Genomic DNA, 72089 nt, shown 5'->3' with positions numbered 1-72089 from the left:
AAATGAAGCCCTTCTTTTCTGCTGCCAAGCTGGACCTGGGCCGTGTATTCTTGTTGCCACTTCTCATCCCTCTCTCCGCGTGACACCACTCACTCCGTGCAGCACTTATTTTTTTTTTTGCTGGACCGTGTGCCTCCAATGCTTGCTTCCATGGGCCCATTGTGCACCTCCCAAAAATAAATCCATACCTCCTTTCTCTTTTTAGCTTAAAATAGAATTGATTTGGCATTTTCTTTTGACCTCCAAATGTCCCAAATAATATCCAACAATTTCCCTACAATTAATAATGCAAATAATTAGTCCAAATAATTCAAATTAATTAAAATAAGAATTTTTGGTCAAATTAAGCACAATTAGCAAAAACGGGAAAATACCGGACAATTAAGCACAATTCCCCGATTAAATTCGGTACAATAAACTAAGTGAAGTGAATAAAATATTGACTCATCACTATGCTATACTAAATACCACGGAGACCTAAAAACAAAAGGATTACTCAAGACATTTAAGGAAAGCAATAAAGATGCAAGAATGTAAATGCTAGACGGCCCTAAGTGAAAGTGCAAGTGACACTTGGAGCCCCTTGACACACTTCCACACTAAGAAAACGAAATTGGACTATTACAATGTTCAATTGTGAACTTGGAATTGCTTCAAGAGCATTTTTCCAAGTCACTTGGCTCAAAAACAGCAAAGAAAAAAAATATACAATTTCTAACAGCAAAGAAGAAAAATATACAATTTCTAACAGCAAATTCCGTGATATTTGATGTAAATAAACTTGAAATGAGGCCTAGAAGTAATGTGAGCTTTGTCTTCTTGCTGCTGCAGAAAGCCACTCAAAATGAAGGTGTGAGTTGCTCTTTTTCCAGGGTTGAAATGCTGCTGTAACAGAAGTTTCCAGCTGCTGGACAGTGGTGTTTGGGCTGCTGTTGAGTCTTCCTTCTTGCTCCACTTTCAATGCTCAAACCACTTCCTAGGAGGCTACCAAAGTAGTAGAAGGATTCTGGTGCTGGATGCCCCAAACAGCTTGCACATACACTCCAAAACTCAGCAAAATCACACCAAACAGATTAAAAATTTGCACCAAATTTCTGCACACTGCACCAGTATAGGCTGCTGTATTGAACACTTTAGATGCCAAAAAAATAGACACAAACAATTGGACAACACACAAATGAAAGTAGGTACACAAGATGAACTTATCAAAGGTACTAGAATGGATGAAGAAAGCAAGAAAAACACAGGCACAGCTCAGAAATTATTCCAAATGCAAACTGTTTGATAATTTTCAGAAGTGTTTGATAAAATGCCCCAATGAATTTCAGATTTTGTTTTTGATTTTTTCAGGGCCTGTAATCTGGATTGGTTGGTTCTAACAGCTTTTTAACACTTGATACTTCTTCTTTTGATCATGTATTTTAATTTTTAAACATTGAACCAGCTTTTTCACAATCCAGCAATGAATTTTACACTAAAATTACCAAAACAGTGGCTGGAAAACAGAAACTGCACTAGAAAAATGAACTAAAATGGTGGTTTTGGAACCCAAAATGAGTAGCAGTGTTTCAGCAGCTTGGATGAATGTTCAAACAACTTTTATTCATGATATTAAACATGTTTAAACTCTTAAACAGCTGAATTAATGCTTACTACTCAAATTCACTAGCCCACATCCAATTTTAACTCAAAATTGATGGTTTAAATATCCAATCTGCATATAACTTCAATTTTGACCAAATGAACAGTATTAGCAACTTTTAATCATCCATTTAGACTTGTTCAAACTGTCCAAACACACAGAAATAGCAGGATTCGAAAATCACCCTTGCTATGGCCAAATTATGCAGCAAAAACCATCAATGAACCAACCAATTTTAGCTTTTCATGGAATCAAAAACTGGACAGCAAAGGAAATGACTCTAAGAAGTGTAAAAACACAGATCTAAGCTAGATTTAATGTGCTTAGCATGACCAAACTCAGATTATACAATTCAAGGAAACTTAGCACGGTGAAAAGCTTGGATTAAAACAGTAACAGTGATTTGAAACCAGATTTCAAGCAACTCAACCACTCATTTTTCAATTCTGTGATTATTAGGAGTTGCTATCACTTCAAACACATGTAAAAACAGTAAACAAACTTGTACAAAGCTTGAAAATAAAGAAATCTGGACTGCATCAGCTGATATCAAATTAATCCAGAAATGATGTTTTATGCAAATTTTTCTACTGGAATCAATATTTGCAATGCTAATTGGCTCAAATGATCAAAGCTGGACATGTTGCCATTGCTTTATATGATCAACATAGAGCTAGCAATTGCTCAGGACACACTTAAACGAAAATGAAAGCTAGAACAGAATCAAATACTTGATGACAGAGTTGAAAAACTGCACAACAGGACATGACCATGACATTACTGGAAAATGAAAAAAATAAAGGTAGAAATGACTCAAACAAATAAAATTCACCGTTTAAAATGAAAGATGGACATAAGGCACTGTAAGAACACAGAATTAAAGGCTGGAAAAGAAATAGAAAACAGAAATAGAAAACAGAAACAGAAAACAAAAACAGAGATGGAATTCAGCAGAATTAAATTGCAGAATGAGAAGAAATGCTTAGCTCCTTGGTGCGTGGAGAACCTAAGCTCTGGATACCACTTGATGGAAGCTTATCCATGCTTGAATGACCTGGCCTTGCAGGCAAAACAGATGCAGCGGATGAAAAACAATATTGGTGCAGTGGATGAAATACAGCAGAGTGGATGCAGTAGCAATTGGGTGAGATTTTGGTGTATTTGAGTGGAATAAGTATGTGTGGGAACCTCACAGCTCAGAAGGCCTTCCTACAATGGAAGGAAGCTAGAGGAAAGGGAAGAGAAAGTAGAGAGAATTAGTGACTCAAGAGCAATAGGCTGGCAAAGAATTTCAGCAGCAATTTACTAAGCTCAAAAGTAACCTAATACAAAGAAAAGGCCCTCTTATTTATAGGTGAAGAGGAACCTAAATTCTGTTTGTAATTCCCTCCTAAAATTCAAATTATTCAGATTTTGATCAAGCAAAATCCTTGCTTCATTCCAGCTCATCCAGCAAGGTGTGTGCTTCCTTCCAAATCAGCCAACATTCACGTGGAAAATGCTGGTGCATGCCGTAAGCACCTCCTTTGCTTTTTGGCTCCTTTGCTTGGTTCTTTCTCGGATGGCTCAATCATATTCTCCAAAATTTATTAATTCCTACAAAACAAAATATAAGTGCTTTAGTTAAGAGAAGAAGGATTTTTATAAGTAACCTTCCATAGAAGTAAAATGTTAGATGATCCTTCTTCTTCTTGAATCTTCCTAGCCATTGCTCTAGTAAGAGGTCCAATGTGATTTCTTGATGGTTTTCCATCAGGAAGTGCATACGGTGTGCTGGAATGGGATCTCCAAAAAGGTTTTCTTTTTTATTGTAGTAGCATGGACTGAGAAGGAGTTATATATATATATAATATATATGTTGAATACATTTCAGCTTGGAATTCAGTTTCAAGTTAATGTATTGACTCGTGTTTTTCAATGTTAATAGCTCATGAGAGGGTCGCACCTCACACAAAAGTTGATTGCATAAAAGACTGCAATATAAACTTAGTGACTCCTAGGTCGTCTCTCAAGGACCAAATGTGGTTCAGTCTCAGATTAAACACGAAAGGGGGGGTTTTGTGATTTGTGAATGCAAATGAACTTTAAAATGACACAAATGCAAAGAGAAATGTAAAACGGTTTCAAATACAAAATTAAATTGATTGGTCACTACTAACATTATAACTAAAATATCACAACCAAGCAAAATAGGTAACATTAAAATGAAAAGTGCTTGAACCAAATTAAAATGAAACATTGAATTAAAAAGTGAAAAGCTAAAAGGCAAATCCATCTCATTTAATATAAAACTAGCTTAAGTTCAAGTGTGAAAACAATGAAAATAAACCTATTGGATTTTATCTCTTCTGGATGAACCGTGTGCACATTCCAATTAAAATATAAATCTCCATCACCAACCGAAATGTAAAAGATGCGCCGAGTGCACCTCACAGCTCCTGGAATCAGCGATTTTTTTTTCTCCAAAGTCAAATGAATGCAACGAAAAAGTAAATTAATCACCACACTTTGCCTCATTAGCTCCACGTCACCCTGTGCTCACGTACAAAGCCCCATCTAATCACCTCTTTGAAGTGTGCTTCCAGTTTCTTTCTCCAGCTCTACTCTCCTCTCGGTGGTGGCTGCCCTCTTCCAATAATCCCCAAAGATGATGATAATACTTCTTCCTAAAAAGTAACGTTCAAAGTAAAAACAAGCAAATGGTAGATGGCTGCCTCCCGGCCGTGTGCTCCTCCATTCTCATTCAAAAACAATGTTCCCCAAAAACCAAGAGCAGAATGAAAGAATAAATTCCGTGAGGGTGGCGGCTCCCAGTTCCACGTCTGGCCCCCCTTCCAGCAAGTGAAATGTCTGCCTCCTTCTAGCCCCTACATCAGCGCATCTTCCTATCTAAAAGAAAATAAATGATTTTAAGCAAAGCTAGCTCTTGTCCGTGTGCTCTTCTCTCAGTCAGCGTGCACCATCTTTTTTTTAAGCTAAAATATAAAAACATTCCTAAATAATGAAGCACCCTCCAAGAAGAAAAGAAAGAAAAGGTTTATCCCATTCATCCCCTGAAACGATGTATGCACCCGTTGGCAAAAGAAAAGTTGCTTCTTTTTATTCCATTGTAACAGCGTGAAGAAAATGTTCCAAAAACATTGAAGCCCCAAACAATGTTCAACAGTAAAAGCCAAAAACCAAAACCGAGAGACTGGAAGTAAGTGGCAAGTGGCGGCTGAAGCTCCAGGCCGAGAACCTTCTTCCAGCCCCAAGAAATGTTCAAAAACAAAAGCCTTAAAAAACCCCAAACTGAAACCGAGAGTGAGTGACAAAATGGCAAGTGGCAGCCGCCTCTTGGTCCTGGCCGAGACCCTCCTAACACTGCTGGAGCCCTTGCTTTTGTCCACTCAGTGAAGCCCCTGGACCGTGTGCCCTTGGATGTGCGTGATTTGCTGGATGTAACACATTGCTTTAGTCCAAGCACCTCCTCAACGTACACAACAATTTCCGCGTGAAGCCCCACCTTTGCTGAACTCAACCCCTCTTACGTGGGCTCCCACTCGTGTGCTTCTTGCTGGATGTGTGATTTCTTTATATGAAAGATGCCTTCCTCCTAAGGTGGCAGCTGCTGCTTTGCTTTTGTGAAGGCCGTGAGCCTCTCTTTTTCTTCCAGCCCCACTTCTTAGCTTCTCCAATCAAGCCCATCTCCATGTGCACTCCCATAATTTAAATCCACACCTCCTCACTCATTTTAGTTTAAAGCATTTCTTTTTCAGTCCCAAAATATTATCCAACAATTTGCGTACAATTAATAATGCAAATAATTAGCTCAAATAATTCAAATTAATTAAAATAAGAATTTTTGGTCAAATTAAGCACAATTAGCAAAAACGGAAAAAAAACCGGACATTTAAGCATAATTTCCTGATTAATTCTAGCACAATAAACTAAGTGAAATCAAGAAAATATTGACTCATCAAAATAGACCACACTTAGTCTTTTGCACTCCTGGGCAAAATCAAGACGCAAATCAAGGAATAAATCAAAGGACATCAGGGAAGTGACACAAACTCAGCACACAGAAAATAAAAACTAACAAGGACAGAAACAGAATTACACAGTTCTCCAGGAATCTGGACCAAGAAAGAAAGTAGACAATATCCAACACAAAATCAAAGAAAGCAGATACTCATGAAATTATCCAAGCACTTCTTAGCATGGCAAAATAATCAATCAGTTCAAGAGGTGAATCAAAAGCAATAGAAACTCACAGATGCACTATCAGTGTTTTTCTCAAGTGTCTATGGTAAAGAATTTCAACTCAATGCACTCAAGAAAGCAAGCAACAACAGACTTGGCAAGTCTCTAATATCAATACTCAAACACATGCATGTTCAAATCAAAAGGTCTTCTATGGGTTAAATGGGGCCAAGGACAAGGGAGGATAAATATGGATGAGAAGCTACAAACCAAAAAGAATAGAGGAGCAATGGGGAACAAGTGAAAACACAATCAAATACACCCACACTAGTGGAAAAATGACTTTTTATAACGTACAAAAATGATATTTTATATCGTAGTTACTGGGGATATAGTTATGGGCGATATAGTAAGTCTGCGCATTTTATAACGTAGCAAAAATTTACGTTATAATATGTTCAACATATTATAACGTAGTTTCTGAAGTACGTTATAATATGCGCAGTTTATTATAACAAATTCTTCATTTGTCCGTTATAATAGGTGGAAGATATTATAACGTAGAAAATTTTGTACGTTATAATATGTTATATACTATTACGTATATATTATTGTACGTTATAATATGTGATCAACGTACCATATCATACATTGCTTAGTACGTTATAATAAATGTTTTTAAAAAGGTTTAATTGCTTCCTTTGTCCCCAGTTTGGTTGAATTGTGTCAAATTCATCCTCATTTTTAAAAAAGTTTCATTGTCATCCTCACGTGGTGTAAAAGTTTCATTGTCGTCCTCACGTGGTGTAAAAGTGTCAATTGAATCCAAACATAGAAAAAATTTGTGTCAAAGTAGTCATTTTTCCTATATATCTGTGTCTTCCTTTCATACAATCAAGTACAGATATTCATTTTACCTTATCCAATTTAAGGCTTTTCATAGCTCCAGAGAAGTGACATATGAAAGGAAGACACAGAGATATAGGAAAAATGACTACTTTGACACAAATTTTTTCTATGTTTGGATTCAATTGACACTTTTATACCACGTGAGGACGACAATGAAACTTTTTTAAAAATGATGATGAATTTGACACAATTCAACCAAACTGGGGACAAAGGAAGCAATTAAACCTTTTAAAAAAAATTGATTATTAAATTTGACATCCATTGAAATTATAATAATATTCCTGTATTATCATCTCATCCAATCCATTTATAATAAATATAGCTTTAAATAAACAAATTTATTGAAACTAACAAAATAAAATTCATATCAAATATTAAATAGTCTAATATTTAATACATCATTTATACATGAAACTATATATTAAATCCAAATATTACATTAATGTACATACACTATTTAAGTGTAGCCAAGTTTCTACTTAACACTTAAAATAAAAGAAACAACAGGTGTTGTTTTCTTCACTACCGTTGAGGGGTAATCTGCCGCTGAGCGGCACTCTGCCAGATTTGGTTTTTCTGAATTTTTTGCGTGTTGGAATGTGGCACTGGTGGCGCTGAGGGGAAATTCTGGCCCTCAGCGGTGGTTTAGCTTCGAAAGGAGTTGTGTCTGTGTTTTTACTAATGATTAACATCATGTTCTGTGGTTTTGTATTTGTGTTTGAATGTAGGAATGGCATCCTCTTCAGGAAAAAGATTGAAAACCATGGCAACCAAGAGAAAGGAAAAGGAACCAGAGCAACCCCACTCTAGCAGGTTCCTCTCTAGGAAACATGAGAAGCACTTTAAGGTGGTTCAGGACAGGAGACTTCTGATGGAGAGAAAGGTTGGAATGATACCTAACTTTGCTCCTCAATTTGGAAAGTAAGTGTTAGGGAATGACTGGGGAAAGCTAGCCACTTATCCTGCACCTGCCAACATAGCTGTGGTAAAGGAATTTTACACCAATGCTAAGAAGATTGGTGATTATCCAGCTGAGAATTATTTGGGCTATGTTAGAGGCCATGCTATCAGGTATGATCCTGATTCTATTAATAACTTCCTGGATACTGTATGGGCTGGTGAGCAGTGCCAGTTTGCTCTTTGCATGGAGGAAGGTGCTGATTATGAGGATGTGGAGAGAGTACTATGCATACCTGGAGGACACTTTCAAAGGAATAGATCTGGCTCAGTGGTTAACATTAGGAGGACGGATTTGACTCCTCTTGCAAAGTATTGGATGGCGTTTTCTCATGCCAACATTCAGCCATGTTCACATGTGTCAGATATTACTCTCAGCAGGGCATTCTTCATCTATTGTGCTATCAGAAACTTGAATGTTAATATTGGGTAGGTGATAGCTGATGAGATTAGTGTGTGTGCCAATACCTCAAACAACAAAGCACCACTAGGACATCCCTCTTTGATCACGCACCTTTGCAAGATAGCTGGGGTGGACACTTCTACTCCACCATTTGAGAGGCCAAGAAAAGCTATTGATGAGGCTTATTACAGACAGTACTGTGGAGGTGAGGAAGCAGCTCAGCCAGTTCCACCACGCCATGCTCGTAGAGAGAGAGGGCCAGCACAGAGCCAGACATCTACTGAGACACATGAAGCAGAACCATTCCAGATGAGGGACATGTATATGTCTCTTATAGTTGCTCAGTTGCAGTCCATTCACAGAGGGCAGGTGGCCACTGCTGAGATGATTGTGAGGATGTATGATACACCTCCAGCCCACAGGTGGACTATGGATGAATTCCATAATGTGGTAGCTTGGCCAGAGGAACCAGTGCATGGAGGAGGAGCTGGAGCAGCTGAAGCTTCAGCTAGAGAGATGGAAGAAGATGAAGCTGATGATGATGATGCATTTGAAGATGATGAAGATGAGGAGGAAGAGGAAGATACAGAGGACAGCTCAGACTGATGAGGAGCTGAGATAGCATTTACTGATAAATGCTATCATATGATTATGCTTTTGTGGTTTAAGTTTTCTGAACTTATTTGTTTTTGTTTTTAGATTAGGGTTTGATGTACTCTATTGAACACTTGGTTTGTTATGATGGTTTGCTATTAACTGTGATTGTGTAATAAGTAATGCTTGATGATGCTTATTGATTGATTGATGTTGAGATGATGTGCACATTAAAATGCTTATACAAGTGATTCACAAACTTTGTGAACAAATGCATGACATTATGATTGTGATTGTGAAATTAAGCAGGATGTGTATGTCAAATGTGAATGAGCTTATATGTGAGGGTTTGAGCTCCAGAGTTGTTATTGTTAAATGCTATTACTCTGAAAGCATGAATGACTTTGCCCAGGTTTTCTATGATTGAATCAATTACTTGTTTTGCATCATATGATCAAGGCCGTTTGTTGGAACCCTTTTTATTGGCCAAATTCATAAAGTTAGCCCACTAAAAGAGAACACTTATTGTTCTATCCTTTGAACCCTTAGCCTTGAACATACACTGAAACCCTTGATTGAAAATCGTTACCTTGTGAACAAATGCAAGATGTTGTGATTGTGATTATGATTCTAAGCAGGATGTTATATGTGGAATGTGAATGAGCTTATATGTGAGGTTTTGAGCTCCAGAGTTGTTATTGTTGAATACTATTACTGTGAAAGCATGAATGACTTTGCCCAGGTTTTCTATGATTGAATTACTTGCTTGTTTGCATCATATGATCAAGGCCATTTGTTGATAACCCTTCTATTAGCCAAATTCATAAATTGAGCCCACTAAAAGAGAACACTATGTGTTATATCCTTTGAACCTCTAGCCTTGAACATGATTTGAAAACCCTTGTTGAAAAGCTTTACCTTGAGTTAAGTAGAAAATATTTTGTGGTATTGACAAATGTTCAATTTGGGGTTGTTGGAAAATAGAAAGGGAAATTGAAAGCATTGAGCTAAGAACTAATAATTAAGTATGTGAAAAGAAAAAAAGAAAAAGACAAAGAAAAAGCAAAGCTCAATGCAAAAGAAAGTTGGGAATAAATAAGAATGATTTTGTTTATATGTTTCTCTTAACTCAAGGGTTTTGTGATCTAGAAAAAGCAATTTTCTTGTTAGCCCAGCCACGTTATAAGCCATAGAAAAGTCCTTGTGATGATGCTTGCTGGTAAGTGTTTTTGATTGTGGTTAAATGAAAGGCAAAGTTGATTCATCTGACATTGTAATAGTAGAGTGAATGAGTGAATATCTCCGATACACTTGTGTGTTTGAGTGAAACACTTTATCTAGTGAGGATAGATTCCATGAACACATAAGAACATCCTTGCTTAGTTAATTGATCATTCATGAAAATAGCATTTGTTGGATAGTATGTGTTTGAGTAATCTCTAAAAGCATGTGTACATCTTGATTGAAATCTTGATGATGAGCTAAATTGAGTATTTACTTGTCTTGAAAGAAGGATTTTTGAATGTGGTGAACCATTATATGGATTGATGGAAGATTGAGTTACATCTTGTTTGCTTGAGGACAAGCAAAGTTTTAAGTTTGGGGTTGTGATAACGGTTGAAAAACCGTTATTTTTATGCTTAAATTTGATACCAAAAGCAACCTTTAAGACTTAGAAACTAGCTTGAACTCATATTTTTTCTTTAGTTTTGAGAATAAGAGAGTTGAAAGTGAATTTAATGGTTTTGTGCAAGATTCCCTTCATTTTGTAGGCTAATTGAATGATTTGAAAGAAGAATTGAAATACCGAATGATTGGAGCGCTGAAAAGTCAACCAGAAACCAGAAAAGTCAACCAGTCAACCAGAAAAGTCAACCAGTCAACCAAAAAAGTCAACCAGTCAACCAGAATGCTGAAAAACCAACCAGAACGCAGAAAAAGTCTGAGCGAGTGGCGCTGAGCGGAAAAATACCGCTGAGCGGCACTTTTCGGGTGTCGAAATCACCGTTGAGGGGCAAAACAGCAATTGGGGGGCAAAATGGATCATGCGCAAGTACCGCTCAGCGGTAAAATACCGCTGAGTGCCATTCTAAGTGGGCTTGGACCGGTTTTCTTTTGTTTTTATGGGCTTGGACTTATTTTATGTTATTTTTATGCCCTATTTAAGGACTTGCAGGTCCTAGGGTTTGTATCTTTGGTAGAAACGAAGCAAACACTCTCTCTTCCACCCCTTGGGGTAGATTGGGAGATGGTGACAACTCTCCTCTTCTCTTTTTCGGGTTTTTCTATCTCTTTCATTCTTTCATTATTATTCATCTAGTTTCACCATGAATATGGTGAACTAAACCTTATATGTTTGTTGGGGAATCAATGTAATCTTTTGAAGCTCTCATATATGGAATTTGTGCTTGCATCTTAATCTAAGATTTATGCTTTCTTTCATCATTAGTTAGGGTTTTTCCTCTTTGCTTCATGCTTGCTTTGTTTAACTCACTCAATGCATGATTATTGATTTTGTCGATACAGGAACGTACGGGGAAGTCTAGATCCGGGGAATTTCTCCCAATAAGTATATTGGTTGCCTTAAGCTCCAGTGCTAAATAAACTAATTATTAGGAATGCTAGGAATCGTATGAACTCGTAATTAGGGAGAAGCCTTCTTGAAAGGTAATTTAGAGAGTGGCATTAACAATGATGAATTGAATGTTGAATTCCTAAAATATATGAGAACGGATAAGATGAATTTGATAAACCCCAACAACATATTCATCCATATATTTCATTGAAAGTGCTTGTCTTTTGTTTTAGCCATTGATCAACCTCATGCATACATGTTTATTTTCGTCTTTTGCATAGTAAAATCCAATTATTTTGTTCTTAAGTCTTAGCTAATCAACAAATCACATAACTAAACTAGGCCGTGAGTCCTTTGGGAGAACGATACTTGGTCTTACTGAGTTTATTACTTGAAACGATTCGGTCATACTTGCCGATTGTTCAACAAGTTTGTGACATCATATTTTGGTGATCATAAATTTGTCCATCAAGTTTTTGGCGCCGTTGCCGGGGACTCGTGGTTTAACTGGTTAATTTGTGTGATTATTGATTATCTTTGACTTTAATTTTGAATTTCTGTTTTTATTTTCTGTTTTTATTTTTTTGGTTATTATTTTATTTTATTTTATTTTATTTTATTTTCTGTTTGTATTTTATTTTATTTTATTTTTCTGTTTTTATTTCCTATCTTCTTATCTTTTCAATTATATCCTTTGATATTTTTTTTCTCTATCTTTTTGTGCTAACAATTGTTTTTAGGGTTTTGTGCCTAATGTCTGCAGAATGCAATTTGGTCAAGAATTTAACTATATGGGCACTCAATTCTACCAAAGTAATCTCAACCACTGGTGGGAACCTCACTCAAGCATGGATCAAAGCCAATTTTGGCAAGCTGCTGGACAATTTGAGAACCAACCACAACAACAATGGCAGCAACAACCCTTTCTATTAGGAAGTTTGGATAGGTTGGAGGACACCCTTCAACGATTTTTGAAAAATTCCGACTCTACTCAGAAAAGCATTGAAGAATCATGTAAAAGAATGGAGATGCAACTTCGTTACATCAATCAGAGATTGAATGATGATGTTAATACTGAAGTTAACCTTAAGGAGGAAGGGCAAGTCATTATCACTGAAAGTGACAAGATTCTTGATGAGGAAAAATTAGAGGGAGATGAGGAAAGGGTAGAGAGAAAAGAGAAAGAAGAGTTGAGTGAGAAAGATAAAGATGAAGAAAAAGAAAAAGAAGTGGTTGAGAGAGAAGAGAGAAAGAAAATTTGTGTGAAAATAAAGAAGTTGAAGAGAAAAAGAGAAGGGAAGAAAAAAATAAAAGAAAAGAAAAAGAGAAAATTTGGGGAGAGAAAGCGTAAGAAAAAGAAGATGAGAGGAAAGAAGAAGGAATCATATGAAAAATCCCATCCTCATCTAAAGAAGAATCATAGGAAGGAAAAGAAATTTAAGTGCTTTATGGAAATCTTCAAGAAATTGGAGATTAAAGTTCCTATGATTGAGACACTGCAACAGGTTCCTGGTTTGATTAAATTTCTAAAGAAGTTCAGTAGAAAGAAGAAGAAAAAGAACATGGAACTTGAACTTTACTGGGTCAAGCTAGTGACGTTAAAAGAGCGCTTGCTGGGAGGCAACCCAGTGATTTAAGAACTTTTAATTTTTGATTTGGTTTTGTAATTTTTAATTTGTGAACATTATTTTTGTAATTATTTTGTTGGAGATAGCATCTACTGAAGGATGCTAGGTGGTTAAGTATCTACTGAAGGATACTATGTTTGTAACACCTACTGATGGGTGTTGGTAAGAAAATTTTGCACCTACTGATGGGTGTTGGTGGATTTTGGGTCAGGCTCGTGACGTTAAACAAGCGCTACCTGGGAGGCAACCCAGTTGATTGAATATTTCTGTTTGTTTATTTTAGTTAGGGTTTGCATAAGCATTTTGAACATTGACTTGCAGGGAACCAGTGAGGGGCATGTATGGGAGGCACCTAGGTTAAGAAAAGAAGGAGAAGAGCACATCACGAAAGTGCCGCTGAGCGGCAAGTTACCGCTGAGCGGTACTCTCGTAGATGGGCTTTTTAGTTTCCCCTTAGCGGGACCCGAGCCCATTAGGGTATTTTTATACCCCAAGCTGCGTTTTAGGTTTTCTATCCAGGCTCTTCTCTGCACAAACACTTCCACATACCTTTTCCAAGGTTTTCCACATCTTTTCATTCTTTCCTCTTGAAAATTTCTCTTCCACTCACTTGCTCACTAGTGTTCCATTCAAGTTTGGGGTTGGAAGAGAGTATCTTAGATTGGAAACATTCTCATTGCATCTAGTATCTCCACCCAAGTAAGTAAAATGCATTTTGTTCATTCTAGGGTTTTTGATTTTGAATGTGATTGTCAAAACATGAAAATTTAGGGGTTTTGATTTCTATGCATGATTTGATGATATATTTGATGTTTGAACCGATTAAACTGCATGATTATGAACTGGAAAACTGAAAATTGCATTTGGGTGGAGTTAGGACAACTTTAAAACAAGATTTTCAAAAATCTGCAGAGTTACCGTTGAGGGGTAATCTGCCGCTGAGCGGCACTCTGCCAGATTTGGTTTTTCTGAATTTTTTGCGTGTTGGAATGTGGCACTGGTGGCGCTGAGGGGAAATTCTGGCCCTCAGCGGTGGTTTAGCTTCGAAAGGAGTTGTGTCTGTGTTTTTACTAATGATTAACATCATGTTCTGTGGTTTTGTATTTGTGTTTGAATGTAGGAATGGCATCCTCTTCAGGAAAAAGATTGAAAACCATGGCAACCAAGAGAAAGGAAAAGGAACCAGAGCAACCCCACTCTAGCAGGTTCTGTTGGCAAAAATCACCTATGAAGTTTTGATGATGAACAGAGTTGCACAAGTCAAGACAAATTAAGGATTTATGTATTTTTATAAAGCTTTTGTAATAATCGAAGTTGATAAAGTAGTGCTCAGAAATGTATTAGGAGTAATTATTGTAATTTACATTTAAATGCTGTTGAGATTCGTCAACATTCTGTTTTAATCGATTAAAACTAGGTTTAATCGATTAAAACAGAGGCTGATCCTGAAAACCCAAGTGCCACTGGAATAATCGATTAAAGTGTATAATAATCGATTAGCTAATCGATTAATCCTGAGAATAATCGATTAACACTGACCGTTGGGGTTTTCAGATTTGAAAAACTAGCCGTTGTACTCGTTTTAATCGATTAATACTTATGTTAATCGATTAAATGCGTTAAATGGCCAGTTTTCGAAGAATGGAAGAGTATTAGGCTGAGTCTATAAATTGGCTCACCAATTTCTCTCAAAATATCTCTTCCCTTGTGCTCTAGTACTCTGAACTCTTTTGAGAACTCTGTGAATTTGCTGAAGCTAAGGAAACTCTTGTCTGCGAAGTCCTGAAGTGGTATTGCGGTGACAGAGGAATAGCTGGTTCATCCTTGGTGTGTCTGAGGAAGTGTTTGGAAGAGAATCATCCTTCGTGAAGCATTCGAAGGAGGTGGTCATCCTTTGTGAAGATTCAAAGGAGGTGTAAGTTCATCTCTTGTGGTTTCAAGAGAGGTGGTAATTTCTAAACTGTTACAAATTATTTTTCTGTGTGACTAATATTTGTAATTGTTTTGTGATAGTGAAAAAGGTTTATCTTGTTTGAGATAAGCGACTGGACGTAGGATCCTAGTGATCTGAACCAGGATAAAATACCTGTGCAATTTTTCTCTTTCCCTTACTCTCTTATTTACGTTTAATTTTTCTCTTTCCCTTACGCTAATAATTCCGCTGCAGCGATTTTAACAGGTTCCTCTCTAGGAAACATGAGAAGCACTTTAAGGTGGTTCAGGACAGGAGACTTCTGATGGAGAGAAAGGTTGGAATGATACCTAACTTTGCTCCTCAATTTGGAAAGTAAGTGTTAGGGAATGACTGGGGAAAGCTAGCCACTTATCCTGCACCTGCCAACATAGCTGTGGTAAAGGAATTTTACACCAATGCTAAGAAGATTGGTGATTATCCAGCTGAGAATTATTTGGGCTATGTTAGAGGCCATGCTATCAGGTATGATCCTGATTCTATTAATAACTTCCTGGATACTGTATGGGCTGGTGAGCAGTGCCAGTTTGCTCTTTGCATGGAGGAATGTGCTGATTATGAGGATGTGGAGAGAGTACTATGCATACCTGGAGGACACTTTCAAAGGAATAGATCTGGCTCAGTGGTTAACATTAGGAGGACGGATTTGACTCCTCTTGCAAAGTATTGGATGGCGTTTTCTCATGCCAACATTCAGCCATGTTCACATGTGTCAGATATTACTCTCAGCAGGGCATTCTTCATCTATTGTGCTATCAGAAACTTGAATGTTAATATTGGGTAGGTGATAGCTGATGAGATTAGTGTGTGTGCCAATACCTCAAACAACAAAGCACCACTAGGACATCCCTCTTTGATCACGCACCTTTGCAAGATAGCTGGGGTGGACACTTCTACTCCACCATTTGAGAGGCCAAGAAAAGCTATTGATGAGGCTTATTACAGACAGTACTGTGGAGGTGAGGAAGCAGCTCAGCCAGTTCCACCACGCCATGCTCGTAGAGAGAGAGGGCCAGCACAGAGCCAGACATCTACTGAGACACATGAAGCAGAACCATTCCAGATGAGGGACATGTATATGTCTCTTATAGTTGCTCAGTTGCAGTCCATTCACAGAGGGCAGGTGGCCACTGCTGAGATGATTGTGAGGATGTATGATACACCTCCAGCCCACAGGTGGACTATGGATGAATTCCATAATGTGGTAGCTTGGCCAGAGGAACCAGTGCATGGAGGAGGAGCTGGAGCAGCTGAAGCTTCAGCTAGAGAGATGGAAGAAGATGAAGCTGATGATGATGATGCATTTGAAGATGATGAAGATGAGGAGGAAGAGGAAGATACAGAGGACAGCTCAGACTGATGAGGAGCTGAGATAGCATTTACTGATAAATGCTATCATATGATTATGCTTTTGTGGTTTAAGTTTTCTAAACTTATTTGTTTTTGTTTTTAGATTAGGGTTTGATGTACTCTATTGAACACTTGGTTTGTTATGATGGTTTGCTATTAACTGTGATTGTGTAATAAGTAATGCTTGATGATGCTTATTGATTGATTGATGTTGAGATGATGTGCACATTAAAATGCTTATACAAGTGATTCACAAACTTTGTGAACAAATGCATGACATTATGATTGTGATTGTGAAATTAAGCAGGATGTGTATGTCAAATGTGAATGAGCTTATATGTGAGGGTTTGAGCTCCAGAGTTGTTATTGTTAAATGCTATTACTCTGAAAGCATGAATGACTTTGCCCAGGTTTTCTATGATTGAATCAATTACTTGTTTTGCATCATATGATCAAGGCCGTTTGTTGGAACCCTTTTTATTGGCCAAATTCATAAAGTTAGCCCACTAAAAGAGAACACTTATTGTTCTATCCTTTGAACCCTTAGCCTTGAACATACACTGAAACCCTTGATTGAAAATCGTTACCTTGTGAACAAATGCAAGATGTTGTGATTGTGATTATGATTCTAAGCAGGATGTTATATGTGGAATGTGAATGAGCTTATATGTGAGGTTTTGAGCTCCAGAGTTGTTATTGTTGAATACTATTACTGTGAAAGCATGAATGACTTTGCCCAGGTTTTCTATGATTGAATTACTTGCTTGTTTGCATCATATGATCAAGGCCATTTGTTGATAACCCTTCTATTAGCCAAATTCATAAATTGAGCCCACTAAAAGAGAACACTATGTGTTATATCCTTTGAACCTCTAGCCTTGAACATGATTTGAAAACCCTTGTTGAAAAGCTTTACCTTGAGTTAAGTAGAAAATATTTTGTGGTATTGACAAATGTTCAAGTTTGGGGTTGTTGGAAAATAGAAAGGGAAATTGAAAGCATTGAGCTAAGAACTAATAATTAAGTATGTGAAAAGAAAAAAAGAAAAAGACAAAGAAAAAGCAAAGCTCAATGCAAAAGAAAGTTGGGAATAAATAAGAATGATTGTGTTTATATGTTTCTCTTAACTCAAGGGTTTTGTGATCTAGAAAAACCAATTTTCTTGTTAGCCCAGCCACGTTATAAGCCATAGAAAAGTCCTTGTGATGATGCTTGCTGGTAAGTGTTTTTGGTTGTGGTTAAATGAAAGGCAAAGTTGATTCATCTGACATTGTAATAGTAGAGTGAATGAGTGAATATCTCCGATACACTTGTGTGTTTGAGTGAAACACTTTATCTAGTGAGGATAGATTCCATGAACACATAAGAACATCCTTGCTTAGTTAATTGATCATTCATGAAAATAGCATTTGTTGGATAGTATGTGTTTGAGTAATCTCTAAAAGCATGTGTACATCTTGATTGAAATCTTGATGATGAGCTAAATTGAGTATTTACTTGTCTTGAAAGAAGGATTTTTGAATGTGGTGAACCATTATATGGATTGATGGAAGATTGAGTTACATCTTGTTTGCTTGAGGACAAGCAAAGTTTTAAGTTTGGGGTTGTGATAACGGTTGAAAAACCGTTATTTTTATGCTTAAATTTGATACCAAAAGCAACCTTTAAGACTTAGAAACTAGCTTGAACTCATATTTTTGCTTTAGTTTTGAGAATAAGAGAGTTGAAAGTGAATTTAATGGTTTTGTGCAAGATTCCCTTCATTTTGTAGGCTAATTGAATGATTTGAAAGAAGAATTGAAATACCGAATGATTGGAGCGCTGAAAAGTCAACCAGAAACCAGAAAAGTCAACCAGAAAAGTCAACCAGAAAAGTCAACCAGAAAAGTCAACCAAAAAAGTCAACCAGTCAACCAGAATGCTGAAAAACCAACCAGAACGCAGAAAAAGTCTGAGCGAGTGGCGCTGAGCGGAAAAATACCGCTGAGCGGCACTTTTCGGGTGCCGAAATCACCGTTGAGGGGCAAAACAGCAATTGGGGAGCAAAATGGATCATGCGCAAGTACCGCTCAGCGGTAAAATACCGCTGAGCGCCATTCTAAGTGGGCTTGGACCGATTTTCTTTTGTTTTTATGGGCTTGGACTTATTTTATGTTATTTTTATGCCCTATTTAAGGACTTGCAGGTCCTAGGGTTTGTATCTTTGGCAGAAACGAAGCAAACACTCTCTCTTCCACCCCTTGGGGTAGATTGGGAGATGGTGACAGCTCTCCTCTTCTCTTTCTCGGGTTTTTCTATCTCTTTCATTCTTTCATTATTATTCATCTAGTTTCACCATGAATATGGTGAACTAAACCTTGTATGTTTGTTGGGGAATCAATGTAATCTTTTGAAGCTCTCATATATGGAATTTGTGCTTGCATCTTAATCTAAGATTTATGCTTTCTTTCATCATTAGTTAGGGTTTTTCCTCTTTGCTTAATGCTTGCTTTGTTTAACTCATTCAATGCATGATTATTGATTTTGTCGATACGGGAACGTACGGGGAAGTCTAGATCTGGGGAATTTCTCCCAATAAGTATATTGGTTGCCTTAAGCTCCTGTGCTAAATAAACTAATTATTAGGAATGCTAGGAATCGTATGAACTCGTAATTAGGGAGAAGCCTTCTTGAAAGGTAATTTAGAGAGTGGCATTAACAATGATGAATTGAATGTTGAATTCCTAAAATATATGAGAATGGATAAGATGAATTTGATAAACCCCAACAACATATTCATCCATATATTTCATTGAAAGTGCTTGTCTTTTGTTTTAGCCATTGATCAACCTCATGCATACATGTTTATTTTCGTCTTTTGCATAGTAAAATCCAATTATTTTGTTCTTAAGTCTTAGCTAATCAACAAATCACATAACTAAACTAGGCTGTGAGTCCTTTGGGAGAACGATACTTGGTCTTACTGAGTTTATTACTTGAAACGATTCGGTCATACTTGCCGATTGTTCAACAAGTTTGTGACATCATATTTTGGTGATCATAAATTTGTCCATCAATCCCAAAGGATCTCCTCTAGCCACCTTCCATCTCACACTATCATTCTCTCATTTTCCATTATCATATTCTCACTCCTCCGTAGCATCCATCTCACGTCATTCTCACCAATTACCAGCTTCCTCGTGGCTTGCGCGTCAGGCATATTTCCACGCGTGCCTTTTCTCTCGCGAGATTCCATCAGCACAGCTCCCACATCCTCATTTCGCGTCCTCACCTACGTTTTCTCTCGAGAGAGCTCTTCAACCACAAACATCATCCTAATCATCGCCGAACCTTCATAGTAAGTCATTTCCCCAAAACATATCTCAGATTCATCTTCTCCTCACCATTTCTCACCTTTGGCCGATTGTTTTTGCCATTCCCTTCATTCTCACCGATTCAAATCGGATTCTAGCCATTTACACCGATTCAATCTTCGCTTCCAACCTTTTCCACCGTTTAATCGGACCATTTCACCGATTAAACCACCATACAGCCCTAATCTAGAATCTACACCGAACAAACCTTTGAATCTAGGGTTTGTTCGTCACTTTTCCTCTCCGACACCAAAACCTAGGGTTCCTTGTTCTAGTTGCTTTTTCCGCTGTTTCTCGATTCATCAACTCGATGAAGTCCAAATTTCATAGTTCCTCGTCAATCTGCCTCGACCTGGACCTATCAGGGAGTGAGCTCGTTGTTGAGAGGGGCGCACCTCACACAAAAATTGATTGCAAAATTAATGTAGTATAAACTAGGAATTGACTCCTAGGTCGTCTCTCAAGGACCAAATGTGGTTCGAGTCTTAGGTCAAACACGTAGTGGGGGGTTTTTGAAAGTGTTTTTGTGATTAGAAATAAACTAAATTGAAACTGGAAATCAAATACAACCAAACATAATTGAAAATAAATGCCAAACATCAAGGCCGAACTGTAAAAGACATCAAAATCAGAGAATGCAGAATTCATCAATATTTGAAAAGAAAATGCTGGAACAATAAACGCGCAAAAAACATAACAGCAGCCTAATTGAAATGCACCAAATAAACTTAAACGTTAAACGCAACATGAGAAGCATCAGGAAAGCAAACCGAGATTGAAACAACATTTAAAAATAAGATGAACAGTAAAACGCAATGACAAAATGCAGCAATGAAGAAAATAACGAACAATAAAATGCAACAGATAATAAAAATAAAAAAACAGTAGCTAAAGTGAAATGCTATTCATCATGGAATCAACACTAAAAATAAATGCTAGCAAATAAATGAGCATGGTGCTTCTTTAAAGTAGAATATGAATTGAAAAGCTTGAAATTTCTCCAAATTCAATCACCATTTGCGTGCAGCAGCACCGCTTCTTCAAAAGTTAAAATGAAAGCTTGTGCATCTCCTAAGTCGTGACAACACACCACTTTCTCCATGCCAATCATGTGCTTTCACGCCAACCACTGTAATACTACCCTATGAATTAACACTTCTTTTCTTTTCCTAAATGAAAAGTAATTGAAATTGTGCTCTCCACATAAGCAACGTGCACACCCTTCAACCATGGGATTCGTGCCTCTCCATTCTTCTCCAAGACAAATAATGAAAAGACAAAAGAAGTGCAAAGAAAAGGTCCCACCTACTGGACTAAATCCTAATGGTTTAGAAGAAAAGTATCACCGTGTTTGATTTCTAGAAGAAAAAGAAAGCCTAATTGGATTTGATAGCACCTACTCCCACCTAATCTACTTCTTCATTTCACAAAGAAAAGAAATCTCCAAAGCATTAAATCACCAAATGAAAGTGATAAAGGCTGCTAGCATGCACACTTCTTCACAGCAAAATAACACTATAATTTCATAGAATATAAAAATAAAAATCTGGTTCAAACATGAAGATAAAAACAAGACCACATGCTCTTCAAAATTCTTCTCGGTTCCAACACAAAAAAGAAAACGAAAACCTTCTACACTACTGCAGCGTCACCATGTGTACCACTTCATCTCTCAATATCCATGGCGGCTGGAGCACACCTCAACCATTCTCCGCATCTGCTCTATAAGGTGGCTCTTTCCAAAATAGCCAAGTCATTCTCTCCCCCTCCGTTTCAGTGTTCAAAAGCCAAGAAAAATAAAAATAGTAACCAGTAGCGGAAAACCAGAGAAGAGTGCAGCTGGAGCCATCCTCCTAGGTTGCGGCTGGGTCCAGGTGCTGGAAATTGCTGGACATAGCTTCACTTCTTGCTGGATACACCCCTCTTGGACCAGCTGCTACCATCTCTTCTTCTAATGTGGAGAACGTTGCTGGACTTCACGTAGACCAGGTCGTGTGCTTTGCACCTCCTTGCTGCCAGCGTGTCCAATGAAGGCTGGATGAAGAATTGAAGGCCTCTTTTCTGGACTGTGCCCGTGAAGCCTCCGTGTCAAGCTGCTGTGTGCACCTTCCTTGCTGTCAGCGTGTCCAGCACCATCTCCAAACTTGTTGGACCAAGGTTGCCTCTTCAAAGCTTGCTGGAAGCGTGAAGGTTGTTATTCGCGTGGATCCAATTGAAGGACGTGAAGGCTTCCTCTGCTGGGCTCTCGTGTTGCTGCTTTCTAGGTGTGGGCCGAATCTCTCCAAGCACACACCTCCCAGACGCTGATGCACTTCCTGGACGCGTGTGATGCTGAAACAATGAAGATGTGGGCCGCGTGTGCTGCTGGAAAAATGTTGTCCGTGTGCTTGCTCCTTAATGAAGCTTCCAAGCTTGCTGGACGTGGAGCCCCTTGCTTGACGCTGGATTAGGCCGTGTGCATGTGAAGTGCTTTCTAGTTGAATCCAAGCCAAGACCGTGATTATCCTCATATTCTTTTCTCCCAATCCTTGCTGGACCGCTGTACCTTGTGTTGCTGTTGTCCGCGTGAAGATAGTTGGGAGGATGAAGTCCGCTGCTGCTGGGCCATGTGCTGATGTGTGCACCCAAAATTCAATCCGTGCACCTCCCTTGCCGGACCGCTTCTGGACTTCAATTTGCTGGATGTCACTCCCAAGCTGCTGGAATAAATCACCGCTTCATCTCCAACTCATTCCCGTGCACACCAACTTCTCTGCAAGCGTGGGCCGAAAGTGTCTCTTCATACAATTGCTGGATAAGGTGTAGGTCGTGTGCTTTGCTTGTGCACCTCCCTTACTCTAAACACACCACTTGAAATCCACTTCTCCAAGCCCAAAACAAAATCAGCTATTCCGTGTGCACTCCCATAATTGAATTTCACACCTCGTATTTGCTTAGTTTAAAGTATATTTGATGTGGCATTTATTTTGACCTCCAAATGTCCCAAATATTATCCAACAATTTTCTCTGCAATTAATAATGCAAATAATTAGCTCAGATAATTCAAATTAATTAAAATACGAATTTCTGATCAAATTAAGCACAATTAGGAAAAATGGGAAAATACTGGTCATTCAAGCGCAATTCCCTGATTAAATTCGGTACAATAAGCTAAGTGAAATCGAGAAAATATTGACTCATCACTCGTCTAGCTTTTGTTGTGTGATTGTAATGCATGCATATATGTATGATTGTGTGGATTCCATGAGTATGTTGACTGTGTGGATTGCATGTTTATGTGGTTTAGGTAGATTGTTGTGTGGATTTCTTTACGGAAGAGCTTGAAAACATAATCGATTATGTAACTTAGATAGTCGATTATTTTAACACTATTCCTAGTTTCATTTCCATTTGCCTTTTCTAATATATTATGTTATCTATATAACAAATTATGTTTTTCTCTATGTTTTAATCGATTATGCAACTTATGTAATCGATTATAACAGACAGTTTTAATTTGTTTTTGCATTCTATATGTTCTGACTTAATCTAATGAATTAGATTACTTATGTAATCGTTTAATACTACTAGAAATATAGATTTTTTATCTGTTTAGGCCTATTTGATTCATCCTTTCATGATTAATACATCTAACACAAACATGGTTATAGATTTAAACATTTGTTTACTAATTATGTTGTGCAAGAATGATTAAAACCATTTCTATATATTATTAACCATTCATCGTCAAAAACCAATATGTTTACGAGTCTAATGCTCCCCTTATCAACAAGTATAGTATGTACATGTATTTAATGATTTATATGTTGATGGAATGTTGAAGCATGTTTCGTAAAATATGTGTTTAGTGCAAGTCTAAGCTTTTCCAAGTAATTACAATTGATAAGATATAACTTTTATTGATTCTTTCTCTAGACACACTTTTGTCAAATGTTGTTTAATCTTTTTATACTAGACACGTCATGGTTTGTCTTATAAACATTTAATAATAATGCACTTTGTCCATACACTATATTTCTCTAAACTATATTTCATTAAGTGTTTTTTGTTAAACTTCAAAACTCAAGATGCTAGACAATTTATTCTCTTTAGACAATCTTATTTTTACAATATCCCTCTTTTTTGTGTTTACCAAATAAACATGCTAAACAAAATATGTTTGTGAGGATTTTGAAAGAATTTCAACCCTATTAATCAGAGTGTAAATATTTCACAAATATTTTAATATGACTTGTTAGAGCACAAGTTTTATCTTTATGAATAGTTTACTCATATAACTGTTAAATGTCATATCTTTATTAAATGAGATGTTACAAAATACTAAAATATTAAAATAATTAAAATTTGCTAAAAGTTGTAACTATGATTCCTATGTAATTTAAAAATAATATTTAAAATTAAATTTTTAATCAAACTTTTAATTATCCTTTTGAAATGTACAATTATAGTCTTTGAAATTATAATTATACATAAAATGTACATTTATTAAATGTACAATTAGTAGTTTTAATTAAAAATTTATATATTAATGATGTTAATTATAAGTATGAACTTTTAATATACAATTAATAATTAATATATACATATAGACTATTTTTATTATTAATATACAATTAATAAATCATTATATATAATATATATATATATATATATATATATATATATATATATATATATAATTGGACAATTAATATATATATATATATTATATATATATATATATATATCAATTAAAAGTATTAATAATATAATCAAATTAATAATAATATGTAAAAAAATAATAATAAAATGTTATAAATATAATTCAAATATTTTTATTTAATAAAATAGTATAAAGAACATACAAAAAAAGACACTTACAATATGAATTTCAGAACTTGATTCCGGACTAACCTTTCCTTTTTAAATAAATTAAAAATATATATTTTATTTATAGTATAAGAAATTATTTTATAATTAAACTTTAGTAATTACTTTTTGAAATATAATAACAAAATTTAGAAATACTTTGATATTTTATACTAAAATTACTAAGTTGAAATTTCTTTTTATCATTTCTTAATTATTTTTAAAAATCAATATTATTTTGTAAAATATAATTTAGAAATAAAATAATTTTAAATTAACGAATGAAGAAATTTGAAATATTGCAGAAATTTATTATATCGTATTTTTATAGATATTTTTGAAAGAGTTTTTAATTTAGGTTTGTATAGAAATAGAAAAGCCTTTTTTGTAACATGTACAGTTTGGTTACCATATTTTCTCATTAGTCACATAATTGATATTGTTATCCCTTAATTTGTTTTTTTGTATAAACTTTTATATAAGCTGTTCTTTTGCTTGCTGTCTGTATACTCTTCTCTATCAATAAAATCAGATATTTATTTCTTTGTCGTTTTTTTTTCCTGTTTTACATGGCATCAATAGCTTAAGCTTATACCATAACTTCCACCCTTTTTTTTTTCTAACCTTGAATATACTTCAACAGTCAATCTTGTCGATCTTTAGGAAGTTATTACATCTCTTCTCACTAGAACCGATCCTTACATGTACAGGAAATGGAGTCTCTACTTTTGTCCCAAAAAAGACGATTAGATAATTACAAACTGAAGAACACTCTGCTCCAAAATTTTCTACTACCAGCACCAAAAATACAATTCTTCACACAAGAAGAATAACGGATATCAGTCTAAGAAATACCCTTTCAACCACAATCCAAAATTTTATGAATTCAAGATGTCCTATATACAACCGAATACCTATCAATTCTCTCAATTATACTAGTATATAACTCGTTCCTAATCAAATCATGTATGACTTGCGAGATATGTTAATTAATTTATTAATTATTGTATTTATTGATGTACTAAGCTAACTTAGATGTCAGATACAATATTTACCCAACTCAAAAAGAACAAAAACCCAAGAGAACGAATACCAGAAGAAGAACGAGTACCCCGAATATTGAAGACGGGAAGTGTTTGAAAAGCTTTTGAAAATCTTTACGGGGACACAATCAGTTCCAGAAGAACACAATAATTCAAACAAAGCATCGGTAACCACAATTTTCCTGCATCGTAATACAATTATAAACATGCAATCTAATATTGAAGTGGTGAATCTGAAAAACGTTACAGTTCATCCGTCAAGTACTCTCATTAAAAATGTGCCCCTAAAATCGATTAAAAAATGTTGCCACTTACAAATTGATGAATACCAAGCGCATAGTGCTTGGTGATTCCACTCTAAAAATTAATTTGAATGCAACTGGCAGGACTTGAAACTGCCATACTATACAAATAACCAATTTTTCAATAAAAGGAGATGGCATCCTTAGTATTATTTTCTCATGTTACTGTTCAACAAATAAACACATTTTGAAGTTGTCTTCCTATGATAAGCCCTTTGGAAACCTGAATTTCCCGGCCTCTTGAATTTATTGGAAAAAAGTGTAAATTATTAGATGAAGTCAGGTTGACCTGTTGAAGTTAAGCAACGATGCCACATTCGACTGTTGGGGTCCACCAGCCTAGGATGAGATATCACTTCCGGGATGGGAAAGTAAGCATAGTGAGTGTTACATAAGCCTACTGTAATGCCACTATATCCTGCAAACGCACCATGAACCTGCAATGCAGAAGCTGTGAATCAGTATCAGATGGAAAATAACAGAAATACACATACTGTTAAGTATTGGACGCTGGAGGAATTGCATTTATCTTGCAGAAGATCAACATTCAAACCTATCTGCTTTTATTGCAAAAATATATAAAAAATTGACATAGAGAGAGAGTGTGACTAACAGCATTTTGTCCAAGTACAGTGCATAGAATTCCATCCGATGCATTTGCTCGAATTGCGCGGATCATGTACGTTGGATCAATGTATTTTACATCAGCATGAATACCAATTTCCTTGAAATACTTTTTTATCTGAAACAAAACAGAGGTCAGCATAAAGTACGAAGGAAAAAACATACTTTAAATGAAGGCAGCTATCTACTTTACAAAAGAACTTAATACATTTGTCCAATTTGACATACAACCATAGTACACAGCATAAACCAAAATAACATAGTGGACGTTACACCAAAAATTAGCAGTTGATTTCCACTAATTTTTAACAGAAATGATAGTAGGGAAGCAGCCAAAGATCAGAAATTTACAACATCATTAAAAGTTTAAATATTAAAAGATTCAAAGAATTATACGTTTCACTTGTGATGGCAAATCCCTTAGCCATGGTCAAGCACTTTCAAGAGAGTAAAAGTCATCCTTAAAGATGGTGTCAACTCTACCTTGTGGACCACTGTTGGAGCCATCATGAAGCATGAATTGAAGAGTAGTTAGGAATTTAGGCATTTGTATTAGGCCATGTAGTGTAGGTTTGATTAAGGCTTGTATTAAGACCTAAGTAGCAGATTTTCCCTAAGTTAGATATCCAAACCAAGTGGAAAGTGTGTCATGTGTCATGCTTTCATTGGAGAGGATATGCTTTTTAAAAGGTAGCCACATGGCACCCTAGGAGTGGAGAGGATTTACTTTTAGTAGTGGCCACATGGCACTCTAGGAATGGAGAGGATTGTGTTTTATGAGTGGCCACATGTCCTCCCATCATTGGAGAGGTTAGAAGGCCTCATTTTTTGCCAATGAGAGCAAAGATGGGAGATCATGCTTTTAGGGTTAGAAGGAGACACCCTTGGCCTATAAATAGAGGTGTCTCCACCCTTGTATTTCATCTTGGAATTAAGTAATGTTATGCTGCCAAAATATGGCCATACTCTTTCTTGATCAAGACTAGAACAACCCTAGAGGCCCTTCTAGTCACCTTCCTCCTTGAGTTGGCCTAACTTCTCTTGGAGCCACAAACACTACACCACCACCACCATATCTCCTAGAGGCTTTGAGCTTCTACCCCATCCATACCTTAGCTCATCCTCCTTAGACCATTTACCACCACATTTCCGCACCATTCATCCAAGGAAACACACCTACATGCACATCTCCTAGCTTTGGCCCAACCTAGCCAAGAAAGTATTATGTCATGTCAGAACATCTAAAGCTTTGACATCAATGTGTGTTCTTAAGGAAACTTTCAGAAATAATAACACTCTTAAACAGGTACCATCATCATAGTCAACTGGAAAGATGTTAAGTCATTACATTGCTACTTGCATAAACAGATCTACATAATCGTTTCCTTAAAATGTGTAAATTCTATTTTCATGTTTCCCAAATCTTCTTCCTTTCACAAACGGCATGATCTCAATTTCAAGGATTTTACTTCTTACTGGGTGGAAATTGGCTTCAAATTCAATTTGAATATTTAGAGAATACTGTTTAGTTTTGCTGTACTAAGAGAGCAAAATCACAAAGATAGTAATACATAGTTAATTTAGAATACACTGATGTAGTGTCACATTAACTTGATAGTAATTTTAGCCATCTTAGATATAATTTTTCATATTTGTTTCAAAATTCTCAATGTATAACAAATTAAAGAAAAAAAATCTATAATCAGGTATCATCCCTTTCAGATTACTGTATCCTCCATAAACATAATACAAACCTCTTGTTGAATATATACTCCAATATCTCCCAGTACAACATTTCCCGATGCATCTGTAGCATTTGTCTTTTGGAGTAAATTCTGCATAAGAATCAATTAACAAAAGTTTAAGTTTGTACATCTGAATGTAAAATGCAGTGATTTTTTTGCAGTCTTCTTAATATGACATTGATTCTATCTATTAAATAACCTGTCCAGCTCCCTCTGCCACACAGACAACAGCTGATCCCTTCGTTTCTAAAAGGAACTTGAGATGACTCAATACTCCATGAGGTCCATGAAAATTGAACGGAACCTTGGAACCATGTCAAAATTTCTGTAAGTTTATCAGTATGTCAGAAAACGAGACCATCGAACTAATTTATCTTACATACCTCAGGAATCAAGCATATGTCAACCTGTCCACTAGACAGGGAAGCCTGCATTGCTATGAATCCACTGCTACGGCCCATCAATTTCACAACCCCAATTCCATGATATGCACTATGTGCCTAATAATAAACAAGGGAAAATGTGCAGATATTTAATGTACTGAAAAGAAACTATCCATGAATTGAGTCAACATGACATAGAATAAGAAGTTATATACCTCAATGTATGCAGAATTTATTGCCCTTTGTGCTTCTTCAACAGCAGTATCAAACCCAAAAGTTTTATCCATCAATAAAATATCATTGTCAATAGTTTTGGGCACGCCTATTACAGATACCTTCAACCGTCTTTTGCAGCACTACAAGGAAGAAAATATCTCAGTTCATAAAAAGACACACAAAGTAGCATGTCAAGCCCAAAAATTTGCTGAATTGCCTATGATATTTGTTAGGTTCCTGGGTTTGGAACCTAACAAGAAAACACTCAAAAGATAGAAACAGAAATGAAAGAATGAGTTTTGCTATTATTCACTGTAAATGAATCTCTTTACAAGGACTGGATTTGGGAGCATAACCTCCCTCTAGAGAGCCTAACCTCCCTCCTCAGGATGACAAACCCGGTTAGACTACAATCAAAACAATCAACCCCCCACTACAATTGATTATTTGCTATTTATACAACCAATAACCCCGCTCTTCCTAACTGCTAAGGCAATTAAGGCAGTTAAGGCAGTTAGGCATTTAATGTTTTATTCCTTCACCTTAAACTCTCCATCCCTAACAATATCACATAATTCAAATTTCAAATAACAGAACAGTAATGTCCATCTTAATGTCAAAACTGAACTATAAAAAAAAACAAAAAAGGAAAAGTCAAATCAAACCGAAAATTGACATTCCAAAATTTCCAATGGAATTTTCCAATTAAGAAATTCAATCTAGATAATAACTCAAATTGCATGAAACTAGGTGATAAAGGTCTAACGATTAACAACCTCGTGGTGAATTGCATTTGCACCAGCATGTGTACCGTTTCCACCCAATACAAAAAGCACGTTGATCCCTCGTTCCTGCAATCAATAATATACACATTTGAGAATATTAATCTAACAAAATAGCACCTGTATCATAAAAAGCCTTATACATCTCTGAAATTTTCAATCAGTTGTTAATATATTAGATCAAGAAACCACCTCCAAACTGTCCACAATATCACTGACTGCAGGTCCTCCTCGTGAAACTCCCAACAGGCTTCCACCAGAAAGATGAATATTCTGCACAACTTTTCTTGATAGCTGCAAATGAAAGCTCCAATACAGTCAAAATGCATTAGAAAGAATAACTGGTGTTCTACAGACTGTACCTTTAGATGAATCACCTGCTACACCAAAATCAGAAATGAGGGAAAAATGAGATTACCGGTACTTCAGTCAATTCTTTGTCAGAAAATCCTCGATAGCCAAAAGGAATCCCCACAATGTTTTTCACACCATATATTTCAAGGGTGATTACAATCTGCAGAACAGTCAATATTAAAGCCATTACATGGAGAAAAAAAAAAGAATATACTAGTGACCAAAATAACCAGAACTAAGTTTAAAAAGGAGCTGAAATAGGAAAATTTTGTACATTAATACCTGGAATTATACACAAAAAGGAAACACAATAAACTGTCCTCATACTGCAGGAGGAGGAATACAAGGACAGATTAGTTGGTTAGTTGGTTATCTGGCAGCTAGCTGTAGTGTTGGTTTTTCTACTATAAATGACCGTCTTAATGAAGGGGGGTATGGATGTAGTTTTTGTTTGAGAAACAACTGTGATATCTAGTGTAAAAGAAGAGAGTGCTCCTTTGGGTACATGTGTACATTTTTCTTATCTATTCTAGCTTAATGAAGAGTCCTTTCTTCTTTCTCTATTTTTTTTCCAGACTCCAAATTGTTTGTTCTGTAAGCACAATTAGTCAATATCTTAGGTATGAGCATTTTATACGCCAGAAAAGTAGGTGATCATCAAATGAAAACAGGAATATGAATTAAAATGTTTCATTCATCTGGGAACTTTTCACTAACCTAACTTTCAGACCACCAGCTAGCCTTTACTGCCTTAAGGATTTACTATATTCAAAACTTAAGGTTAAAACTATGTGAAATGCAACATAATCAATAACTAACCTGTCTAATTACATCATTAAGACCAGGGCAGAGCCCTCCACAAGTAACAATTGCTGCCTTTACTTCTTCTGGTTTATAGTATATCTTTTCCCGAGGCCCAGCTCGATGAACCCTAAAATGATTTCAAAACAACTTAGTAATATTACAAAACCACTCGGGATATAAGCTAACATAAGGAAATAACATCATACACCAGAAGATGTACTAAAATATTGAAACCAGAAACTAGAAGTAAAACAACCATTTGATAATCCAAATAAAAATAGGAAAAAATAAATTGGCAGTATTATTAGAGCAATAGTGTTAGGTTCCAAACTTGGGAACCTAATATCAATTCTCACTTTCACTCCAAGAAACACAGAAAGATTGGAAGAAATCAATTGTATTCACAGTAAAAGGTTTGTACAAACAGCACCCAGAGGCATAACCCTCTTCAACAGGTAAGTACCCGTTAACAATCTAAACAATCAAGAACCCCTAACTCTTCTAACCAGCCAGTATTTATACAATCTTACACGCTCCCCCCCTTAACTGTCCTAGACAGTTAGTTTGTTATAGTCAGTTGCACTTATTCCTTCTCTCATACACTAACCACCTTTTCTTATTCCTATCAATACCCCCCCCCCTTCATCATCAACCTTGTCCCCAAGGTTGAAATCAGGGTACTGCTCCTTGATTGTTATTTCATCTTCCCAAGTGGCCCCTTCTGGCCCTCCTTGTTGCCATTCGACCAGCACCTGCTGCACACTTCTGCCTTCTTCGGTCCTCTGCCTCCTTCCCAAAATTTTCATGGGCCAAAACGAAGGCCCCTCTGCCTGCAGGTCCGGTGGTAACTCCCTCTCCGCCTGATGTTCTCCTAATGCCTTTTTCACCTGTGAAACATGGAACACAGGATGTATTCGAGCTGTCTCTGGCAGCTGCAGCTTACAGGCTGCCTCCCCTACCATCTGAATTATCCGGAACGGCCCAAAGTATCTGGCTGATAGCTTTGGGTGGAGTCTGGTAGGCATCGAGGATTGCCTATGGGGTCGTATCTTCAAATACACCCAGTCCCCTACTGCCACGTTCGCAACCCTCCTCTTTTTATTAGCTTGTCGCACCATAAGATCTTGCGCGCGCTCAAGATGAAACTTCAATTGTTTCAAAGCTTCGTCCCTGGTTTGAAGCTCTTGATTCACAGCCTCCACTAGAGATTCACCAGGAATGAATCTGTGCAAGGAGGGAGGTGCTCGCCCGTAGACAGCCTCAAAAGGGGTGCATCGGATTGCCCCTTGATAGCACGTGTTATACCAAAACTCCGCCCACGATAACACAGTCATCCACCCTTTCGGCTGCTCTGAACAGAAACACCTGAGATATCCCTCTAACACCCGGTTCACCACCTCTGTCTGCCCGTCCGTCTCCGGGTGATACGCGGTGCTCATTTTAACTGCGTCCCTTGGCCTTTGAACAATTCATTCCAGAACATGCTTAAGAACAAAGGGTCTCTGTCGGTCACGATGGATTTTGGAATCCCATGCAACCGTACTACTTCTCTTAGAAAAATCTCAGCCACCGTCCTTGCCGAATAAGGATGCTTGAGTGGTATGAAATGGGCATACTTGCTCAGTCGGTCCACCACCACCAAAATAGCGTCGTACCCCTGAGACTTAGGCAGCCGCACCACGAAATCCATGCTAAGCTCTTCCCATATTGCATTCGGAATGGGCAAGGGTTGTAGTAATCCTTGCGGTGATGACGCTAAATACTTGTGTTGTTGGCACACAAGACATTTAGCCACGAACTCTGTAATGTCCTTTTTCATCCCCACCCAAAATAAGGACTGAGCTATCCTCCTATACGTCCGGTAAACTCCTGAATGACCCCCCATCTGTGTTAGGTGAAACTCTGCCATCAATCTTGGTAGCCACGAAGACTGCGCCGACAACACCAACCTCCCCTTGTAGTGCAGTCTTCCATGTTCTATCGTGTATGCTGGGTGAGAATTTGGGTCCACCTCTATCTCTTCTATCACCTTACGTAGTTTCTCGTCCTCGGCTACCTCCTTCATTACTTCTTCGAAATCTTGCCAATAGGGCCTGGCTATCACCGACAACTCCTTATCTTCGTCGTTCACCCCCTCATCTCTTCGGGACAACGCATCTGCCACTCGGTTGGTAGTCCCCACCTTATATATGATTTCAAAATCGTATCCCAGCAATTTAGCTATCCAGTTTTGTTGATTCTGTGTCGTGATACGCTGCTCCAAGAGATACCGGAGGCTCCTCTGGTCAGTGTGGACTATGAATCTCTGTCCCAAAAGATAAGGACGCCAATGGTGGATCGCTAATACCAGAGCCATCAGTTCTTTTTCATAAATGGACTTGCTGAGAGCTCCTTCAGATAAGGCCTTGTTGAAAAAGGCTATCGGCTTCTTCCCCTGCATCAATATAGCGCCAACCCCTTTGCCCGACGCATCACACTCAATGTGAAAGGGTTGCTGAAAATTTGGGAGGGACAATACCGGGGCTGTCGTGACGGCTGTCTTCAACGCTTGCCATGCCTCCTCTGCTTTCTCATTCCAGGTGAATCCTCCTTTTTTCAATAGATCCGTTAGAGGCCTGGCAATTTTGCCGTAGTCCCTGATGAACCTTCGATAATACCCCGACAAACCCAAAAATCCCCTCACACTCTTCACTGATTTTGGCCGTTCCCAATCCACCACCGCCTTTATCTTTTCATCGTCCATCTCCACGCCTTTGTGAGAGATAATGTGTCCCAAGTATTTGACTTGGGTTTGCCCGAACTCACACTTCCTCCGATTGGCCACCCACTGATCCCGTCTCAGTGTTGACAGGACTTTCCCAACGTGCTCCAAGTGCTCCTCCCAAGTTCGACTGTAGACCAGTATATCGTCGAAGAATACGAGCACAAACTTCCGCAAATAGGGCTTGAAGAGATGGTTCATAGTGCTCTGGAATGTTGCCGGCGCGTTGGTGAGCCCAAAAGGCATCACGACAAACTCGTAATGTCCCTGGTGCGTGCGGAACGCCGTCTTCTCGATATCCTTCTCGGCCATGCGGATTTGGTGGTACCCGGCCTTCAAGTCCACCTTAGAAAAATAGGAAGCCCCCCCTAACTCGTCCAACAGCTCTTCTATCACCGGTATGGGAAACTTATCCGGCACCGTCGCTCTATTCAGGGCTCTGTAGTCTATGCAGAAACGCCAACTGCCATCTTTTTTCTTGACTAAAATTACTGGGCTGGAGTACGGGCTATGGCTCGGACGGATCACCCCCGATCGGAGCATCTCCGAAACTTGCTGCTCGATCTCATCTTTCATTACATGTGGGTATCGGTACGGCCTGACATTGATCGGACCAATTCCCTCTTTAAGGTGTATCTGATGCACCGTCTCCCTGCTAGGTGGCAACCCCTCAAGCTCCGTGAACACCACGTCATGTTGTTCTAGTAAATCCCCCATCTGCTGCTTCTGTTTTTCCGTAAGGCCTGAACACTTTGGGCTGCCTGTATGGGTCTCGCACAGGCCCAACTCCCAGACCAAAAAACATGTTGCCACCTCATCTATTTTTTTTAAAGCTTCGGGGCCCACCACCCTCCTCTCTAACGTGGGATCCCCTTGTACAATTATCCTCTTATCTCCTTGTCTGTACTTCATCGTTAAAACTCTCCAGTCCACCGTCACCTCCCCAAGCTTTGCTAGCCACTCTACCCCTAAGATGACCTCCACCCCTCCGAGCTCGAAGATGTAAAAACGTTCCACGACTTGAGCCTCTCCTATCTCCAACGCTACCTTTTCGCAACAGCCACTGATTCTCTTCCTCTGCCCGTCCCCCAGACTCACCAAATACGGCTGTGTTTTTGTCACCGTCATCCGCAGTTCCTCCACCAACCGTCGATCAATGAAATTGTGGCTCGCGCCACTATCAATTAGAATTAATACCTCTCTTTGTCCGATGTGTCCTCGTAACTTCATTGTCTTGGGTGTCGTCAGTCCTCCGGCGGACAGTGCCGACAACTCCATTGTCGCAAGGCTCGTCTCCGACACTTCTTCGCCTTCTACCTCCTCCTCTTCCTCAACCACAATTAGCATTTTGAGGCCCCTCTCTGGGAAGCGATGGCCGGGACTGAAGGGTCCGCCGCATCTGAAACAACGACCCTCTTCCCTTCGTTTAAGATACTCCGGGTAAGGTAGATTGCGAACAGTCCGATCACCTCCGCCGCTGGTAGCCAGCCCCTTATTCCGTCCCTGTGTCGCGTCTTTATTAACAGACCCCACACTTTCCGCCGTTCCTCCTCGCACCGTCACCGAACCCGACGCCTTCCCCCAAGAATTCTGATTCTTGAATAACCACCCTCCTCCGGTCTTCATGCATAATTTCTCCACATCCCTCGCCACTCGCATGGCGGTCATCAAATCCGGTGGATCATGTGGCCGGACATGATCGCCCACCTCTTCCCTCAAACCGGACAGGAAATACCCCATGATCTGCTCCTCGGGAATCTGGGTCGTCTGCCCCACCAGAACTTCAAAATCGCGTATGTACTCCTCCACCGGTCCCGACTGTCGTATGGTTGACAGCCTTTCATACACCGTTCCTCGTGTTCCTCCTCCAAAACGGATACCAAGAGCTCTCTTCAACCCATCCCAAGAAAGGTTCTTGGTTTTCTCTCGCCAGAATCGGAACCAGCTTCCGGCGTAGCCATCCATACTGATAAAGGCCAGTTCCAGTTTCTCCTCCTCCGCCACCTTCTGTACTTCGAAAAACTTCTCTGCTCTGCCAATCCATACCCAAGGTTCGCCCCCCTCAAAGGCTGTAATTCGACTCGTTTCCTCCATTGGCTCATACCTCCTTGGTTACCGTCTCCATTTCTTCCCCCTCCGCCGCTTGGACCACCACCATTATCGTTCACCGACGACTCACTCTCCCCCTGTTGCCTCCCGTGGTTATTGCGGTGACGTTCTCCAAGCGCCTTCAAGATTGCCTGGACGTCCTGGCGTATCGCCGCCGTCTCTTGTCGCAACGCCCCCGTATCAGCTTTCGTCTCTGCAATTGCCACTTCGACCGCCTCTAAGTGCCCTTCGACTACCACCATTCTTCCCTCCATCTCTACGTGCGATAACACTCCGATTGGGGATCCGGCAGGTCGGACCAAATGTTAGGTTCCAAACTTGGGAACCTAATATCAATTCTCACTTTCACTCCAAGAAACACAGAAAGATTGGAAGAAATCAATTGTATTCACAGTAAAAGGTTTGTACAAACAGCACCCAGAGGCATAACCCTCTTCAACAGGTAAGTACCCGTTAACAATCTAAACAATCAAGAACCCCTAACTCTTCTAACCAGCCAGTATTTATACAATCTTACACGCTCCCCCCCTTAACTGTCCTAGACAGTTAGTTTGTTATAGTCAGTTGCACTTATTCCTTCTCTCATACACTAACCACCTTTTCTTATTCCTATCAAATAGTGATTTTCACATCCTAATGTCCAACAAATTTTGCATGTTTTGATTCTTCATTTAATTGTTATCATATTGTATATCAAATTTTGAAGCACCTATGAATCAAATTAATATATGCATTTTTAAAGGATAATTTCCTGTTATCATACGAAAAAAACACATGGTTTTATCAATAATAGGATTAGGCAACCTTGTTAGTAACAACTTCGTTTGAGATATTTTTACATAAGTAAACTATGCTTTGGTGCGGAATCAACAGGTTATATACTGAGTTTTAGTATAACAGAGTATTCAGAGTGCAAGTGCTGTTTAATGCCAGTCAGCAGTTTTTTGGAGGCAAAAAGTGGAGATCCCACCAGGCAACAAGTTGCAGAAATAAACTACTAACAAGAGGGAAGATTGATTAGGGTGACATACATGGAATTCAATTTGAGAAAATGAGACGGAGAACTACTACCACAAAGGAAAACCCCACTGAATAGCTATATGGCTAGTAATGGACTGTGATAGTGAAAGTTGGGCATTGAAATGCCATCAAAAGTAAACAAAATTATGAGGGTAATGAGTCAAGGTACAAGAAAAATAGGTTTAAGAATGTATCATACAGAAATTTATAGAAACAACTGTCTACGAGATATGAAAACTAGCCTATGTCAGTTTGGCCAGTAAGAAGAGGACCAATGGAGACTCAAATGAGAAAAAGATGGATCAAATTAAAGATAATCCAAAAAGACCAAAGAAATAGTAGAAAATCATCATAAAAGACCTTTATACAGTATGTTATGGAAAATTTGGTTTCTAATTAGCTCAATAGAAATATTCACTGATGTAGCTAATTTCTCTAGACAATACTAAATTTGAACAATTGAGGAATGTATACAATTCTATCCCATACATACAAGAAAACATCATAGGTTAAGAGTATATTATGGTACTGACATGTTGATATGGACTTAACAATCAAAATTGTGGTTATGATATCCTGAAGGCAAGAGACATTGAATTCCCAAAGCCATCAAATTTCTCTTCATTTTAGATAAACTTCCAAAGAAACATTTTGGTATGTTAAAGTTTTAAGTGCCATTTATTGAACACTTACAACTCCTGTCCAGCATTTCAAACATATGTCCAAGTTCCACTGACTGGAATCTGTTTAATCAATCACTAAACTCAAGTTTTAAATTTGTGAATCAAATGTGTTACCATTGTTCCACCCACGTACAATCAGGATCAATGCACTCAGCACCAGCAGATGTTGGTGACGAATAATATATTGTCTGAAAGAGCAAAGAACACAGAAAATTAACTTCCAACATCAACTCCTACTTTTTTTAAACTTGATTGAATGAAAGCATCAATCAATATCCAATGGTAGCATTTCACTGTAATTCGATTACATGCAATCTCACAGAAGACAATAACGCAAGGACAACAAAAAATTAATAAACAGTGTAAAATAAATCCAAGTGAACAAAAACCACTATACCTTAAGAAGCACTCTGTCATTGTTATTAATATATCCATGCCAATCCTCATACGAAGAATAATGACCAGGAGAATCTCTATCAATCGAAGATCTGTCACAAAAAAAACACATTAACAAAGACAATACTCACGGGTGGAAAGAAACCATAGAAGAATAAAAAGGAAAAATAATGTACTTTTTAACTTGTTGAAGAAAAAATGAAAAAGAGGAAGAGAGACAAGACTCGTATAATTCTCTCCTCATCTTTAATTTTAAAAACTGTTCTCCTAAACAATTCTACACCATTAAGTCATCAATATCTAATCCAAAATGTAATAACTCTCGAAAATTGATTTTCAAAACAACTATTTTGAAACAGGGGCAAGATGCTGTCTCATCATATTCTTCGGTTCTCATTTTACGTTTCCCTCAACTCTATACTTCCACCAACATCTTGATTGGTTGGATTTTAAAAACATAAACACACTCACCCCAGACACAGCAATATTTCCGTGGTAGCAAACAGAGGGTAAAGGAAAGAAAACTAGACCTACCAACCAACCTCATTTTGAGACAAAAGGTGGAAGGAATGGGAGGAGCATCTGGGAAGATGTCGGTGAGATGAGGAAGTCTGAAACGAGCCTCCCAATCTTGCTGGAACTTTGTTTTCCAATCGGGGTCGCTGAAATCAATGCCGGAAGTGGTGCGACTCGGGCTGCTTACCTCCGCGAAGACGCCGACTTTCCCGGCGACTCTGGTGGATGGCAGCGGGAGGAGGCGGGGATTGAAGCAAGAAAAGCGTAGTCCAGTGGAACGTGTAAAGGGTAGGTGAGGGAGAGTGGGGTTGGTGGTGATCACGTGCGAGATGGAACCCATCAGAGAGGAACTTGTTTTGGGATGAGAAGAATCCAAAACCAGAGGGAGAGCGAGAAAGAGCGAGAGAGAGAGAAAGAAATTGATGAGTGTTAAAAGGAGGAGTAAGCAATGGTAACTGGTAAGAGATGGGTCGGAGAGAACGAGGAAGAGTGAGAGAGACAGGGGAGTTTGGTTGGACTTGACCTAGGAAACAGAGCAGAGAACAGTGGGTGCACTTGTTGTCAAACCCTTGCTGGACTTTGACATTAGTGATGGAAATCTACGAAGCTGTTCTAACATCGAAAGAGAAACTTTTGACTATTTCTCTTTTTCTAAATTTTATTAATAAACTAAGGTAACATTACTGTCAGTTTAAACAAATTTTACCTTTTTTTATATTTAAAATCTATTTTTAGTCTTTATTCATATTATTCTTAATTTTCTATCCCTTTCTCCCCTACCTTTCAACACCCACCTCTCCCTTCACTTTTTATATTGTTTAGATCAAATTTTAAATTTTTAAAATTAATAAAATTTAGTCTATCACTAAACTTGCCACCTCTTCTTTTCTTTTCTTTTTTATGTTTGGCAACGTATCTCTGATCAAGGTCTAAAAACTGAAAAAAAAAAAACTATTCGATGTAAGTCATCGTCAGGTAGAAGATCGACAATAATTTAAAGAAGAAAATAACACGAATTACTTTAGTATGAATAAAAAAAAGTATGTGTATTTATTAAATATAAATGTGTACTTAAAAATACACTAGATTTCAGATCTGTATGTTGCACAAATTTATTTACATTACATAATCTTAAAATCTATTATTATTTAAATGTGTGTGCGTCAATAAAGTTGCGTTTTATATGAAATATAATTACATTGAAATTAACCATGTATCTTTGTAAATGAAATTTATTATCAGTCAGTTAAACTTAAAATAAATTTTAAATTTGCTTACTGTTTATATGTTAATATTTTAATGAAGTAACTTTGAAAATATATTAATACTTATAGAAATAGTTTATAATATTTTATCTCTTATAAAAGTATAACAAAAATTATTTAAAAATACACACACAATTTGTACTATTTTGTTAGTTTAATGACATATTTTAGATTTTAGTATATATAAAGATAATAATTCATTTTAAATCATATTTCTGAATTTCTGCATGTTATTAAAAAAACTTTCAAGAATGTCATCAACCTTGTTAATTATATTCATTAAGAAACTTTCAAAAAGCTTATAAGCACTTCAAGATAAGCTTGCATGGTAGTGCAAAATGACAAGACAATTATAAAGACACAAAGAAACATATATCTTCGATGGAATAGGGATTAGTAACAAAAAGTTGAAATAAAAACTAAAACAATAGTAACATAAAGTTAGTTATCGGTAATCATGTTAACAAACTAGCATATATTATAAACTAAGATGCGCAATCATTACTTCATAAACACCAAGTTATTAAAATAATCAATAAATTGTTTGTTATGTAAGAAACAAAATTAGGTCCGGGAGAAAGATTTGATAAAATTGTTATCAATTTGATTAAATGTATAAATATGAACATTAATTAATCAACGATTCAACATTTTTTTTTGGCACTAGTACTTTTTAGGTTTAATAGGTTCGGAGGTCTCTATATTTGCGGGTTCGTTTCAATTAGGTCCTCCAATTTTGGAAGTGATCAATTGGGTCCTTAATTTGGTCAATTTGATTCAATAATAACCTTTCCGTTAAATGCAGTTAACGACGTTAACTTTTTTAATATGTGGCAAGCTGAGTCATCTTGATGGCACTGTTTGAGCTGTCCAACGTATCATTCTCTGTATATACACAAATTTTCCTTCATGACCAACATCGTATCTATAATCCTTATCCTTCTCAGTGCAACCCCAACCAAGTAAGCATACAACTCTTTCAAAATTTCTATTTTCTCACTATTCTTACTTTCTCTTCTCATGCCATCCATGGACGCCGCTTCTTCTTTTTCTTCTTCTGACATCACCACTCTCTACCCCGACATCATTCGATCCCACATCCTTAATCGCCTCGACGGCCCCACCCTTGCCTCCGCATCCTCCGCCACCCTCCACCTCTGTCGTCTCTACACCGATCACAACCTCTAGCGGACCATCTGCGCCGCCTCCTGGCCCTCTCTCTGCATCGAAATATGAATAAATGAATTTTCGAAATATAATTATAACTCATTAAACCAAAACAATGTTTCCTATTTTGGGGTCAGGTAGCTCGTATCTGCAAAATTGGGGAAATTTGCGAAATTGGAGAAATTAGAGAAATTAGGGCTCGTCCTTGTAACGCTTCTTCGTACGCCACCGTGAACTTGCTCCGTTCAACCGATGGCGTCAGGTAGTTTGCGTCGAATCCAAAGGCGATTTTGCATATGTTATCGAAGGCGAAGCGTTAAAGGATGTCTTGGAAATCGAGGATCTGGTCTTGTTGTGCCGCTGAAGCCATGATGCGGATGAGGTGGTGGGAGAGTTCGGCATCCACCACTTGCTCCACAAACTTGCGGAGAGACTTTGTATTGAATTCGTGGCTTGCGAGTTGTCTTTGGAACTTCCATGTGTTGCCATCGGAGTTGAATATCCCCGTGCCGAGGAAGTCGGAGAGCGTACTAATGACGATATTGCCCTTTTGGTAGTTGGAGAAGCGGGTCTTGAGAATGTGCTCGACGTTGGCAGGGTTGCCAGTGAAGACTTGGAGGTGACCCAGTGGGCGGTGGAAGGTGAAGGTGTTGGCGGGTGAGATTTGGACTATATCAGATTCCCACTGAAGACGGCGGTTGTCGGTGCGTTTAATGGCTAAGCAGGAGCCAATGAGTGGATATGATGGGATAGTAACGGTTTGTTTATTTGGAGCAGCCTGTTTGTTGTTGAAACTTGAGGAGTAGAAGAAGATGATGAGGGGAAGGAGGAGGGAAAGGAAGAGGAAGAGAGGAGCTATTGATGAGTGCATATTTATGCCCACATTTATGTTTGAAAATTAAAATTTTGATGGGATAATTGTGTTTAAATGGTTTATTTTAAGTGAATTTGTGATGATTGGAATTATTGGCTTTGGAAAATAAAGAGACGTAAAAAGTGAGTTTTAATGCATAAATTATTCTTGGATTTTCTAATGTTTATTTGTGCAGCTGAGAATATAAGTTTTATTGGTCCAAATGGCAATTCAAGGCCCAAAGTCAGATTTTATTTGGAAAATTCAGAAGGGGCTAAAGTGCAGATAGAGGAAATTTCAGGGTATTTGTGCAATTTTGGAAAGTCAGAAAATCTAAAAGATAAAATTCAGTTGTTGAATTTAATTTGGGAATATCAATAGAAAATATCTTCCAAATAATTTTATCATTATCTAAATCTTTTAGTTATTTGGAAGATATAGGATATAAGATAATTAAGTTAATATCTATCAAATATTCTTTGAAACTGATTTAATCTAATGAATATTTGAAAGATATAATATATCAACAGAAAATATCTTATCAACAAACTATTCAAAGTCCAAGCCCAATCAAGCCTATATAAAGAGACCCAAGGGAGGCAGAAAAGGGGACTTCACTTCATACATTCATTCTCTCATACTCCTCTCACTTTTCTTTCATCTTGTATTCAACTCCATTCATGGAGAGCTAAGCATCTAGGGCTATTCTGCTGTAATTTCATGACAGATTCTGAGGTTACGTTCAGTTAATGAACGCAATTGTTTACTTTGGTTATTGATTTAAGTTGTTCTCTCTATGTCTTTCATCTCTCTATCTTGTTAAAAGCAAAGATTTTTGCATCATAATATGTTTGAATCTACATGCATATTGATTATATAAGTTTTAGGGTTTCTAGGTTTAAATTGAGAATCTACTTTGATTTAATTTAGGAACTTTCATATGATTAAATGGTTTTTACTATCAATTGAGAATGTACTTTGGTTGGTAGTAATAATTTCAACTATAATCAATTGAGAATTTACTTTGATTGATTAACTTTTAACTTGGTTAGGAGATTTAAGAATAGACATGATTAAACACAATAGAATTTGATTGAGAATGTACTTTGGTTGAATTTATTGTGAATAATCTAGAAAGGTTTTGCATTTGATTGAGAATTTACTTTGGTTAAATGCATGATCGCCCTCAAATTAATTAAGAATGTACTTTAATTAATTTGAAACTTAAACAATAATCAATTGAACAATTATCCGTGAATAACCGATGATGAATCTATCTTGGAAAAGCAGTGGAATTAGCCTATGTAATCATAACTGTTTTTAAGTTTATTATTTGTTCTTTAAACATTCTCCAAACATCATTTTTATTCATAAGCATTGCATAGCATAAGAGTCAGATATTCAAAAGCAATTCCGTGTTCGTTGGGAGACGACTCAGGGTTACTTTAGCCCTATCTACCTTCTTGAATACTACTTGGCAATACTGAAGTTGCCTTGAAAAGTAGTATTAATTTGATAGCTTCAACGACAGCCTATCAAATTTGGCGCCGTTGCCGGGGAATACGGTTAGTATTTTGAATATTTAATTCTTATTTTTATTTTTATTTTTATTTTTATTTTTATTTTTTATTTTTTTTTATTTTTTTTATTTTTATTTTTTTTTATTTAACGCACATACATTTAATTTAATTTGAGTTATTTTGTAGCGTTTAGTCATTCTTGTTTTATCAAAAATCTTTTTTCTTGTTTTTAATTAAGAATTTCTCTTGAGAAATACTTGAGGCTAGTTTGATTACACTCTGGCTAGGAAAGACTTGGTACTTAAGTTGTCCGTTGTGACGCACCTCTCTTTCCTGGGAGTGGACCCAACAAGTCTCTCTTATCTCTTATTTGAAATCTTTATCTAAAGCAAGAACAAAAGAAAAAGATAAGTAACAGAGGAACAATTTCCAGCAGATTGCGTAGTGCATGACCAGAGCTAACCCGGGAGAATTTTATCAAATTAACCCGGAAGTTGAAAGGAATTTGCGTAAGCTGCGGAGAAGATTGAAATTTGGGTGTTCTACTGAGGGAACACTTCCTACATCTGAAGTCATACCACCTTCATTATCTCCAGTCACAAACATATCATCCAATCCTTTACCTGATCCTAACCCAAATAATATGGCACAAAGAACCATCAGACAGTTAGCCACCTCCCACAATACAGCTATCCGAAGTAACATTGAATATCCTAATGAGGAGTGGGAGCTGAGACCTGACCTGTTAAATGCCTTACCAAAGTTCAATGGGTTATCAAGGGAGAATCCACACAAGCACTTGAGACAATTTCACATATTGTGTGAAAACTTTAGATCTCCCAGGATCACAATAGAGAGCCTTAAAATGAGAGCTTTTCCTTTTACTCTTCAAGGCGCAGCTCAAGATTGGTGGTATTATCTCTCTGCACGGATTACAAATTGGGAAACTATTGAAAGACTCTTTCTTGAGAAGTATTTTCCTGCATCCAGATTATCAGCTATCCGCAGAGAAATTCAAGATATAAGACAGAGAGATAGAGAGAATCTTAGTGAATATTGGGAAAGATTCAAGAAATTATGTTCTTCATGCCCTCAACTCCAAATGGAAGATTTTATTCTAAGCTTTTATGAAGGCTTAAGTCCTACTGATAGGTCATGGGCAGATGCTGCAAGCGGAGGATCTTTCTTAGACAGGTCACCAGAAGATGGTATAGATCTAATAGAACGGAAGGCAGTAGACAATCAACAGTATGGCACAAGAGAAAATTCAGTGACTTTGTTGAAGGGAGTGCATGAAATTGATAATGGTGTAGTTGATGGAAAGAGGATAGATGAAAGACTGAATAAGCTAGAAAGCAAACTTGACGAGATTGCAAGTTTGTTTAAAACCTCAACTCCACAAATTGCTAAGAAATGTGGAATTTGCATTTCAACTAACCATTATACTGATGAATGTCCTAGCTTGGTGGAAACCACTGTGGAAAACTCATCTCAAGCTTTTGCTGCAAACATGATTGGAGGAAATAGACCATACCAGAATTATCATGACTCATCCTCCAATAGGTATCAACAGAATAAACAACCTTATGTTCCACCTCAACAAAGGCAGCAACCTCAACCTGAAATGTCACTACAAGATTTCATGAAAACAATACTTGAGCAAAATTCAGAAATCAAGAAATCAATTGTAGAGTTGACTCAGAGGGTGGAAAAATTAGAGGCTAAGGAATCAAACAAACTGCCTGCACAAACAGTGATCAACCCGCAAAATGTAAGTGCTATTACTTTGAGAACGGGTAAGCAAGTAGAAAGCCCTGAAGGAGCCCAAGAGGATGAAGATAAGGAGAAAGAAGGAGCGCAAATTGATGACAATGGAGGATCGAGTGAACCATCACCTGAGACTACCACTGATAAATCCAGGTTAGTATCTTCTAACTCTTCTTCTAAAACTTCTTCTTCTTATTCTCCACCTCCTCCATATCCAAATCGGTTGAAGCCGAGAAACAAAAAAATGGAGGAATTAGACCAAGAGATTTTAAATATTTTCAAAAAGGTGGAGATCAATATTCCTTTGCTAGATGCTGTTAAGCAAATTCCTAAATATGCCAAGTTTTTGAAAGAAATTTGCACAAATAGAAGGCGTTTTAGGGATAATGAGGTTGTGAATTTGGGAAGAAATGTGTCAAGTTTGATTAAGAAGCATATTGAAATACCGCGAAAATGCAAGGATCCAGGTATGTTTTCTGTTCCATGTGTTATTGGAAATTCAAAGTTTGACAATGCCATGCTAGATTTAGGGGCTTCCATAAATGTAATGCCTTTATCAGTGTTTACTTCTCTATCTTTGGGACCTCTTAAGACTACTGGTGTGGTCATTCAACTGGCCAACCGTAGCACAGTTAACCCTGCAGGTGTGCTTGAGGACGTTCTTGTCCGAGTAGACAAGTTAATTTTTCCTGCAGATTTCTATATCTTGGACATGAAGGATGATGAGGGAATCAGTCCAACAACTATTATCTTGGGAAGACCTTTCATGATGACAGCACGAACCAAGATAGATGTGCATGCAGGATCACTGACAATGGAGATAGGAGACGAGAAGGTGCGGTTCAACGTGTTGGAAGCTGGGAAGCACCAGATTAAAGATCATTCTTTGTTTTGTATTGATTTATCAAGTGATGTTGTAAACAATTTTTCTTTTTCAAATATGTCGTCCCTAATTTTGGACGAAAAAGGAAACTGTAAAGCAGGTGATATTGAGGACGCGGTATTAATAGATGATACCTTTGTGGCGTCCGAGTGTGATGTTAAGGTGGCCGAGAATACCTTAGGCAGTAAGATGTTGCCATCTGTGGTACAGCCACCCGTTTTGGAGAAGGATGCTAAACCAGTGAGACAACCTCAAGGAAGACTAAATCCTCAACTGATGGGGGTTGTAAAGAAAAAGGACACCAAGTTGCTACAAACAGGTCTTAAATATTCAAATTCTGACAGCACTTGGGTGGACCTTATACATGTGGTTCCCAAGAAATATGGAATCACAATGGTCAAGAACCAGAAGGACAAGTTGACTCCTATTCAAGACAGAGGTGGGTCACATAATGTAGTAGTTGACCATCTTAGTAGGATTGAAAAAGGAAAAGATAACATTCCTATCCAGGATGACTTTTCCAATGAAGTCCTACTAGCATTCCTTCCACCATGAAGGAGGTAAGTTCCCCCATACTTTTTCTTTGCATTTTATATATAAGGCATACATTGAGGACAATGCATAGTTTAAGTGTGGGGGTGTGGGGAAACAATTAATTTTGTTCCCTATTTTGTTTGTCTATTTTGTTTGTTTTAAATAAATATTTGCATTGGATTTGAGAGTTTGAATCAGTAACTGGAATGATCATGAATTCAAGAGAAAAAAAAATGAGTCATGTTGATATGAGTGGATTGCTTCTATGATTTGCTAATTGAGTTGACTGGAGAATTTCCTGATTAAATCTTTTGTGAAAGAAATTTGAAACCATGTGAGTTTTGGGCTTAATGTTAAGGATGGACCACCATGTGCCATACCTATTTTTTTTGTGTGATTTGCCCATGTTTTGTTGATACTCTAATAGTTAGCTTGATTCTATGTTGTGCAACAGAGGTGAATATGCATGATTTGATATGATTGAGGCATTTCTTGTTTTAGCTACTTGGCCAAATAAACTTGTCCTAACATTAATCCATTGGAACCCTCTTTGAGCCTTAAGCCTATTTTTCTTGTTTCCAGTCATTGTCAAATGAGAAAAGAAGAAAAATCATATGTTCCTTACCTTAGGAAAGAAGAAAGAGTAATGGATTCTGTTAAAAGTAAAGTGATGAATAAGTGTGTGGGTGAGTACCTCACCCACAAAACAATAAAAAGGGTAAAAAGGAAGATGAAAAAGTTGAAGTTTTAAAACAAAAGAGAAAAAAAAAGAAGAAAAAAAATCTTCCTTAAAAGAGCAAGAAATAGAGTTGTTTTTGAAATCAAGTGTCATTACTCTTTCTATGTCAATTTCAAAAGCTCAGATTCCCAAGAAAATTTCCTACCTTTGCCTTGGCCTCAATAAAACCTTAAAAAGCCCTCATGATCAATAATTGCATGTTTACTGAAGTGTGTGAATGTTAGAGTCTTGCTAAATATCAAGGGTGTCTACTTACATGGGTATTTTGAGTGTAAACACAAGCGAAAAACACTTGAGACAGTTCAGGAGAAATAGATACATGTTGACTTGAGTGTTGTCTTTCATATTTGATTTTCTTGGGAATTCAAAAAGGTTAACTCATGTGTGAAGAATAAAGTGATTCCATTTGCATGTCCATGACAAAGTAATGCCTAAATGATTGATCTATGTCTAGTGCTACTCATTCTTTTGATCCAAGTGCAAATATGAAATAAAATGACTCAGAACAAAGTCTTGGAATTAATCAATTTTGCCCAGGAGTGCAAAAGGATAAGTGTGGGGGTGTGATGAGTGCATATTTATGCCCACATTTATGTTTGAAAATTAAAATTTTGATGGGATAATTGTGTTTAAATGGTTTATTTTAAGTGAATTTGTGATGATTGGAATTATTGGCTTTGGAAAATAAAGAGACGTAAAAAGTGAGTTTTAATGCATAAATTATTCTTGGATTTTCTAATGTTTATTTGTGCAGCTGAGAATATAAGTTTTATTGGTCCAAATGGCAATTCAAGGCCCAAAGTCAGATTTTATTTGGAAAATTCAGAAGGGGCTAAAGTGCAGATAGAGGAAATTTCAGGGTATTTGTGCAATTTTGGAAAGTCAGAAAATCTAAAAGATAAAATTCAGTTGTTGAATTTAATTTGGGAATATCAATAGAAAATATCTTCCAAATAATTTTATCATTATCTAAATCTTTTACTTATTTGGAAGATATAGGATATAAGATAATTAAGTTAATATCTATCAAATATTCTTTGAAACTGATTTAATCTAATGAATATTTGAAAGATATAATATATCAACAGAAAATATCTTATCAACAAACTATTCAAAGTCCAAGCCCAATCAAGCCTATATAAAGAGACCCAAGGGAGGCAGAAAAGGGGACTTCACTTCATACATTCATTCTCTCATACTCCTCTCACTTTTCTTTCATCTTGTATTCAACTCCATTCATGGAGAGCTAAGCATCTAGGGCTATTCTGCTGTAATTTCATGACAGATTCTGAGGTTACGTTCAGTTAATGAACGCAATTGTTTACTTTGGTTATTGATTTAAGTTGTTCTCTCTATGTCTTTCATCTCTCTATCTTGTTAAAAGCAAAGATTTTTGCATCATAATATGTTTGAATCTACATGCATATTGATTATATGAGTTTTAGGGTTTCTAGGTTTAAATTGAGAATCTACTTTGATTTAATTTAGGAACTTTCATATGATTAAATGGTTTTTACTATCAATTGAGAATGTACTTTGGTTGGTAGTAATAATTTCAACTATAATCAATTGAGAATTTACTTTGATTGATTAACTTTTAACTTGGTTAGGAGATTTAAGAATAGACATGATTAAACACAATAGAATTTGATTGAGAATGTACTTTGGTTGAATTTATTGTGAATAATCTAGAAAGGTTTTGCATTTGATTGAGAATTTACTTTGGTTAAATGCATGATCGCCCTCAAATTAATTAAGAATGTACTTTAATTAATTTGAAACTTAAACAATAATCAATTGAACAATTATCCGTGAATAACCGATGATGAATCTATCTTGGAAAAGCAGTGGAATTAGCCTATTTAATCATAACTGTTTTTAAGTTTATTATTTGTTCTTTAAACATTCTCCAAACATCATTTTTATTCATAAGCATTGCATAGCATAAGAGTCAGATATTCAAAAGCAATTCCGTGTTCGTTGGGAGACGACTCAGGGTTACTTTAGCCCTATCTACCTTCTTGAATACTACTTGGCAATACTGAAGTTGCCTTGAAAAGTAGTATTAATTTGATAGCTTCAACGACAGCCTATCAGCTATCAACTGAATATTCGTAAGAATTTCAATCATTTTCCTATGTGTTAGCAACTGAGGAATCAGAATTTGGTATATGTTGTTGGATATGTTGGTCATGAAGGAAAATTTGTGTATATACAGAGAATGATACGTTGAACAGCTCAAACAGTGACATCAAGATGACTCGGCTTGCCACATATTAAAAAAGTTAACGTCGTTAACTACATTTAACGGAAAGGTTATTATTGAATCAAATTGACCAAATTAAGGACTCAATTGATCACTTCCAAAATTGGAGGACCCAATTGAAACGAACCCGCAAATATAGGGACCTCCGAACCTATTAAACCTACTTTTTATGATAGGTAAACTGAACATATTATGACATGGATTGGTGTTATAATTTTGGAAATTCGATGACGTAACGAAAAAATATATCATAATAGATTCAGTCTACTATTACGTATTTTTTGTCACCTGTCATAATATATTCAGTCTATTACGACATACTTTCAGTTATTATTATAAAATGTCCAATTTACTATGATGTAATTTGGTACCATTATAATATGTTGGCTTCTATAATGTAGTTATTTTCACCTATCATAATATTTCTCATGCATTATGACAGGTATTCGCTCACGTGTCATAATACATGTTATTCACAATTAACCTACTATGACATATATTGTCATGTACATCATAAAAACTTATTTTTTTTTAAGATTACGTGCTTACATTTGCCATACTATGATAAACAATGTCATGTTGATCAATGAAGGTTATCTTTTTTTTAAAATGATATTTTCTCTTTTATCATCTCATTCAATCAATTTACTTGGAAATCAAAAGAATCAATTGAATAAACGAAATGAAATTCATTTCATACATTAAATTGTCTAATAATATTTAATATATTATTTGTACATGAAACTATATATTGAATCCAATACATTAACCTACATATATACTAAATTATAGCCAAGTTTCTACAATTTACTAACACTTAAAATAAAAGAAGTTCACTTGGTTCTAATGTCTTCCATGTTTGGACCTTCCATTGGAGACAAATCATTTGCTCCAAACCATCTTCCATAACGAAATCCACTTCTTCTGCTTTAGTTTGAGACACATGTGCTATTGGCACTTCTACTAATTCATCATGTCATGTCCACTTGGTGTAACTATGTACGAACCCATCACACAAAACATGCTCTTGTATTACTACAATGGGGTAGTCTTCGCTCATTCAAGCAATTAATACAAGGACAGGAAAATCTTCCATTTGTGGTGTTGTGTGTCTCTCCTACTACTCTTATTCCTAAAGGAAAACAAATAAAACACTTATGGTTTTCTAAATATGTTTTATATATACAATGAGAACATGGCTACACTGGTAATCTCAATTTGCGTACATGAAATAAAGAATAATTACATTCTAATTATCACATTTGGAAGAGAGAATATGAATAATTACAAAATAATACAACTAAAAGACAATAAAATACAAAGACTTGAAGGATAGAAATTAATACCTTAGAGATGAAACCTTGAAATTGATATCTTTCAGGAGAAACCCTAATCAGTGCTTGGTTGTAATTGTATCTTACGTTTGGCTTGCTCTTCCTTACTAATTCAGTTTTCAACGTTATCTTTTTCATCTACATTAATTCAATTTTAAAACTCATCAAGAATCTTTGCAACATTTAATTCAATTATTAAATAATTTATGTAATTTGACACTTATTCAATAAATAACGTTAATGAATATTTAAAGAACACAAAATTATCGAAAAAAAAGCATAACATTTTTCCATTCAAAACCATAATCAATATCAAATCATAAATAACATAAATGAATATTTAAAGAACACATAATTATGGAAGGAAAAAAATGATTTTAGAAACCATAAATAAATAACCCCAAGGGGATAAATGATCCAGAGCCATAGGAATATTTAGATGCATTAAAAGGCTTTCATACTATTAGTTTAGTATCATATATTCAAGTTCATCATTTCAATACCAGACCAAACTAAAATGTTCAGAAACAAATTTCTAACATCAACCACTAGGATTAGCAGAACACGGTTTTGATTTAGTTCAAAAGAAAAAATATAGTCTAATAATAAATAAAACTAGTAGCCTAGATGTTTCACAAAAACATGTGAATATTTATTTCTTTTATTAAATTTTCATATGAAGTAGATTCTTCAAAGTCTACGAGTCGGATTTATGAGTCAAGTCTACGAGTCGGGTTTATGAGTCAAGTCTACAAGCCTCCCACGGGTCTATGTAGACTCTCGAGTTTAATAACCTTGAATAAGAATTCTCCTATTGGTCATGAATACTAATCGTGAATAGGAGAGGATCAACTTGCAAATTACTCAAAGTCCTCTTGTCCTAAAAAATAATTATAATAGTGTTTTCCATAACATGATTACCATCTTTGCAGAGTTTATTATACTTTCTTTTATACGACAATATCCAATAAAGTTATTGAGATTGTTGATAGGGGAGCACAAATTTTTCTTAACCCAATCTCAAAAATATCTGTGTTTTTGATGATGACAACACATATATAATTAATAACACATGTATATTATGTCTTACATGTTTTTGTGTTTACATGTTATATGTTGTTATTTACTGTGTTAAATCAGTATGAGCATATATGAGAACATGATTGTGTTGTTCATTGCATATCACTGTGTTAAATATGTGATTTTATATGTGTATGCATGACATATGTTTTTGGAAAAGGAAAACCATGTGCACTTCAGTTGAACTTTAAATGTGACAAAACAACAATTTTAAGTCAATTACATTAATGGGGTGAATCGATTAAAACTCGTGTGTTTGCACAGAATCTTTACAAGTTTGCTATGAGATTTTTCAAGAAGAAAAGTTTTCAAAACTGTGCTAAGTATTGTTGCTTAATCGATTGCATGTGATTTGTATTCGACTAAGTTGCTTAATGAACCCCTTTTTGACATAGAAACTTGCTAGTTCTCTTTCTTTTAGCTTATTTTGGTGAATAAGAGAGTCAAGGTTATACTTGAGGATTTTATCACTAAATTCCCTTGATTTTGTAGGAAGCTGGGATGAATTGGAATAGGAGTTAAATTGTTAAGAAGTTGGAACTCAGAAAGGACAAAAAGAGCACCAGAAGAGAAGGTTGTAGAAGGTCGCAACCACGCCTGAGCGCCCTTTTCTGGACCCTCAACGTTGGAGGTCTCACACCCACACCTGAGCGCCTTTACAGAGACGCTGAGCACAAATCTTCAAGTACCGTATCAAGCCTGGGCGCCCTTCCGGGGCGTTGAGCGCCATTTTTCTCACAAGCTCGCCTGGGCGCCTTACGTAGGGGCACTGAGCATTGGCGACGTTGGCCCATGATTCAATTTAGCTGTATATAAGGATTTTGACGTCCTAGAGGGAGTATCATTGTTGAGAGGGTCGCACCTCACACAAAAGTTGTTTGCAAAATTAATGCAGTATATTACTAGGAAGTGACTCCTAGGTCGTCTGATGAGTCAATATTTTCTTCACTTCACTTAGCTTATTGTGCTAGAATTAATCGGGGAATTGTGCTTAAATGTCCGGTATTTTTCCGTTTTTTGCTAATTGTGCTTAATTTCATCAGAAATTCTTATTTTAATTAATTTGAATTATTTGAGGCTATTATTTGCATTATTGATTTCAGGGAAAATTTTGGAAATATAATTTGGGACATTTGAAGGTTAAATGATAAATGTGTGCTTGGAAAGAAGAGAGGCCCACAAGAAAAGAACACGCTGGCTGCAACGAGGCCTCATTTATTGAATAGCAAAAGTAGCTCCACATTCATGCCACGACTTGCACCCAGTTATTTCTTTCATCCAACATGTGAAGAAAGAAGGAGAACACTTATTTTTGGGCTTAAAATAAAGTAGCATGGGAGATAAAGAAAAGGAGATAGCTTTGAAGAAGCTTCACGTATTCAAGCAGGAGCAGCCACGTTGAGGAGGTGCTTCACTAAAGCAAGGTGTCTAAAGAAGACGACAACATAGAGGCCCATGAGCATGGAGAAGCAGGCTGGAACAGCAGCACACGACCCATGAGCAAAGAGGAGGCAGCAACGTTGATTCATTTGGAGGGGGTGCGTCCAAGCACACGTCCAGCTTCCTCTCGGTGCAGCACACTGATAACGGTTGAAAAACCATTATTTTTATGCTTAAAATTGATACCAAAAGCAACCTTTAAGACTTAGAAACTAGCTTGAACTTATTTTTTCTTTAGTTTTGTGAATAAGAGAGTTAAAGGTGAATTTAATGGTTTTGTGCAAGATTCCCTTCATTTTGTAGGCTAATTGAATGATTTGAAAGAAGAATTGAAATACCGAATGATTGGAGTGCTGAAAAGTCAACCAGAAACCAGAAAAGTCAACTAGTCAACCAGAAAAGTCAACCAGTCAACCAGAAAAGTCAACCAGTCAACCAGAATGCTGAAAAACCAACCAGAACGCAGAAAAATTGTGACCGAGTGGCGCTGAGCGGTAAAATACCGCTGAGCGGCACTTTTCAGGTGCCAAAATTACCGTTGAGGGGCAAAAACAACAGTTTGGGGCAAAATGGATCATACGGTATTACCGCTCAGCGGTAAAATACCGCTGAGCACCATTCTAAGTGGGCTTGGACCGGTTTTCTTTTGTTTTTATGGGCTTGGACTTGTTTTATGTTATTTTTATGCCCTATTTAAGGAATTGCACGTTGATGAGAGGGTCGCACCTCCCAACAAAAGTTGTGCATAAAAGAATGTAGTATAGTACTAGGAAGTGACTCCTAGGTCGTCTCTCAAGGACCAAATGCGGTTCAGTCTCAGATCAAAATGCATAGTGGGGGGGTTTGTGATAGGTTTGTGAATGCAATTGAACTAAAAGAAATGAAAATTAAACACAACCGAATACAATTGGAAACATTAAAGTAAATGAAAATATTAAACCGAACAATAGAAGCATCAGTAAAAGCAAACCAAAATTGAAACAACACTTGAAAACAAGATAAACAGTGTAATGCAACATATTAAAATAAAAACACTTAACTAAAAATGCGTGAATCCTTCTTAAGTGCCACCGTGTGTGATTTTCCTATCTCTCCAATTAAAACTCAAAGAAACCTCTAAAATGAAATTGGTAATAAGTAAATAAAAACCTAACATGTCCTAAAATTTAAAACTGTCACTTTTTCTAAAAGAAAGGAAAATGAATTCCCATAATAAAATCACTGTGCCGCTCCAAAAATAAACCGAATCGAACAACTTGAAGGCAAATGTGTTGGAATAAAATAAAAATGCAACAACAATTAAACTAAGCATTAATTCATCAAGGAAATGGCACTAAATAAATGTTAACAGTGAAAGAAAGGAAAATGAAAGCTTTCGTGCTGCCCTCTGAACGTGACAACACCTAGTTCCACCTGATCTACTTCTCATTTCAACTCCATTTCCAGCCATCACCGTTCAATGTGCTAGCACACTTCCTTCTACTTTCAGGCTACTTTCTTTCTACCTCACGGGTCCCAGCTCCTATTCTCTCCTCCTACATTAAGCAAAACATAAAAGCTCCCTCAACCACATTCCAAAGCAAAGTCTAATCTAAGTGGCGGCTGAAGCTCAACTTCCTATCTTAACCTTCATCCTCTCCTGTTCAAACGTTCAAAAGCCGAGAGCAGAATGAGAGAGTCTTTCCGTGAGGGGTGGCGGCTGGCTCCCGCTCCAGGCCGAGACACCTCCTTCCCCACGCCCCCCTTCACTCCCAAGCAAAGTGTTTTTATCCTCCCCGTAACCCTCCATCTCTGTGGCCGTGTGTAGGCTGGATGTTGGACCACTTTGCTTTTTGACACCTCTCCATCCGTAACCTCCCTAAAATCCAAGCTGGACGTTGCAGTCAAGTGTGGGATGCTGGACCGCGGACGTGCTTGCAGGATCGTTTTACTGCCATGGGCCGTACTGAAGATGGATGGGAGCTGCTATACGTGGGGTGCAACCTGCTTCAAGCTTTGCTGTTGTGTGCTTCAATTGAAAGATGTGGCAGCCGCTGGACCGAATCCGCGGGCCCCTGCTGGACTTCACGTGGACCTCTCTTTCTCCAATAAAATCCACACACTTTCAATGTAGCGTGCTCCCTTTCTCTGGGCCATGTGTGCTGCTGCTGTGAAGATGTGCACCCCCCCTTCCAGGACGTGGACGTGTGCTGCACCGAGAGGAAGCTCCTGGACGCGTGGTTCCAAGTGTGGGCCGTGACCCCTCTTCCTTCTAATAAATTAAGCACACAGCTCCCCAATTATTTCTTGTTGCACCGCCTTTCCATGATTGAAAACAAATGAAATCAGCACTCCCTGCTCTGTGTGAGAAAAGCTGGACTGTGTACTTCTGTATTTTCCTTCCTGCACCCCGATGTGTTGCTGCCTTCTTCAGAGTTGATGGACGTCACCTTGCTGCTGTGTGCACCCCATAATTTAAATCCACACCTCCTCACTCATTTTAGTTTAAAGTATATTGATGTGGCATTTTCTTTTGACCTCCAAATGTTCCAAAATTTATCCAACAATTTCCCTACAATTAATAATGCAAATAATTAGCTCAAATAATTCAAATTAATTAAAATAAGAATTTCTAATCAAATTAAGCACAATTAGGAAAAATGGGAAAATACTGGACATTTAAGCACAATTCCCTAATTAAATTCGGTACAATAAGCTAAGTGAAATTGAGAAAATATTGACTCATCAAAATAGACCACACTTAGTCTTTTGCACTCCTGGGCAAAATTAAGACGCAAATCAGGGAATAGTTCAAAGGGCTTTTAAGAAGGTGACACAACATCGACACACAGAAAATAAAGACTCACAAGGAAACAAACAGAATTTACACCGTCCTCAAGAAATCTGGACAGAGAAAAGAAGTAGACAATTCCAACACAGAATGAATCAGAGAAAGCAGATACTCATGAAATCATCCAAGCAATTCAAGACATGGCAAAATGATTAATCAGCTCAAGAGGTGAATCAAAAGCAACAAAAACTCACAGATGCACTATCAGTGTTTCTCTCAAGTGTATAAGGTAAAGAATTTCAACTCAATGCACTCAAGAAAGCAAACAACAACAGACTTGGCAAACCTCTAATATCAACACTCAAAACATATGCATGTTCAAATCAAAAGGTCTTTTATGGGTGAAATGGGGCCAAGGACAAGGGAGGATAACATATGGATAAGAAGCTATAAACCAAAAGAAATAGAGGAGCAATGGGGAACAAGTGTAAACACAATCAAATCACCCCCAAAACCTCTAATTCAATCCTTTTCTTGACTCCATTATTCACAATTATTCACAATTTTTTTTTTCACTATTTTTCTGCTTTTTTTTTTTTTTCATCCTGTCTCTTTTCTTTTTTTCTCTTTTCAAAACAAAACTGTAAAAGACAAGATTTACAAAAACAAAACAAAACAAGAAGAGGAACCAACTACCCAACTCATCAGAATCCCTAAGGAGACCACACTTGTTCCCAAAACACTTCCAAAGCTCCAAAATTCCCTAAGGTTAAGGTAATCATGGTTTTTCACTTAGGGCTAGTGTATGAGCTTCAAAACAAAGAAATGGGGGGAAAGTATAGGCTCAAAAAGGGTTTTCAAAGAATCAGAGCAAGGTGAGCTTATTTGGCTAGAGAGGCTCAAAAAACAAAACTGCCTTTATCACTTCCAAACATGCATATCAATCAAGAATTATCAACAAGAGTCAAGCCAAGGCATATGTGCAAGCAATCAAGAGACATATCACACACAAGAAAGAACATACAGTGGCTCAAATCTCACACAGGGTAATTCTGTCACAATCAATTCAACTCTCAAAAATCATAATCATCTTCCAAGCAGAGAAAAGCAAGGATTTCAAACAAATAAGTATCAATCAAGTGAAGGAAATGATAAGCCTACAACCCAAACAAAGTCCAGAAATCAAGAGAAACATGTAAAACTGTACACAAAACAAAACAAAAACTACCTAGAAAAGAAAAAATTTAACACGGAAAACGAAAACTAATGAAGAAAAATCAGAATCTCCCCCAATAGACCATAGACCACACTTAAACTACACAGTGTCCCCAATGTGTCATAAGCATAAGATCGAAAATCAAAACAGTGAACAGATCATGGACAAGTGCAATAAAAGTAGGGAAAGGGGGAGAAGAGAGAAAGAAAACTCCCCTGATCATGGTGGCAGTTGCCAATTTTGGACTTGCAGGGAGATGTCTTCCACCATTGGATCCAGCCAGGAAGTTTTGAGGAAGAATTGCTTCATCCTCCAGATTTGATCTAGCAGGGAGATATTATCCACAGCTGGATCTATGCAATGATTGTTGATGAGCAGGTTCAGCAGGTGCCTGTTGATCTTCAAATTATTGTGTATGTAAGCACCCTTGTCTTCCACTGGGGGTGCATGTTGGTCAAATTCATATGTACCTCCTGCAGCATGGTTAGTACATTGTGGCTCCAAAGAATTGACACACAGGGGTATAACACCCAATCCCAGTGTAACAGGCTGAACAACAGATAAACTCTCAAAACATGAATCAATTTCAAATTCAGAAACAATATCAACCACAGACTCAGATTCATGTTCAGTGCATGGAGAATAAACATACGAATTTGACATCAAAAATTGATTCTCATCATGCAGAGAGGAAGAATTAAAAACAGACTCATCAACAATACAATCATCAGCATACCTCTCAATAACATAATCATCAACATAATCAAATTGAGGTATGCTTACCTCCTCTTCCTTGAAGATTGCTAAAGTGTGGGAAGACGAAGGTGGTCTACCTGGTTCAGGGTTACTGCTCATTTCTGCCTGCTCCTCAAAATATTCATCACTCTCCTCAGGTGCAAGGGTAGGGACATAGGATGATGGGAAAGTAGATGGCATAGTAGTAAGCTCATGACTCTTCTCCCCATCTTCTATGTTGATGCCACTATCATCATCATCATCTGGAATCTGAACAGTCTGAAATGGTAACTCTGAATCTTGAGACTGTTCTTCAGTGAGTTGAGTGGCCATCTGCCCTATCTGATCAGTCACACTCTGAATGGCAGCTCCTATTTCTTGTTGGAACTGCATGTTCTCTTGCCTGAACAGAAGATTTTGCATGGTCATCTGCTCTAATAACTCCTTCAATGTAGGTTTAAAAGTAGAAGGCTGAGGAGCTATTTGAGCAGGAGCATCATAAAATTGCATCTGTTGTTGTTGCTGCTGTTTTTGTTGCCTGTTGTTGTAGATGTTTGTAGCATAAGCCTGAGGTGCATCAAAGGCAGCATGGTGTTGCAAAGAAGGACATGCATCTGTATAGTGGTCACTAGAAGGACAAATAGCACATAGTCGTGCAACAAATGCAGATGGAGATGCAGATCTCTGGTTGGTAGTGAACTGTGTCACCAACTTCGCAAGAGAGTCAATCTTTCCTTCCAACTTGCTTTCAAAATCTGATAAAGACTGGGCAACATCATTATGTACGCCCCTCACCAGAGGATGCGCAATATTGTTCTCCTTATAGAAATCAGCAGAATAATTAGAGTACCATGCAGAAGGAGAATCATAAGTATCGGCAGAATAAGCACTATTCACAAAACCAGAATAAGTAGACATGGAAAAATAAAAATACTAAAAATTACGAAACAAATAAAACACAACACATTTATACATGCAACACGCACACACAAAACAGAACATCACATCACATCACATCACAACACAAGACAAAACACAACACACACAAACACAACAAAAAGACCTAAGACTGAACCATTGGTCCCCGGCAGCGGCGCCATTTTGATGAGAGGGTCGCACCTCCCAACAAAAGTTGTGCATAAAAGAATGCAGTATAGTACTAGGAAGTGACTCCTAGGTCGTCTCTCAAGGACCAAATGCGGTTCAGTCTCAGATCAAAATGCATAGTGGGGGGGTTTGTGATAGGTTTGTGAATGCAATTGAACTAAAAGAAATGAAAATTAAACACAACCGAATACAATTGGAAACATTAAAGTAAATGAAAATATTAAACCGAACAATAGAAGCATCAGTAAAAGCAAACCAAAATTGAAACAACACTTGAAAACAAGATAAACAGTGTAATGCAACATATTAAAATAAAAACACTTAACTAAAAATGCGTGAATCCTTCTTAAGTGCCACCGTGTGTGATTTTCCTATCTCTCCAATTAAAACTCAAAGAAACCTCTAAAATGAAATTGGTAATAAGTAAATAAAAACCTAACATGTCCTAAAATTTAAAACTGTCACTTTTTCTAAAAGAAAGGAAAATGAATTCCCATAATAAAATCACTGTGCCGCTCCAAAAATAAACCGAATCGAACAACTTGAAGGCAAATGTGTTGGAATAAAATAAAAATGCAACAACAATTAAACTAAGCATTAATTCATCAAGGAAATGGCACTAAATAAATGTTAACAGTGAAAGAAAGGAAAATGAAAGCTTTCGTGCTGCCCTCTGAACGTGACAACACCTAGTTCCACCTGATCTACTTCTCATTTCAACTCCATTTCCAGCCATCACCGTTCAATGTGCTAGCACACTTCCTTCTACTTTCAGGCTACTTTCTTTCTACCTCACGGGTCCCAGCTCCTATTCTCTCCTCCTACATTAAGCAAAACATAAAAGCTCCCTCAACCACATTCCAAAGCAAAGTCTAATCTAAGTGGCGGCTGAAGCTCAACTTCCTATCTTAACCTTCATCCTCTCCTGTTCAAACGTTCAAAAGCCGAGAGCAGAATGAGAGAGTCTTTCCGTGAGGGGTGGCGGCTGGCTCCCGCTCTAGGCCGAGACACCTCCTTCCCCACGCCCCCCTTCACTCCCAAGCAAAGTGTTTTTATCCTCCCCGTAACCCTCCATCTCTGTGGCCGTGTGTAGGCTGGATGTTGGACCACTTTGCTTTTTGACACCTCTCCATCCGTAACCTCCCTAAAATCCAAGCTGGACGTTGCAGTCAAGTGTGGGATGCTGGACCGCGGACGTGCTTGCAGGATCGTTTTACTGCCATGGGCCGTACTGAAGATGGATGGGAGCTGCTATACGTGGGGTGCAACCTGCTTCAAGCTTTGCTGTTGTGTGCTTCAATTGAAAGATGTGGCAGCCGCTGGACCGAATCCGCGGGCCCCTGCTGGACTTCACGTGGACCTCTCTTTCTCCAATAAAATCCACACACTTTCAATGTAGCGTGCTCCCTTTCTCTGGGCCATGTGTGCTGCTGCTGTGAAGATGTGCACCCCCCCTTCCAGGACGTGGACGTGTGCTGCACCGAGAGGAAGCTCCTGGACGCGTGGTTCCAAGTGTGGGCCGTGACCCCTCTTCCTTCTAATAAATTAAGCACACAGCTCCCCAATTATTTCTTGTTGCACCGCCTTTCCATGATTGAAAACAAATGAAATCAGCACTCCCTGCTCTGTGTGAGAAAAGCTGGACCGTGTACTTCTGTATTTTCCTTCCTGCACCCCGATGTGTTGCTGCCTTCTTCAGAGTTGATGGACGTCACCTTGCTGCTGTGTGCACCCCATAATTTAAATCCACACCTCCTCACTCATTTTAGTTTAAAGTATATTGATGTGGCATTTTCTTTTGACCTCCAAATGTTCCAAAATTTATCCAACAATTTCCCTACAATTAATAATGCAAATAATTAGCTCAAATAATTCAAATTAATTAAAATAAGAATTTCTAATCAAATTAAGCACAATTAGGAAAAATGGGAAAATACTGGACATTTAAGCACAATTCCCTAATTAAATTCGGTACAATAAGCTAAGTGAAATTGAGAAAATATTGACTCATCACACGTCCTAGGGTTTGTATCTTTGGCTGGGAGGAAGCAGAAACACACTTTTCACCCCTTGGGGGTAGATTGGGAGATGGTGACATCTCTCCTCTTCTCTTTCTAGGGTTTTTCTATCTCTTTCATTCTTTCATTATTGTTCATTTAGTTTCACCATGAATATGGTGAACTAAACCTTGTATTGTTGTTGGGGAATCAATGTAGTCTTGTGAAACTCTCATATATGGAATTTGATTTAATGTCTTATATTAAGATATATGCTTTCTTTCATCTTTAGGTAGGGTTTTTCCTCTTTGGTTATTGCTTGCTTTGTTTAACTCATTCATTGCCATGATTATTGATTTTGTCGATACGGGAACGTACGAGGAAGTCTAGATCCGGGAAATTTCTCCCAATAGCATATTGGTTGCCTTTAAGCTCATGCACTTCAGAACTAATTACTAGGAATGCTAGGAATTGTATGAACTCGTAATTAAGGATAGGCCTTCTTGCAAGGTGATTTAGAGAGTGGCATTAGCAATTGATGACAAGAATGATGAATTCCTAAAACTATATGAGAGTGGATAAGATGAAATTGATAACCCCAACAACATACTCATCCATCTAATTCATTGAAGTGTTTGGTTTCCTCTTTTCCATTGATCAACATTCATGCATACATGTTTAATTACTGTCTTTTGCATTTAAACCCTATAATCAATTTGTTCTTAAGTCTTAAATAATCAACAAATCATATAACTAACTAGGCCGTGAGTCCTTTGGGAGAACGATACTTGGTCTTACCGAATTTTATTACTTGAAACGATTCGGTCACACTTGCCGATTGTTAAACAAGTTTGTGACGCCGTTTTTCGGTGTTCATAAATTTGTCATCACACACGTCCACGTTCACGGTCCACAGCAACACGCACTTGGGCTTGGAGAAGCAACAGTGACGGACAGCATTTTCCAGCAGCACACGCGGCCCACATCTTCATTTATCCAGCCATTTTCACGCATCCAGCAAATAAAGCAGCCCACGTTGATTCACGGGACAGAGCTTGGACGTGTTGGAGCTGCCACCTAAGAAAAGAGAATTGGATTCTCAAAAGAAAAAGAGGAGAAGCGTTCTAGCAGCACAGGCGGGCTTGGATCTGATCCACGGTCCAACCTTCACGCGGACACACGGGAGATCCAAGTGGCTGCATCCAGTGGGCACATGAGGGTTTTAAAAACCTGTGAAGTTGAAAGAAGGGAAGAAGGCAGCTACAGAGAGCAGTGATGGACAAATTTATGAACACCAAATTATGATGTCACAAACTTGTTTTCAATCGGCAAGTATGACCGAATCGTTCAAGTAATAAACTTGGTTAGACCAAGTATCGTTCTTCCCAAAGGACTCACGGCCTAGTTTAGTTATGTGGTTTCTTGATTAACTAAGACTTACAAACGAAATAATTGGGGTTTAAGATGCAAGACAGAAAATAAACATGTATGCATGAATTTTGATCAATGGCAAAAGCAAAAGATAAACACTTTCAATGAAATATAGATATGAATATGTTGTTGGGGGTCAATTTCATCTTATCCACTCTCATATATTTTTAGGAATTCAACAGTCAAATCATCATTGTTAATGCCACTCTCTAATGTACCTTTCCAGAAGGCTTCTCCCTAATCACGAGTTCATACAATTCCTAGCATTCCTAATGATCAGTTCATAAGTGCAGGAGCTTAATGACAACCAATATAAAATTGGGAGAAATTCCCCGGATCTAGACTTCCCCGTACGTGCCCGTATCGACAAAACCAATAATCATGCATCGAATGAGTTAAACAATGCAAGCATTAAGCAAAGAGGAAAAACCCTAACTAATGATGAAAAGAAAGCATAAGTCTTAATTAAAAGATGTAAAAACAGATTCCATATATGAGAGTTTCACAAGATTACATTGATTCCCCAACAAACATACAGAGTTTAGTTCACCATATTCATGGTGAACCTAGATGAATTACAATGAAAGAATGAAAGAATAAACCCTAAAAAGGTGAAGAGGAAGCCTCAGCATCCAAGATCCTCCTTCAAAGGGGTGGAAGAGAGAGTGTTTGCCTCGTTTCTGCCAAAGATGCCTAACCCTAGGAAACCCTAAAGCTTATATATCATTCGTAAATTACAAAAGGTCAAGTCCAAGCCCATTAAAGTGCCGCTCAGCGGTAAAATACCGCTCAGCGGTGAGTGCGTGACTTGTTTGCTCCCCTCAGCGGCCATTTTGCCCCTCAGCGGACCTCCCGCAAGCTCCTGAGTGCCGCTCAGCGGTAAACTGCCGCTGAGCGGTGACTTCGGCTTCTCCTTTTGCACTTTTTGTTGTCTTTTCTGATTTCAACTCTCTCCTTCTTCACTTCTTTCACCAAATTCACCTTAAAACCTGCACAAAAACACTCAAATCAAGCATAAACCTGTCCAGCTCTCTTATTTCTAAAAATATGAAGAAAAACATGATTTCAAGCTAGTTTCTAAGTGTAAAGGTTGCTTTTAGTGTCAATTTTTATCATGAAAATAACAGTTTTTCAACTATTATCACAACCCCAAACTTAGAACTTTGCTTGTCCTCAAGCAAACAAGATGTAACTCTATCTTCAACCAATTCATATGATGATTCACTTCATTCAAAATCTTCTTTTCAATGATAAGTAAAAACTTCAATCAAACTTATGACCAAAATTTCAATCAAGATATGCACATGCTTTAGTGTTCACAAAGTCATTTAAATTCCAACAAATGCTGTTTTTCATGAATGATCAATCAATTAAACATGAATGTTCATGTGTTCATGGAATATTTCCTCACTAGGTAAAGTGTTTCACTCACACACAAGTGTATAAGAGGTAATCACTCATTCACTCTACTATCACAATGTCACATGAATCAACTTTGCCTTTCATTTTACTACAATCAAAAATATTCACAAGCATGCATCATCACAAGGACTTTTCAATGGCTTATAATGTGGCTGGGCTAACAAAAAAATTGGTTTTTCTGGATCACAAAATCCTTGAGCTAATAGAATCATAACAACACAATCATCTTATTCATACCCAACTCTCTTTTTGCCGTTGCATTGAGCTTTGCTTCTTTTTCTTTTCTTTTCTTTTTCTTTGCATATTCTTACTTTTTAACTCTTAGCTCAATGCTTTTCATGTTTTCCCAATAACCCCAAACTTGAACATTTAATAATACCACCCAAGATTCTTCTATTTAACTCAAGGTAAAGATTTTCAACTAAGGGTTTTCAGTGTATATTCAAGGCTAAGGGTTCAAAGGATAGAACACACAGTGTTCTCTTTTAGTGGGCTAATTTTATGAATTTGGCCAATAAAAAGGTTTTCAACAAATGGCCTTGATCATGTGATGCAAAACAAGCAATTGATTCAATCATAGAAAACCTGGGCAAAACCATTCATGCTTTCAAAGTAATAGCATTCAACAATAACAACTCTGGAGCTTTAAACCTCACATATAAGCTCATTCACATTTGACATACACATCCTGCTTAATTTCACAATCACAATCATGATATCATGCATTTGTTTACAAAGCTTTTGAATCACCTGTATAAGCATTTTAATGTGCACATCATCTCAACATCAATCAATCATAAGCATCATTCAGCATTACTTATCACACAATCACAGTTAATAGCAAACCATCATAACAAACCAGGTGTTCAATAGAGTACATCAAACCCTAATCTAAAAACAAAAACAAATAAGTTCAGAAAACTTAAACCACAAAAGCATAATCATATGATAGCATTCATCAGTAAATGCTATCTCAGCTCCTCATCAATCTGAGCTGTCCTCTGTATCTTCCTCTTCCTCCTCATCTTCATTATCTTCAAATGCATCATCCTCATCAGCTTCATCTTCTTCCATCTCTCTAGCCGAAGCTTCAGCTGCTCCAGCTCCTCCTCCATGCACTGGCTCCTCTGGCCAAGCTACCACATTATGGAATTCATCCATAGTCCACCTGTGGGCTGGAGGTGTATCATACATCCCCACAATCATCTCAGCAGTGGCCACCTGCCCTCTGTGAATGGACTGCAACTGAGCACCTATAAGAGACATGTACATGTCCCTCATCTGGAATGGTTCTGCTTCATGTGTATCAGCAGATGTCTGGCTCTGTGCTGGCCCTCTCTCTCTACGAGCCCGGCGTGGTGGAACTGGCTGAGCTGCATCATCACCTCCACAGTACTGTCTATAATAGGCCTCATCAATAGCTTTTCTTGGCCTCTCAAATGGTGGAGCAGAAGTGTCCACCCCAGCTATCTTGCAAAGGTGCGTGATCAAAGAAGGATGTCCCAGTGGTGCTTTGTTGTTTGAAGTATTGGCGCACACACTAATCTCATCAGCTCTGACATAGCCCAAATAATTCTCAGCTGGATAATCACCAATCTTCTTTGCATTGGTGTAAAATTCCTTAACCACAGCTATGTTGGCAGGTGCAGGATAAGTGGCTAGCTTTCCCCAGTCATTCCCTAAAACTTGCTCTCCAAATTTAGGAGCAAGGTTAGGTATCATTCCAACCTTTCTCTCCATCAGAAGTCTTCTGTCCTGAACCACCCTAAAGTGCTTCTCATGTTTCCTAGAGAGGAACCTGCTAGAGTGGGGTTGCTCTGGTTCCTTTTCCTTTCGCTTGGTTGCCATGGTTTTCAATCTTTTTCCTGAAGATGATGCCATTCCTACATTCAAAACACAAATACAAAACCACAGAACATGATGTTAATCATTAGTAAAACAAAGAACACAACTCCTTTCGAAGCTAAACCATCGCTGAGGGCCAGAATTTCCCCTCAGCACCACCAGTACCACATTCCAGATCACAAAAAACCAGAAAAACCAAATCTGGCAGAATGCCGCTTAGCGGCATTTTACCCCTCAGCGGTAACTCTGCAGATTTTTGAAAATTTTGTTTTAAAGCTTTCCTAGCTCCACCCAAATGCAATTTTCAGTTTTCCAGTTCATAATCATGCAGTTTAATCGGTTCAAACATCAAATATATCATCAAATCATGCCAAGAAATCAAAACCCCTAAATCTTCATGCTTTGACAATCATATTCAAAATCAAAACCCTAGAATGAACAAAATTCATTTTACTTACTTGGGTGGAGATACTAGATGCAATGAGAATGCTTCCAAGCTAGAGTGCTCTCTTCCAACCCCAAACTTTGATGGCACACTAGTGAAAAATTGAGTGGAAGAGTGAAAAGATGTGGAAAACCTTGGAGAAGGTATGTGGGAGTGTTTGTGTAGAGAAAAATCTGAAAGTGTGAAAGAATACACAGCTTAGGGTTTAAAAATACCCTAATGGGCTCGGGTCCCACTAAGGGGAACTAAAACCCAATCTGCGAGAGTGCCGCTCAGCGGTAAAGTACCGCTCAGCGGCACTTTCGTGATGTGTTCTTCTCCTTCTTTTCTTAACCTACGTGCCTCCTAGACATGCCCCTCACTGGCTCCCTGCAATTCAATGTTCAAAATGCTTATGCAAACCCTAACTAAAACAAATCAACAAAAATATTCAATCAACTGGGTTGCCTCCCAGGTAGCGCTTGTTTAACGTCACGAGCCTGACCCAAAATCCACCAACACCCTTCAGTAGGTGCAAAATTTTCTTACCAACACCCATCAGTAGGTGTTACAGCCATTGTATCCTTCAGTAGATACTTAACCACCTAGCATCCTTCAGTAGATGCTATATCCAACCAACTAAATACAAAAATAAGGTTCACAAATTAAAAATTACAAAACCAAATCAAAAGTTCACTGGGTTGCCTCCCAGCAAGCGCTCTTTTAATGTCATTAGCTTGACCCAATAAAGTTCAAGTTTCATCTTCTTTATAGTTGATGTTGTCATTCCACCAACTCCTCAGCTGTTTCCTTTGAACTGTTTTGGTTCTTCTAGAATATGGAGACTCTATCTCTATCATCTCCTTCTCTTTAAAGCCCTTCACAACCCACAACTTGTTCTTGATTCTTACAGGTGTGCCAAGTTGGAGTCTTCTTTTCTTCCAGTCTCTAGGAATTTCTTCTCGTCTTCCAATCTCTTCTTCCTTGGGTACCTGAAACAACAAACAATGGTTACCTGAAACCTTAAGATTTTCATCTTTACTGCTAGTCATGGGTGCATCTCGAAATGCAGCTTTATAACTAGCTTCTTCCTCCTTTGCTTGCGTCTCATCTTTGAAGACATCTACCACCACTCTCTCCTCTCTGTCCTGGAGCACCACTATACCTTCATTTACATCTATGATAGCCCTGGCCGTTTTCATAAACGGTCTTCCAAGTATGATAGGTATCTTCTCGGTCTCCATCTTCATCACCACAAAGTCTGCCAAGAACTGAAGTTTGCCAACACAAACTATAATGTCCTCTACAATCCCACATGGCTCCTTTGAAGATCCATCGGCCATTACTATTCTAACCTTTGCAGGTTTCACTTTAACATTGCCAATTTGCTCCAGTAAAGAATAAGGCATCAAGTTAACACTTGAACCTAAATCAAGAAGAGCTTTCTTTACCTGCTTCTTCCCTATGGTACAAGGGATAGAAAAACTGCCTGGATCTAATGCTTTAGGAGGGAATGACTCTTTCTTAACAGTTATACACTCTTTTGCCTCATCATCTCTACGTCTCTTCTTTGTAGAGATTTCTTCATCAGATTTTGTGTAAACTGCAATTTTCTGTAAAATCTGTTCCCAAGGTGCTTCATTATCCACCATTGTGAATAATTCTGTGAAGTCCATTTGTTTCCCTTGATTTATTGGAAAAGGAAAAGTATTTTTGCTCTCTATTTTTCTTCTTTCTTCTGTTTCTCCTTCTTCTAACTCAATTATCTCTTCATTCACACTCTTTACCACTTTGCACTCTTCTCTGGGGTTAACCTCAGTATTAGCCCCAAAATTTCTATTTGGCCTTTCTTCCAATTGCTTGGTAATCTGACCCATTTGAATCTCCAAATTCTTTATAGCAGCTTCAGTGCTCTTTTGAGAAGATTCAGTTTTCTGTATGAATTGCTGAAGAGTTTCTTCCAACCTTGTTGATCTTTCATTAAGCATAGATAACTGTTGCCAAAAGGTTGGTTGCTGCTGCTGCTTATTATATTGATTAGCTTGCCCAGTTTGTCCTTGACCAATGCTTGGATGTGGTTTCCACCCTTGATTGTAATTCCCTTGACGGTATGGAAATTGATTAGCCATGAAATTAACATCCTCCACGGCTTCCACTAGAAAAGCACATTGACCATTGATATGATCACCTCCACATAATTCGCACAACTGGGTTTGTACCTGTGCAGCAGTTTTCAACTCTTTAGGTAATTGTGCAAGAGTTTTAGTCAGAGTCTCCAACTGTTGAGTTAGAATTTTATTTTGAGCTAGCAAGGCATCATGTGTCTGTAATTGGAGAACCCCTTTTTGTTGCATAGGAGCTCCTCTTTCACTGTTGAGCTCATTATCACTAGTAGCCATGTTGTCAATGATTTCAATAGCTTCCTCTGGAGTTTTCCATTTGATATTTCCTCCTGCTGAAGCGTCAAGCATCATCTTGGTTTGTGAACCAAGACCTCCAAGGAAAGTTAAGACTACCTCCTGTTCTTCAAAGCCATGCATGGGTGTTTTTCTTAGTAGACTTTTGTATCTATCACATGCATGCCCCAGTGATTCTTCCATGCCCTGCTTAAATGAAGATATCTCTTGCTTGCCTTTTTTCACCTTTGATTGTGGAAAGTACTTGTTCAAAAACTTTGTTACCACTACTTCTCACTCTGTGAAACTTCCTTCTGGGAAAGAATTCAACCAAAGCTTAGCATTGCCTCCCAATGAGAAAGGAAACAAACTAAGTTTGATCGCTTCATCTGGCACCCCATTAATTTTCACTGTGTTGCAAATTTCAATAAATGTAGTAAGGTGCTCATATGGGCTTTCATGAGATAACCCATTAAATTGATTGCTCTTCACCAGTTGGATCAGTGCTGGTTTGACCTCCATGTTAGCTGCATTGACTCTAGGTCTAGCTATGCTGTTAAAGTGCTGAGGTCCAGCTATATTGGTGTAATCAGCAAGAGTTCTTCTGATATTATTGTTCTCCATATTTTCTGTGCTATTGTCAGAACCTTGTGGTGATGGTTGCACCAGAGTTTCCGGAGGAGGAAAAAGTTCTCTAGATGTTCTGATTCTTCTCCTCCGTCTACTGTCTTCTAATCCTTCAAGCAGAGGTTCTGTTGTTTTCTTGCTCCTAGTTCGAATTGCCTCCTGCATACACAAGAACACAAAACCCTAGAAAAGATTTGCTTAGCACAAAAAGATATAAGAGAAGATATAAGATTCAAAAAATAAAAACAGAAAACAGAAAAATAAAATAAAATAAAATCCAATAAAATACAAACTGAAAAATAAAAACAGAAAATAAAATAAAATAAAATAAAAATTCGAAATTTAAATTAAAAATAAAAAAAAATAAGTCAAAGATAATCAATAATCACACAAATTAACCAGTTAGTCACAGCGGTGAGTGCGTGACTTGTTTACTCCCCTCAGCGGCCATTTTGCCCCTCAGCGGACCTCCCGCAAGCTCCTGAGTGCCGCTCAGCGGTAAACTGCCACTGAGCGGTGACTTCGGCTTCTCCTTTTGCACTTTTTGTTGTCTTTTCTGATTTCAACTCTCTCCTTCTTCACTTCTTTCACCAAATTCACCTTAAAACCTGCACAAAAACACTCAAATCAAGCATAAACCTGTCCAGCTCTCTTATTTCTAAAAATATGAAGAAAAACATGATTTCAAGCTAGTTTCTAAGTGTAAAGGTTGCTTTTAGTGTCAATTTTTATCATGAAAATAACAGTTTTTCAGCTGTTATCAAGCAGCCACCACCCAGCAGGAGCTCATGGCATTTTTTTGAGAAAGAGCACACGGAGAGATGGACGGTGATGTCCAGTAGGATTCAATTCACTTTCTTTGCTTTTAAGAGGGATTATTAATCTTTCACTTAGTGTTTGTCTGAAAGAAGATATCTCTTGCTTCCCTTTGTTGACTTTAGATTGTGGGAAGTACTTGTTTAAAAACTTTGCAACCACAGCTTCCCACTCAATAAAGCTACCCTCTGGAAAAGAGTTCAACCATAACTTAGCATTGCCTCCCATTGAGAAAGGAAACAAACTAAGCTATATTGCTTCATCCGGCACCCCATTAATCTTCATAGTGTTGCAAATCTCATTGAATGTGGTGAGATGTTGATAACAGTTGAAAAACTGTTATTTTCATGCTTAAAATTGATACTAAAAGCAACCTTTATACTTAGAAACTAGCTTGAAATCATGGTTTTCTTCATATTTTCAGAAATAAGAGAGCTGGACAGGTTTATGCTTGATTTCAGTGTTTTTGTGCAGGTTTTAAGGTGAATTTGGTGAAAGAAGTGAAGAAGGAGAGATATGGAATCAGAAAAGACATCAAAAAGTGCAAAAAGAGAAGCCGAAGTCACCACTCAGCGGCAGTTTACCGCTGAGCGACACTCAGGAGCTCACGGGAGGACCGCTGAGGGGCAAAATGGCCGCTGAGGGGAAGAAACGTGACACGCACTTACCGCTGAGCGGTATTTTACCGCTGAGCGGCACTTTAATGGGCTTGGACCTAATTTTCTTTAATTTACGAATACTATATAAGCTTTAGGGTTTCCTAGGGTTAGGTATCTTTGGCAGAAACGAAGCAAACACTCTCTCTTCCACCCCTTGGGGTAGATTGGGAGATGGTGACAGCTCTCCTCTTCTCTTTCTCGGGTTTTTCTATCTCTTTCATTCTTTCATTATTGTTCATCTAGGTTCACCATGAATATGGTGAACTAAACCTTGTATGTTTGTTGGGGAATCAATGTAATCTTTTGAAGCTCTCATATATGGAATCTGTTTTTACATCTTTTAATTAAGACTTATGCTTTCTTTCATCATTAGTTAGGGTTTTTCCTCTTTGCTTAATGTTTGCATTGTTTAACTCATTCGATGCATGATTATTGGTTTTGTCGATACGGGCGCGTACGAGGAAGTCTAGATCCGAGGAATTTCTCCCAATATCATATTGGTTGTCGTTAAGCTCCTGCACTTATGAACTGATCATTAGGAATGCTAGGAATTGTATGAACTCGTGATTAGGGAGAAGCCTTCTTGAAAGGTACTTTAGAGAGTGGCATTAACATTGATGATTTGAATGTTGAATTCCTAAAATATATGAGAGTGGATAAGATGAAATTGAACCCCAACAACATATTCATACATAAATTTCAGCGGTAAGTGCGTGTCACGTTTCTTCCCCTCAGCGGCCATTTTGCCCCTCAACGGTCCTCCCGTGAGCTCCTGAGTGTCGCTCAGCGGTAAACTGCCGCTGAGTGGTGACTTCGGCTTCTCTTTTTGCACTTTTTGATGTCTTTTCTGATTCCATATCTCTCCTTCTTCACTTCTTTCACCAAATTCACCTTAAAACCTGCACAAAAACACTGAAATCAAGCATAAACCTGTCCAGCTCTCTTATTTCTGAAAATATGAAGAAAACCATGATTTCAAGCTAGTTTCTAAGTATAAAGGTTGCTTTTAGTATCAATTTTAAGCATGAAAATAACAGTTTTTCAACTGTTATCACAACCCCAAACTTCATGCATACATATTTAATTTTCGTCTTTTGCATATAAAATCCAAATATTTTGTCTTTAAGTCTTAGCTAATCAATAAACCACACAACTAAACTAGGCCGTGAGTCCTTTGGGAAGAACGATACTTGGTCTTACCAAGTTTATTACTTGAACGATTCGGTCACACTTGCCGATTGAAAAACAAGTTTGTGACATCATATTTTGGTGTTCATAAATTTGTCCATCAGATGTTCATATGGACTTTCATGTGATAGCCCATTAAATTGGTTGTTCTTCACCAATTGTATCAATGCCAGCTTCACCTCCATGTTTGCGGCATTGACCCTTGGCCTTGCTATACTGTTAAAATGTTGAGGGCCATCCACAGTGGTGTAATCCGCAAGAGTGCGTCTACCATTATTCTCCTCGGCCATATCTTTAAAGCTTTGATTTGACCCTTGTGATGAAGGTTGTAAAAGTATCTCTAGGGGAGGGAATAATTCTCCTGAAGTTCGAACTCTCCTCCTCCTTCTACTTTCGTCCTAGCCTTCAGGAAGAGGTTCCGAAGTGATTTTGCTCCTAGTTCGAACTGTATCCTACA

General features: G+C 37.6%; 2 protein-coding genes across 2 annotated transcripts; both read right to left on the bottom strand.

Moving 5' to 3' along the window:
- Nucleotides 1-25646: 25646 nt before the first annotated feature.
- LOC124845858 (ATP-dependent 6-phosphofructokinase 5, chloroplastic) lies at nt 25647-38742 on the bottom strand. The gene is made up of 13 exons (XM_088104199.1): nt 38178-38742; nt 37637-37727; nt 37354-37427; nt 30682-30793; nt 29927-30022; nt 29701-29802; nt 29503-29577; nt 28726-28866; nt 28511-28627; nt 28327-28431; nt 28137-28217; nt 26372-26500; nt 25647-26195 (listed from the first exon to the last, which is right to left on the bottom strand). Exons 1-13 carry the CDS (start codon nt 38489-38491, stop codon nt 26028-26030), a joined length of 1605 nt encoding a protein of 534 aa, XP_087960325.1. The 5' UTR covers nt 38492-38742; the 3' UTR covers nt 25647-26027.
- A 2157-nt stretch (nt 38743-40899) lies between these two features.
- LOC148206284 (uncharacterized) lies at nt 40900-58686 on the bottom strand. Its single transcript, XM_088107613.1, has 3 exons — nt 58050-58686; nt 57769-57890; nt 40900-41361 (listed from the first exon to the last, which is right to left on the bottom strand). The coding sequence occupies exons 1-3, from the start codon at nt 58636-58638 to the stop codon at nt 40900-40902; spliced, it is 1173 nt and encodes a 390-aa protein (XP_087963739.1). The 5' UTR covers nt 58639-58686.
- Nucleotides 58687-72089: the final 13403 nt, after the last annotated feature.

Source organism: Vigna umbellata, chromosome 1 (assembly GCF_029865625.1).
Source record: "Vigna umbellata cultivar VRB3 chromosome 1, Vumbellata_1.0, whole genome shotgun sequence".
NCBI classification, from domain to species: Eukaryota; Viridiplantae; Streptophyta; class Magnoliopsida; order Fabales; family Fabaceae; genus Vigna; species Vigna umbellata.
Note: the sequence above shows the minus strand (reverse complement) of the source record. Positions and strands in the feature narration are given on the sequence as shown.

What these genes read in the sequence shown, in the direction of transcription:
- LOC124845858 (XM_088104199.1), bottom strand. Translation starts at nt 38,491, where the DNA reads ATGGGTTCCATCTCGCACGTGATCACCACCAACCCCACTCTCCCTCAC. An exon ending in TAAATTCTGCATACATTGAG is followed by an intron (nt 28,628 to 28,725) that starts GTATATAACTTC and finishes GTTTATTATTAG; the next exon opens with GCACATAGTGCATATCATGG. An exon ending in CTGTACTTGGACAAAATGCT is followed by an intron (nt 26,196 to 26,371) that starts GTTAGTCACACT and finishes TCTGCATTGCAG; the next exon opens with GTTCATGGTGCGTTTGCAGG.
- LOC148206284 (XM_088107613.1), bottom strand. Translation starts at nt 58,638, where the DNA reads ATGTCTACTTATTCTGGTTTTGTGAATAGTGCTTATTCTGCCGATACT. An exon ending in TGATCAGATAGGGCAGATGG is followed by an intron (nt 57,891 to 58,049) that starts CCACTCAACTCA and finishes CATCCTATGTCC; the next exon opens with CTACCCTTGCACCTGAGGAG. An exon ending in CAATCTTCAAGGAAGAGGAG is followed by an intron (nt 41,362 to 57,768) that starts GTAAGCATACCT and finishes AACAACAAACAG; the next exon opens with GCTGCTCCAAATAAACAAAC.